Source organism: Lepidochelys kempii, chromosome 7, assembly GCF_965140265.1.
Source record: "Lepidochelys kempii isolate rLepKem1 chromosome 7, rLepKem1.hap2, whole genome shotgun sequence".
In the NCBI taxonomy this organism is placed as follows: domain Eukaryota; kingdom Metazoa; phylum Chordata; order Testudines; family Cheloniidae; genus Lepidochelys; species Lepidochelys kempii.
In genome coordinates this window covers 11,120,958-11,182,452 of record NC_133262.1, presented here as the reverse complement: position 1 = coordinate 11,182,452, position 61,495 = coordinate 11,120,958, and the positions used below count along the sequence as shown (strand labels likewise).

Below are 61,495 nucleotides of genomic sequence, written 5' to 3'. Positions count from 1 at the left end.
GGTTCTGCTGGTTCTTTGAAGGCTTGGATCAGGCCCCAAATGAATAGCGTACAGGCTTTGTAATCAGGTATCCGTGTTTGCTCCAGTATGTGCCCCTGTTGAACTGCACCGTTACTATGGCTAACCCTTTTCTGACAAGGGTGTCGCATTTTTCTCTGTCAGGACTGTTCTTGGCATGAGCACTCTTATTAAAAATACTCAGTGCTTTTTATCCAAAGTCACCCTTCAAAGGCGGGTGTCATGTCCCCCAGTTCATCAATGGTCAGACAAAGATGTTCCTTGCTGAAAGCCTGGTCAGCACACGGTTTTAGTACCAGTATAACTCTGTTGGTTGGGGGTGTGATTTTATACGGAGATACTTACAACCCTGCAACTAGGAACCTGGGCATCATCTTCGATTCAGACCTCTCTCTTGATGCTCACATCCAGGCTGTGTCTAAATCTTGCAGATCTCTCTGCATAACATCGATAGGATACGGCTTTTCCTAGCCAGCCACTCAGCTAAAATGCTCAGCCAGGCTCTCATCATCTCACATCTTGATTACTGCACCATCCTTCTCTCTGGTCTTGACAAATTTTGCCCCCGCTCATGGCCATTCGGAATGCCATGGCAAAGCTCATTCTCGTCGTTTATCGATTTGACCAAGTCATCCCTCCTCTGGCTCTCCTTTCTCAATCACATCAAACACAAGCTGCTTGTCTTCACTTTCAAAACACTTCACAGCACTCACAGCCTATCTCCACCCCACCTCTCATCTTTCATTTGCTATCACCATGTTGACACCCACCCCCTAGAGCCAACATAAAGCTTCCTGCAGCGAGTAAAGAGTACAAGCACTCACCTCCAGCAGACTGTGAGGAAGCAGAGCACAAACCCCAAATCAGCTGTATGTTCTATCCTTAGATTTTCCCAGTCAATTATCAAGTGTAAACTCCACAGGCACTGGGACAGCCTGACATGGAGTCACTGACAGCTCCCTTGGGTACTCCGATCTCTCTGTGCCTCAGGTGAACATGCCTCAGTGATAGATGATACCTGACACCAAGAGTCACAGCAATATTTCCAGGCCTCAAGGACCAGTCACTTACCTCAGATCAATTGCCCCTTAGATCTCTCACCAAAGACAACATGTGAGCCAGTTTTACAATAAACTATATGAATTAAGAAGGAAAAGGAAGCAAAGGGGATATTTACAAGGTTAAAGCAAGTAAACATATAAACACAAATGAGTTACAATCTTAAATTTCAAAAAGTAATAGAATCTTCTAATAAGCAAGTTCTGTATGTCCTTTATGGCTAACTCAGGCTAAGACATTGGGGTTTCTCACTTATATCTTGCCCCTAAGTGTCTAAGCAGCATAGAGATCCAGTTTCTTCTTGCTAGGGGTTATTTATTCTCTTCCTACTTTGGGCGCTGAGCTGCAAGCTTAGCTGATTGGAGGAATCCACTTCCATGACTCATCTTCATGGGCTGAAGGGTGGGCAGTAAAACAACAAACATCTTTTGTCCTCTTTATCCTCCCACAATAGTCCATCTGGAGTCGATGGACCTTTCCTGTTGGACAGGACATAACACCACCTGCTGGAGATCAGTGTGTCACACTGATTTTAGTTAATATCTCTCTCCTATCTGGTGATTTATATAGTCACAGAGGATCACAATGCCCCCCACCCCCGCTCAAATATGACCTTACAGTATGAGATACAGAGGTTATAAATGAGGTTACTGTGGGAAGCAATGCACAAGCATTCTATAAACACATTCTTATCATTCTAATAACTAACAATACCAACACACAAGTGAGCCAGATTGATTTCAGCTATGTATTTGTCAGCACAGGTGCCGACTGTCCAATGTGCCGGGATGCTTGACCCCCTGGCTCTGCCCCAGGCTCCGCCCCCACCCTACCCCTTCCCCCAAATCCTCACCCACGCCCTGCCTCTTTCTGCCCCATTCCATCCCCCGAGCGCGCTGCATCCTCTCTCCTCCCCCCTCTCCCCCAGAGCTTCCTGCATGCCGCGAAACAGCGGATCACAGCAGGTGGAAGGCACGAGGAGGGAGGAGGAGACTCTGATTGGTGGGGCCCACCAATGGACAAGAGGCACTGGGGTTTGGATGGGTGGGGCTGATAGGGAGGCAGCCGGTGGGTGCTGAGCACCCACCATTTTTCCCATATGGGTGCTCCAGCCCCAGAGCACCCACGGAGTCGGCACCGTTTGTCAGTTTTCAGTTGAGACATGGGAACCTGAGCGTGAGCTGGCACCTGGCCTGTCAGCATCACAGCCAGTCTGCACTGCCCGCTTGTTGCAGCACCTTGGAATACCAGCAGCCTAAGTCTGCACTGAGGAGATGAAAGATTATAGTGATCAACTTTTGTGAGAAGAGATTTTTCTCCATCTGTCTACCCTCAAGGCCTTATTTCCTCATAAACTATTCCTTGAGACATGGAGAAAATTGAAACTGTTCAGAAATGAATAAGATATTTAGCCCAGAATGAATGGCTATCTGATATACTGGGTGACTTTTATGAAACATAACGGAAGCAGCCAGATGAACCAATGGGGTTTTCTACAGTGTGTGGGAGGGGTGGGGGTGGTGCTTAATGAAAAAAAATCCAACAACCAAAACCCATCTTTGTAACCTATTGTTTTCATTCAGCTTCACTTGGCTCCAAGTTGTACAGCTTAGTTCTTTAAAGCTAAATACAACCCCCTACACTCCTGTGCGCCACACAACCCATCCCTGCCCTCAACCCAGCATCAATGCAACATTAAGGTGGGAGAGCTGGCACCCAAAACTCAGTTGCTTTGCCCATCCTGGCATATGTTCATATGTTAGTAGCAGAGTAACAGGTTAAGAGTCATCGGGAAAGGAAGGTAGGAAAAAAATCTTCTGTGAGCAAGTCAACATTCAATTGCCTGACCTATTGGAAACTCCTGATTTTGGTTGTGGGATCTCACAACCTTTATACTGTAGTAATGCTAGATAGCTTTTTGTTTGGAGTGTAGGGTTATTTATTTATTTATTCATTTATTTTGCATTTCATATTCTGGTAGTTTTTTCTTCCTCCTTTTATTTCCTTAAAAATAAAAACAATCTGGAGGCTAGAAGCTTGAATATTCCATGCTCCACGCCCATTTGGCTTCGCCAACTAACCTGGTAAGTTCTTTGAACCAACAAGAGCACGCTCAAGGTTCTATTCTGGCTTCGCCACAGCCCTGAGGAGGGAGCAGGGTGGGTCTAGACAGTCCCTTGACAGTGCCTCATGGTGCCCCTACAAGCACAGGAGGAGCACAATCTCTTCTATTGCCCTTCCTCTTCCTGTCTGGCCAGACTGCTTCCCAGGCTGGGACAGAGAAGAGGAGCATAGCCACGGCTCTTATGTCTCCCTGACCCTTTTTGGGGGTACTAAGAGGGGAACGGCTCCTTGCTCCTTCCTCCCACCTTGGCCTTTTGCTAACGGAACACACACATGCAGCGTGGTCATGAGTTTAAGGCCATTTCTTACTGTCCATACTCACTACACTGCTTTCAAATGGTCTGATCAATTTTTTCCCTGCTGAATCACATTTGTGAAGCTGGGCAGCAATCTTGCTGGCCTTACTCATGGCCCAGTGTACATGGCTCAGTGTACATGGCTCAGCCCTTTGGTCGCGTGCTGGGATTCCCCTCCTGTGGCTCCATTTCCAGATGGTCTCTCCACCTGCAGAGACAGTAGACGCTTGCTTTCTTCTCCAGCCTGCATGGAATAGGCAAATGCCAACCAGAACTTGGCGTATTCCCCTACTAATTTTTTCCCCAGAGACAATGTGGCGTCTCTGAGCATCCTCAGAAATGGAAACAGTAGTGGACTAGCACATCGCTCATTTTCATAGGGGCATGTAAAATACGGAAGAAAGCGGTGGGCCTCATTCTCTGCTATGTTACCACAGTTTTAAAGCTAGCGTAACAGCGGGGAATCAGGCTCAAAATCTTACATCTCTGAAAGTGGTTGTGAATGTAAAAGGAATTCTTTTGAAATGCTTCACAGTCTTTCTAGCCACCCATAATTCCAGTGATAAAAAATCCACTGCCAGAAACCTGCCTTAAAAGCAGAGCCCCTAATTGTGTAAGGTGGAATGCTCTCTCCCTTCTAAATAAAAGTGTTACTTGACCCAGCGATACCTGTGGCAGCCCTTGGTCTTCAAGATTAATCGATTCTGCAAGGTGCTGAGCACACCCAACTCCTGTTAAGCTCAGTGAGAGCTGAGGCTGCTCAGCACCTCACAGGATCGAGCTGTGAATCAGAAACCTAGTGGTGAACAACTGGCAAGTGTTACCGGGCACTTAGCAAAATGGTCATCAAGGAGTAAAGAATTGTTGTGTGCCCCCCCGAACAGTGCTACTAGGGATGCCATAGCAGAGACCCTGTTCTCCCAGGGAAATTGGCTCTACCCTGGAATGCTTTTAAAGAGTCATTTGATTCATTATTAGAAAGGCAAAAAGAGTATCAGACTGGAGTCAGGAGATCTGGGTTCTGTTCCTGCCTCTACCAGTGACTATCAGCAAGTAACTTCAGACCTCTGTTTTTCTTCCCATTCTTTCTCTTGTCTGTTTAGCTTGTATGCTCTTCAGGGTAGGGTCTGTCTCTCACTGCATGTCATACAGTTAGGGTGGCCAGGTCAAAAAGGGCACTTGATAGTGTCCGGTCAGATCTACTTATCAGATACCCAAAGTCTGGTTACTGTGAGTAGGGGAGGCACTGGGTCATTACCCGCTCCAGCCCCTACTCAGCCAGGGCTGCCTCCTACCTTCATCAGGAGGATGCAGCTCCTGGCCCCAGCTCCACAGGCAAGTCCCTCCTGACCCAGGCGGTGGGGGGTGGGAGGGGAAAAGCTATGAGGGGAAGAGGAGTCGGCGGGAGCGGGACCTCAGGGGAAGAGGCAGGGAAGGGGAGATTCCGGCACTCCTTCTGGGGTGTCTGTTTTTTAAATATTACCAAATTGGCAACCCTAAGTACAGTACCTACCAGAATGGGCCCCTGATTTCATTTTGGACCTTGGACTTGTACTGCAAATGCCATTCTAAGCACACACAGGACCAAACCTTTGTATAATAGCCCTCCACAAACGGTGGGCCTTGAGTGGTTTTCAACACCTTTTTTTTTTGGTTTTCTCCAGTTTGTTTTAAAAATGCTGTCGAGTGTGAGAAAACAGGAAGCGGCGTCAACAACACTGTGGTTTTTTCATTTCACAGACACCCTTTGAACTCTTTTTACGCTGTCTTCCCTCACGTTACATTTAACGGTGACCTATAAATAACCTGCTCGTTCTTTGAAGTGTTTAATCAAAGCCAAAAAAGTAAAGATTTTCAAAATAATTCAAAGTATTGTTTTCTACATTCTCTACACAGAATTTTTTAAAGGAATCTTTAGAATATATTTTTAAGCAGGGTGAAGGTTTAATTTTTTCACTTTAGAAATTAAATGTGAAGGAAAGCAGCATACAAACACTGTGAGCTTGCAGGGACAGTGACTTGGGCAGTGCAGTTTACTCAGTGACTCAGGCGCAATGGGGGTAACTCAGGGCAGAATTTTGCCTGTGATCTGAGATCTATCTGGCTGTCTGCCCCGTGAAAAATCGTAACAGCTAGTTGCAAAACTGTGACTGTTCCTCTGAACGTACCGCATTCTAGGTATATGATGTTGAATGCATTTGAAAATCTATTGCCATCATTACAAATGCAACTCTTAAATGGAGCAGTGGGAGTTTTGCCTGAGTAAAGACTGCAGGATTTAACCTGTACTTTGTGAAGCGCACTGTATAATGTCCTATATAAGGTATAATGTGCTAAGAGATAAATCACCCTGTCTCGTTAATGTGGGGCAAAGAGACGACTTCTTCTCCCACCTCCTTTTTTAAATGATGTCCACCTTTGCTGGCCTGATGGCCTCCATTTTTCTCTCTTTGAAGTTCCGCAGTGCAGCCCTTTCTTTTCCCCAGGAATGCATAGGAAAGACAAGCTGCCTCCTTATCCCAGCTATGGCATTGCCAATATGTTTTAAAAAATATATGTGCTGAGAACAGTTTTTGCAAACTGGAGGCCTGCTAAAGTTCAGCTGCATGATGGATCTTGCCTCGATGAGTCTTAATCAAATTCTTCAGATTGAGTCTAGTGTTTAGCAGTAAAGGAGCTACTGATCCGCCATCACAAAGTAGAGTGACCAGAGAGCAAGTGTGAAAAATCGGGACGGTGGAGGGATAATAAGTGCCTATATAAGACAAAGTCCCGAATATCAGGATTCTCTCTACAAAATTAGGATGTCTGGTCACCCTATCACAAAGGATAGTCCTGCATTCCTGTTGGTGCAAAGCAGAATGCTGTTTACACTGTGTATTACATTACATCGACTTGGGGGAAATTTAAGCTATGAAATGATCCATTGCTTGTTGCAGAAAAGCACTTAAGTGCATGTTTAAAGGGTCTTCAAAAGGACTGCAAATGAGCTTGAGTGGCCTTCCTGAATACAGCCTGTCACAAATATAAAGGGAAGGGTAACCACCTTTCTGTATACAGTACTATAAAATCCCTCCTGGTCAGAGGCAGCATCCTGTTACCTGTAAAGGGTTAAGAAGCTCAGCTAACCTGGCTGGCACCTGACCCAAAGGACCAATAAGGGGACAAGATACTTTCAAGTCTGGGGGGGGGAGGGAAGAGGCTTTTGTTGTGCTCTTTGTTTATGTGGTTGTTCTCTCTTGGGACTGAGAGAGGCCAGACAGAAATCCATCTTCTTCAACCCATCCTAATCCAAGTTTCCAATATTGCAACCAGTAGAGGTAAGCCAGGCAAGACAGATTAGTTTATCTTTTGTTTTATGTGAATTTTCCCTGTGTTAAGAGGGAGGGTTATTCCTGTTTTCTGTAACTTTAAGGTTTTGCCCAGAGGGGGATCCTCTGTGTTTTGAATCTGAATATCCTGTATAGTATTTTCCATCCTGATTTTTCATAGATGATTTTTACCTTTCTTTTTTTTTTTTTTTTTTTTAATAAAATCCTTCTTTTAAGAACCTGACTGATTTTTCCATTGTTCCAAGATCCAGGGGTTTGGGTCTTTGATGATTTTGTAAACAATTGGTTGGGATATTATTCTCAAGCCTCCCCAGGAAAGGGGGTGTGTAGGGCTTGGGGGGATATTTTTGGGGGAAGACATCTCCAAGTGGTCACTTTCCCTGTTCTTTGTTTAAAACGCTTAGTGGTGGCAGCTTACTGTTCAAGGACAAGGCAAAGTTTGTACCTTGGGGAAGTTTTTAACCTAAGCTGGTAAGAATAAGCTTAGGGGGTCTTTCATGCGGGTCCCCACATCTGTACGCTAGAGTTCAGAGTGGGGAAGGAGCCCTGACAGAGCCTAAGGCAGTAGCAGTTTTAGGATCCAATTCTGTTCCCACTGAATTCAGTGGGAGATTTACCATTGGTTTCAGCTGGCAACAGGATTAGACCTTTTGGCCTGTCATTTAGACTGATATCAGAGCAGTGTAACTCCAATGTAGTTACCTCTGACTTATACGGGTGTAAATGAGAGAAGAATCAGGCCCTCCATAATTATTCCCTACTATGTGCAGTAGTGGATATAGACGCCCAGTTGCTTTTCTGATACACCTTAATAGAAGTGACTCCAAGGTCTAATGTGGTTTAGTTGCAAAGGGATTATGGGATGGGAACCTTTGCCCCAGAATGGGTTACTCTATTTACTACTACTATTAATCCCTTCACTGATTAGCTTAATGACAGATCCACCTATAGGGCATATCATGATTATAGGTTTCAGAGTAGCAGCCGTGTTAGTCTGCATCCGCAAAAAGAAGAGGAGGACTTGTGGCACCCTAGAGACGAACAAATTTATTTGAGCATAAGCTTTTGTGAGCTACAGCTCACTTCATTGGATGCATCCAATGAAGTGAGCTGTAGCTCACGAAAGCTTATGCTCAGATAAATTTGTTAGTCTCTAAGGTGCCACAAGTCCTCCTGTTCTTTTTATCATGATTATAGTGACCCCTGCTTGCATTTTATCTGATGTCATCCAATCGCTAAAAACAATTAGCAAAGTGATTAAAGAGAAGTTTTACTGTGTCCCGTAAAATTAGATGTCACTGAGAAAACTAACAAATTGCACTGAACTGTCAATTAACATGAGCAGAAGAAGCTCTCTGGGAAGTTAATGAAACCAACAGGTAAAACTACTCCTACCAACCTGGCAGCATAGAGAACCAGTATTTATCTCTGACTTAAATTATCTCACTGAGCAATTAAAATCTTGTCCATCATCATCTATCTTCCACTTACTATGTCAATACGTCTAGTCCAGTATGTAACCCTTGAGCTTATCTTGGTGAATGATGGGGGCTGGAGCAGGTTTGCTTTCTGCCCTGCTGCTCGATGAATGCTCCCTGTGGTCACTTGCCACGGTGTCTGACAAGGTAAGCTGTCAGTCTGAGGTAAATTGTGTCTGCTTCTCATAACAGGGTGCAAGATTTGCTGTGAGGCTGTTTAATGTGACTGATCTCTGATGGAAGATTGACATTTGATAAATGGGCATTCTCTGTCCTGTTTCCAAGGGTGTTAAAATCTTTGTTCCCACTGCCTAATCTTATCTCCACCTGAAAGTCCAGCCAGACAATATGGGTCTGGGAGGGAGTTTGGGTGCAGGAGGGGGTTCCGGGCTGGGTCAGGGCATTGGGGTGCAGGGGGGGTGCAGGCTTTGGGAGGGAGTTTGGGTGCAGGAGGGGGCTCAGAGTTGGGGCAGGGGAATGGGGTGGGAGGCTATGCGAGCTCCAGGAGGGGGTTCAGGGCTGGGGCTGGCGGTTGGGGTGCGGGAGGGGGTGAGGGGTGTGGGCTCCGGTGCTTACGTTGGGTGGCTCCCAGTCGGAGGTGCAGCAGGGCTAAGGCAGGCTTACTGCCTACCCCGACTCTGCACCACTCCTGGAAGTCGCTGGCACACCCCTGTGGCCTCATGTGCACACACATAGCTCCCATTGGTCGCAGCTCCCTGCCAATGGGAGCTGTGGAGTTAGCTCTCAGGGCAGGGGCAGCACGCAGAGACCCCAGGGGCTGCAGGGACGCGCCGGCCACTTCCAGGAGTGGCATGGAATCAGGGCAGGTGGGAGCCTGCCTTACCCCTGCTGCACTGCCAGACTTTTAGTGGCCTAAAATCTCCCAGGTTGGCTTCAGTAGCTTCCAGGAGATAGAGCCCGATTCTGGGAGACTCCCAGCAAAACCGGGATGGTTGGCAACCCTAGCTCTTCCCCCTCCCCGCAGCGCCTCCTGCACACCGCTGAACAGCTGATCCCAGAGGGCGGGAGGCATTGGGATGGAGGACGAGGAACTGATTGGCTGGGCAGCCAGCTGGCGGGAGGCACTGGGGAGGGAGGGGATGGAGCTGATCAGCACGCTGCCAGCTGTCAGGAGGCACTGGGGTAGGGGGAGGCGCTGATCAGCAGGGCTGCCGGTAGGTGCTGAGCACCCACTTTTTTTTTTCCCGTGGGTGCTCCAGGGTTGGAGCACCCATGGAGTCGGCACCTCTGGTTTTTTTGGTCAGTGAAGACATGACCTAACTTGATGTGATAACTTGTGTTAAAACTACAAACTGCTTTGTCTTCACTAGCAGTTTACCTGGAGCTTGCTTACGTGAGTTAAGCAACCACCTTTTTTCATAGTGAAGACGAGGCTTTTAAGAGCCTGATTCTCTATTGCACTAAGGTCATTTTACACCATTCTGTCAGTGTCAGAAGGCCTTAACATGATGTAACTTGTATTTTATGCCCTCCTTAAGACCCCTTTACACTGCCAGAGGAGTAAAATGGTTTAATGTAAATGAGAATCAAATTCTAGGTGTGTGTTGCTAAAAAAATTGGTTATATAAAAATGACACCTTCTCATTTCATAGATTTACTTCTTGTGACATAACATAGATTGCTAGTTACTTTACTGGCAGAAATATATTTCTTCAAGAGATACAAGATGGGTGAAGTTGACTGGGTTTATTGGACCACCTTTTGTTTATGGGAGATACAAGCTTTCAAGCTTACACAGAGCTCATCTTCAGGTCTGGGAAATGTACTCAGAGTATCACAGATATTTTCTCTGTTTATTTATTTCATATTTTCTATGATTTTCCAGTCAGCAGGACTGGCTCTGCCATGCTCTGAGTCAATAAACTGGATTCCAGTCTGGCTCATGCATCATCAACAACATTGTTACCTAAGTTCCAGTTTCAAAATATTCCTGATGAAAATGTGAAAGTCAGAAAGAACCCAGATTGATTTTCAAGCCCCATGGTGCATTTGCAAAGCTGGTAGGAAAAAAAATCCTTCTAAACTGTGCAAATTTAATGTAGACCCACTGAGAGACAATAAACACGTATACCTCAGAGTGCCATTTTTAGTCTCTGTTCAAAGTAAAACTTTGCTTTAATATTAGGAAACAGGATATTTGTTCAGGATGATCAGAGCTGAAAATACATAAAGGTCGGAGAGTGGGCTGGCTAATGTTTAAAAACCTATGTATGGAATTAATTTTCTAGTGAGTATAAAGGGTGAGTGAGGTGTGGGGAAAACACAGGCTAGAGGCATTTCCTCTAGGATTTATGTTTATTGATTCATAAAGTGGCATAAAGTTTGTCCAGAAAAATATTTTCTTGTGTCTCTTCTATTACTGTTTGGACAATGGAAAGAAACATCATAAAAAAGTTCTTGGGTGAGGGATGGGGCAAGCTTTTGTTTTTAATTCATATTTTCTGACCAGTTCTAATCCCTTCCCTATCAAAGACAATAATTTACTATGTTGAAAGAAAAGGAGTACTTGTGGCACCTTAGAGACTAACAAATTTATTTGAGCATGAGCTTTCCGATGCATCCGATGAAGTGAGCTGTAGCTCATGAAAGCTTATGCTCAAATAAATTGGTTAGTCTCTGAGGTGCCACAAGTACTCCTTTTCTTTTTGCGAATACAGACTAACACAGCTGCTACTCTGAAACCTGTTACTATGTTGAGTTTCCAGTGCGAGAAAAATTAATTTAGAACAAAAAACGACTGCAAAAAATATTAGATGAACCATAAAATAATGTGTCCACTGCTCCAGCCACATCAATTTTCTCACATAGCTGAAAACAACATAGTGGCTTGGTGAGATCCACTCATACATGGTCACAAAGCTAGACCAACAACTCCTTAATAATAGACACATGCTACAAAACTTTCTTTAATGGGAAAGGTTTTATTATAACTTTTAAATGAGTTGAAATGTAGCGGTTCTAGCTCTGTCAGGTAGCTGTTCTGTAATTCAGGTGCGTGTATTCCTTCACGTTCAGTGGTTCAGCCACTTAACAGCGGACACTGACTGGTATTGTGTAACTAGGGAGTCCACAAGAAAATATGTAGCTAATGCATAGGAACAAACCCAATGTTCTGACTATTTGTAAATATACTGTACGTATAATTGGGGACTGTGCACGTTGCAGCAACTGAGCTGCACTGGAGGGAAGAAATATTTTGATCAGCCTATTGCAAGTCAGTTTCTATTCTGTATGTAGCTTGTGCAGCAGAGAGAGATGAAGGACGTTAGCTAAATAAGAGGTGATTGAGTGGTCATGGCACTGTTGGTCCACAGATTCTACAGCTGGCAAATTTCATTCTAAATGCCATATCTCTGGTTGTGGAGAGAACTGAATAGGGACAAGGGACTATTTCCAAAAGCCGGAATGTTTTTTTTTCTTCTTTCTTTCAATTCAAGACACAAATAATGGAATATTTTTTCAAAGTTCAAAATACTTTACATTGCAAATAGTTACATTAGATTTACATTTCATGCGTGAGTGGCTGCAGCCTCCGCTCGCTCCATCCTAGCTGCTGGTGACAGGGAAACAGTTCTACACGATCTACCGCTCTCTTGCACCAAGCGCGCCTGGATTTTGCAGGATTAGAGACTGATGCTGAAGTACTGTGTAGCTCCTTGAATATCCTTCATAACCTTGCTTCCAGAGCCAGGGAGCGACACTGTGAAAGCTCCAGGAGATCTGGCACTGGGGGGAAGCTTTGCTAAATCATGTACTAAATTGCTGCAGAACAGACGTGCTAAAAGCCCCAAGGTGCCATGATCCCTGTCCATAACACACATGCTCAAGAGAGAGGCCTGGAGAAGGAGGGGTCATGCTGCACCTTCCTTCTGCTGTTATGGTGAGAGAGTCCTGCAGAATACAGCCTGCAGGTATTTCATGCCTTCTCCGTAAAGGTCAATACACTTTCCTTCCCTGTTTTCTCCAGCGGTAATCAATGCGATGTAAACACAATGCTGACAGTTATGCCTGCCATTTAAAACTCATTTTCTGCCTCTCCTTGTTGGGACTTGTAGAATGTGGCTTTCCCCTGATCATTGCCACATGTGGGCACTTCATGCTGTAACCAACCTTTTGTTTGGTGTTGGTACAAGTGATTTTAATAAATTCCTTTGGGAACTCACAGGTTAGAGGGATTCCTGCAATTGTGATCTGGATGATTTCCCCTTCAGGCCATTACATCATTATTATTTGTGTAAATGTAGAACTGAATAGCCCCAAACAAGATTTGAGGCCCCATTTTGCTAGGTGCTGTTAAAACAAACACATGGTAAGAGAGAGCCCCTGCCCTATAGAGCTTACAGTCTTTAAATAGAGATAACAGACATGGGGGAAGAAATAGCAATGAAGGGACTTGCCCAAGGTCACTCATCAGGTCAGTGACAGAATTTGGAATTAGAATCCAGGTCTTCTGGCTCCTATTCTAGTATCTTAGCCACTAGACCACAGTGCGATTCACAATCCTGTTTCCTCCTCAGTTGTTCCTGTCCCTTCTGTTTGCCTTTTTATCTGTGACTGAGATAGAATGGGCCCATGAGAAAGAACCATTGGAAATGCTTCAATCTTGTATCTTTTTGAAGCCGTGTTTGAACAGAAGCTGAACTTGTTAGGAAATGACAATTAGTTTAATGCTAATACCTGGCTTTTATAACTCTGTTCATCTGCAGACTTCAAGGGGCTTTACAAAGCAGGGCAGTATAATGATTCCCATTTTACAGATGAGGAAACTGAGGGGAGCAAAGTGACTTGCCCAGTGTCACCTAACAGACCAGTGGCAGAGCTGGGGATCTTGTCAGTCCCACTCCAATGCTCTATCCACTAGGCAGCAGTGCCTCCCAGGCACAGAGAGAAGTCTGACAGGGAGAGGCACTCCTCGAGGAGTTACCATTGTGGCCCTGGCCTGTGTAATAGCAACAGGACTTTGCATCTGTGCCTCTTCAAAGTACTATGCAAACGTTAACTCATTAGTGTGGGGACAATTTTAACTGACAAAAGATGGTTGCAGTTTTGTTTATTACACGATCTCTGAGTGAAATTCACCCTTGTGCCTGAAGTCAGCATTACGGCTTATGCACCACTGCGGTCCCACCTAAGCCATGAGGGAGGTGGCCTGAACTGTTGGCAGGATTTATCCTGAAGCTGTGGGACTCATTCACTGTAACACCTGTTGGCAGGATTTATCCTGAAGCTGTGGGACTCATTCACTGTAACACCAGCTTACGCGCTGCATGTCAGAGCTAAGGAAGGCACACACGGCCTGTGCCCTCTAGGCCTTGCAGGGAAAGTTGTCTCAGGGGCTATGTCTCCACTACCACTTTTGTCGGTCAGGAGTGTGAAAAAACGACACCCCTGACCAACATAAGTTTCACCAACAAAAGTGCCGGTGTGGATACCGCTATGTCAGTGGGAGATGCTCTCCTGCCGACATAGCTACCGATGCTCATTTGGAGTGTGAAAAAAACACTGCCGATGCTCGTCAGGGTGGTTTAATTACGCCAGCAGAAGAGCTCTCTCCTGCCTGCATAGAGCGGCTACACGGGAGACCTTACAACGGCGCAGCTGCAGTGGGGCAGGTCTGTAGTGTAGACACAGCCTGTTCTCACAACAAATATTTTGGTGGCCTCAAAGTGCAGCCACCATCTCTTGCTGGTGGCCCCTCTGACCATTTTTCCTAAAATACTTAATTAACTTTAGGAAAAACCAATAAATATGCCCACACCCATGTCCAAATCATTGTCATTTATTGATATAGGGTTTTTTTGCAGACTCAATAATAAAAATAATGTACAGTTGTCTGGACCTAAACAGAATAGAAACACAAATAAGGTGTTTTGCACGTTCTTGTCTTTTTTCTTGTTGTTTCTTTTGCTTTTTTCAGTTGCTTGTTTCTCCAGACTTGCTAGCTAGTAAGTCTGCTGTGAAAAGCAATATTAACACACACACAAATATCACTTTTCTCAGCAGACTTACTCAGCCTTGGCAAGCCTGGGGACAAATTAAGCCTTGGATGGGGAGGTGGGTATGGAGGCAGCGGGGGCAGGGGTGATGGAGGGGTGAGCTCAGGGCCAGAGTCTGCCACCGCATGGCCGGGGAATGGAGCCTGAAGCCACACACCCAGGGGGCGTTGCCTGGGGACGGAGCCCAAAGCCCCGTGGCTGGAACCTACCACCCACCGTCCCCAGGAGGGTGGGAACTCACTGGCTGTCTGCTCCTCCAGCTTTTGTGTCTCCAGAGGGAGTGAAGGGCCAAACCACTGCTGGCGTCACCAGGGGGGAGCTGCTGCTTTGCCCCCCCACACCTCCAATCACCACCCAGGAGGCTGTGGCCGCAAGAAAAGCTCCTAATGGCCGCATTTGAGAAACACTGGGTATAGGGATGTGTTTATTCCCTCCACTTTGTGTCACTGCCGGTGTCTCCTCAATCCAATCTCCAGGGACATGGGGAAGCGGGGTGGGAATCAGGGAATAGCTGCTTTTTGGTGGCATGTTCCCCCTCCTAAGGGATCTAAAGCCTGCCTGAAAGTGCTTGAATCAGCACTTGTGTGTCTTTAAGAATGACCAAAGTATGTTAAATACCTACAGGTTTTGGCTCATTTGTTCAAACCTGAAATAGTTACAAGGGAGAAGTTGTGTGGGCTGGGACCAAGTGTGGGTTTCTCAGCATTCAGCTGATAGGGCCCCTTTCCGTAGCTCAGTGAGGAGGAAACAGAACTAAGGTCGCTTTGCCTGGGGTGCCACAGAAGGGGGACACAAGACAAGACCCCAATTAAGAAATCCCATTTTCCCTCACTGGCGTCCTAACTGCAATCAGAATAAAATTCTCAGTTTTTCCCCTTTATTATCTTACCTGCAATAACCTTGATGGCTTTTCTGGTCAGTCGCTACCACTGCTTTTCCACCCAGTGGATGCTTTGTCATTTTATTTCTAGTCTCAAGGTTCACTGTCATTTGTCTGCATTGGTTTATTGGCATCTGTTGGCCTAAAGTATGTGCCTAATCTGAATCAGGCTTTACCTGGCTGTGCTAGTTTTCCTCATTTACTGTGCTTCCCCATTTCCAATTGGCTGCACTTGGAAATCTTGCTTTCCAGCCCTCCTGAACAGTACAGTTGTTTTTACATAGATGGAAAATTAGCGACTGGCTCTGAAGCAGCCCCATGCTACAGTGGTGAATTTCTTTGCTGCTGGACAGAGTTGCATTTCATATACACCCTTTGTTATTTGCTCTTTTAAATTTATTTTCAATCTCATGAGACAAATCTGTTGTTATGTGACTCGCTTCCCCGCTCCTCCTCACACACAAGAAGTCCATGGTACAATGGTTCTTCGATCCTACAATATCCATTCCACCTCTTTTATCTGCTTGGCGTGGCCACATTCCTCCATTACTAGAGAAGGCTCTGAAGCGACATAGAAATCAACTGTTTCTGAAGGTCTCCTGCCTCCCATTCACAATATTATACTTTCCAGAATGCTCCCTCTTTGATAATCTCAAATAGCTCCTAACAAACTAGTTAGATCTATAAAATATTTAACTGCTCTGTAATTTCCTGGTAAGCCAGCAGGTCCATAATAAATATACTAGGGTTGTGTTGGCAACAAGCCAGGTTTCAGGGATCTCTCATTAATTCCAGAAAGTGAGCTTGGAAAAACATTTGCTAAAACGTCTCCTGTTTCTATGCTTACTCCCTTCGCCATTCGTGAACAACGAAGGCTGATCCTGCTCCCTTATCAGAGCTTCTTCCCTTCTTAACAGTCCTGTCGGCATTTAGATGGACACGTTTGTAAATCATCTGTAGTGCCTCCAAATCTGATTTGAAACAAAAAGCTGCTTTGTTCGGACACAAGGAAAGTCTGTGCTTGATGATTTTAGCATCCCCCTCTGTTTCTCTTCTACCATTCTTAATGGGGCCAATCTTTCCCCCTCTACATTTATACTTACAGGAAACTTTCCTATCAGTAGAGCGATGTTGCGACTCTTACGATTTTTAGTGTCTTTCTTAAAGGCCCATCATGCAGCTATATAATTAGGAGGAAATCTCAGCAGCTTGGTGGAGGGGGGTGTATGTGTGTGTGTGTTGGGTTTTGTTGGTGTTTTGTTTTTGTGAATTTCTAGCCCTCATGGTTGTGGAGAAAAGCTTGAAAATGTGACCTTAAACACTCCAAAAACCAGATGGCATATAAACAGAACCAAATCTTCATTATTTTTTAAAATCTCATGATCTTTTAAGACAATGTCATGATTTCGGGGTGGGCGGAGTCTGGGTCATGGCAGCTCACATGGTCATTTGTCACTTCTAATGGTTTTTAGCTCTTTAAAATCATCTGCTTTCTCCCACTCTGATGCCTTCTGCCTTTTGAGTGCTTTTAGGTTATCTTTTCAGGAATTTGAGCAAAAGTTTGTTTTTATTGCGCTGAAAGTAAAGTGCATCTTTCTGAATCCTTTTACTGAATACCTCACACACTCATTTCCTGGGCTCTAGGTAATTCCCCGGTACTTTTTCTTTTCTTTTTTTCTTTTCTTTTCTTTTCTTTTCTTTTTTCTTTTTGTGGGGGTTACTCACTCAAACTTTGGGCCTTATACTGAGTGTGCCGAATGTCTGCCACTCCCATCAGTAGAAATAAGATTGGAAATAAATAAGTAGTGGTTATGGCTGGATGAAAATTTTCTGTAGAAATTTTTTTCCATGGAAAACTGGGTTTTCAATTAGGGTTGCCAACTTTCTAATCTCACTAAACTGTACACCCTTGCCCTGTCCCCTTCCCTACTCCTTCCCTGTGGCCCCACCCCTGCCCTGCCCCTTCGCTAAGGCTCTGCCCCCTGCTCGCTCCATCCCCTCTCCCTCCGTCGCTCGCTTTCCCCCACCCTCACTCATTCACTTATTTTCACCGGGCTGGGGCAGTGGGTTGGGGTGCGGGAGGGAATGAAGGCTCTGGCTGGGGTGCATGCTCTGGCGTGGGGCCAGAAATGGGGGGTTGAGGGTGCAGGAGGGGGCTCCAGGCTGGGGCAGGTGGTTGGGATATGAGAGGTGGTATGGGCTCTGGATGGGGGTGTGGAGTCGGGGATGAGGGGTTTGGGGTGAAGGAGGGGGCTCTGGGCTGGGGCTGAGGGGTTTGGAGTGCAGGAGGGGGCTCAGGGCTGGAGCTGGGAGTTGAGGTGTGGAAGGAGATGCAGAGAGTTCACTCCAGGGGGGCGTTTGGGTGCAGGAGGGGGCTCAGGGTTGGGGCTGGGGGTTGGGGCATGGGAGGGGGTGAGGGGTGCAGGTTCTGGGCAGCACTTACCTCAGGTGGCTCCCCAGGGAGCAGTGACGTGTCCCTTGGCTCCTAGGTGGCATTTAATTCTTCCCCCCTCACAACACACTGCCCCCCAAAAAGTGAATACCGATTTAATTCTGACCCCCACGATTGATACAGACCCCCTACGCAAGCCCCAGACAGATTGCCACACAGTGCAGATCCTTCCCACAGCTGATAGACCACACACAGCTGATACAGACCTTCCCACACTTGATAGACTCCATATTTATTACAGTGCCATGCACACACAGCCCGCACAATTGATTGAGACTCTACATACACTAACACAAACCCACATGCACAATTGATGTGCCCCTCCACACCAACACACCCAAAACTGACATACCAAAGGTACAAACCCTCATACAGCCCCACAACTGACACCTCTCACAACTGAAACATCCATCTGCTTGTACATACTAACCCCACATCCTGATATGACCCCCCCGCCAGACCTGAGGGGCACCAGCATCAGGAGATGTTCACCCCTCCAGACTGGGTAGGAAATGAAGGGAGCACATGGGCTGTGGGTGAAGCTGCCCTTTGGAGCGGCTAGCCCGCCAGCCCCACCCCTTCTGCCTGAGGCCCCACCCCATCTTCTCCCATAGCCAGACCCCCTGAGACACCCCTGAGCTCCAGGCTGGCCCAAGCCGCCCTGACTGGCCTGAGCCCCACTGGCCAGCCCAAATCATCCTGGTCTGCGCCTGCTGTCCTGACTCCTGATGGCTGGCCCGAGCCTTCCTGGTCACTGGCCTGACCTCTGGGCTGGCCCAAGCACTAGCCGGAGTCACCCCTGACTGTCCCAGCCCCTGGCCACGGGCTAAGCCCCGAGCTCCAGGCCAGGGCTGGAGCTGAGCCCTCGGTCCAAAGGCTTCCGGGGGGAGGGAAGCATGGAGGGGCCATAGCTTAGATGAGGGGAGGCTAGCCCCAGGGCAGAGAGAATCAGTGTATAGGCATGCCAAGTGTTTTCAAGCCTTGGACTTCAAAGAGAGAGGATATAGTTGTGTGCATGGGAAACCATCCTGTCCAGCTTTAGGTGGGTAAATTCTCCACCCACCTCCCAATTCAGGGGCCAGCAGGGAGGTATGTGGACCAGGTAAGCCCTCTTCTGAGGGTTTATGTGTGACTTACGTGGGGCATAGGCTGTGTGCTAGCCCCCTGCACAACTGGTCTGGACTTGAGAGGCCCGGGTTCAGTTCCTACTCCACCACAGATTTCCTGTGTGACCTTGGGCTACCCATTCAAGGGAGGAGGGGTCAGGTTAATCCACCTGTCCCATGAGAGAAATACAGGATTGCAAGCCAGGAGTACATCACCGCCTCGCTGTGCCTCAGGTCCCCACCTGTCAGATGGGGTAACAGCACTGCCCAAGAGGGGTGTTGTGACGATTAATACATTCAAGATTGTGGTGCGCACAGATAACACAGTGCTGAGGGCCATCAACTTACCTACTATAGAGAGATAATCGGGAGCAAGCTGTACAATTCCAGTCCAGTGTAATGTTAAGTCTTTGGCATGCTAATCATTTCTGTCTTTCTCTTCATTAATCCACTGTCCTCTAATAACGTGTCCCTACCAGTAGCTTCCCCTTGAATGAATCTCGGGTTAATATCTTCCCAGGCCATTTAACAGCTCCCAAACCAAAGCATGTTACAGTGATTTCTCTGTAGCAGGTGAGGCCAAACGAACTGGTTTTTCTTGTTTCATCCTCCTCCCCAGCTCTGCAGACAACCTGCAACAGACATCTTCATGCAATGGCTATGGTAGGGGCCCGTATGTTGACTCACCTACCACTCATCCGTGCTGCTGGAGCGAATGTGTTGAACAGCTGATTGAATCGGAGCCTGGATCACGGCATCTCTCAGCGTTTGAACTGGGAGGGAGGTAGAATTGTGTTCAAGCTTCAAAGGACTCGGACCAGTTGCCAAAAAGTTCAAAGTAACAACAAAAGGCTGAAATGATCCACATTTGGGTTTTATTTTCGGTCTGAAGAAACTCTTGATTGATTATTTTCTTAGCCATTAGGACTTTATATTGGGGCTGGATGGGTCTCACTGCTTGGGTCTCTTCCTTGCCTTGATGAAGTAGGTATCAGGTTTATTAGTAGCCCTGTTTTTGTTTAAATCCCCATAAAACAGTTCAGTTGTATCTTGTATCTGCATGGGGTGTGTGCTAGGGAGATCCCCTCCGCTACACATTTATGCTTCTGCTGTCTTGCCCTCCTGTACTTCTCTCATGGGATGGATGGATTAACCTGACCCCACCTCCCTTGAGTCTGTTGTAAATTCTACATCAGAAACAAAGGAAACAGGAGGCATGGGACTGGATGCCATTATGTGTGAAGTAAAACCATATGGCTACAGTGAGACTGTGGACCTCTGGTTGCACGTGTCTAGGCCACGTAGCATGAACTCCCTGAAAAGCTGGCATTCTGGCCTGCTCTCCAAGGAAGTGGCTGTCAGCTTCAAGAGCAGGAATGAAGCTGAGGTACAGCAGTTTCATCTTCTGTCAGTCTGTACAACCCTTGAGAGAGTTGCTTTTAGCTTTAAACCACCCTGGGCAGGCATTTGGCTCTGGCAACAGCGGCCTGAACGGGAACTTTTGTGTGTCATGCTGTGGTTGTGGGTTTTTTCCCTCCAATCTTGCCTGCTTGTGTGGGGAATAATCATCAAAGATGGGTCTGAGCCATGGAGCTCAGGTGTTGGTCTGGCTGTGAACTTTCTCGCCATTTGGGGATTCTCAGAATCTAGACATTTGGTTCAACCCACTGTAGAATCATAGAATATCAGGGTTGGAAGGGACCCCAGAAGGTCATCTAGTCCAACCCACATATCTGTAGAGATATGGGCCAGCAGTGGAGTTCACATCTGGATCTGGAGCTGCACTTACCCAGTATTCCAGGGGGTGTCTGGAAATAGATTTGTGGGTCAAGTCTATCTTATCATCAACGAGGACAGTTACAACATGGCAAACGGCTTTGGTGTCTGACTAATAACTGTAGCTCAATGTGCACCACAAAAGGAGAGTAGAAATGATGATAGACACAAGGGTATCGTTCCCTGCCTGGTCCAGGAAACCCAGCCCGACACATTCTGAAAAACGGGCTAAAACAAAGGATCTGCAATAGTGTGAGACCAGCCATTGCATCCCTTCAGACTGTGTGTTAAGCAAATTGGCCTATTTAGCCACATGAGCACAATTACTAATCACCATCGGCTGCTTAAAAATGCCCTCTATGTGCCACTCATTGTATCTGGGAAGAAGCGGAAGTGCAATGATGCAGATGCGCATCCATATAACCTGCATCTCTGGCTATCCAGCCTCTTCTCTCCAGTTTCACATTCTCAGATTTACTAGTCTGATGCGTGGAGGCGGCACTGGAAGAATATAGTGCAATCTTCTAGTGAATGTGAACCCCTTGTATACATTCGTGAGTCATCCCTCATGCACAGAGTCACAGTGGTATGTTTCTCCTGCCTATCATTACTCATTGTGTCACAGGACAGTTTTTTGTATCGATGGTGAAATTTGTGAGAGCAAAATGACAAAGGGCTAAAATAACAGGCTAGAGATTATCATCTGACAGTGCGGTGGGATTTTAATTGTTCTTGGAATGCCTAGTTAAAAAGAAAATGGAAACACATTGGCTTCAGAAGTATTTTTGGGTCTGACCCACGGTCCTCTGAAGTCAATGGGAGTCTGTCCTTTGACTTCAGTGGGCTTTGGATCATGCCCTTTATGAAGGACAATTCCCACAGGCAAAAATGTCCAAGTCGTATTTGTGCTGATGGCTGCCTAATTGTGCGTGCATTGTATTTTGTTTGCACGGAGCAAGAACCCATTCCCTTAGCAAACTGAGCACAGTGATCTGGCTTTCTTGGAGAGTTTTGTTCTGTTGGGGTTTTTTGTTAATGAAAAGGTTCAGAGCAGAGTGGTGCTTTTGAACTTCTCACCTCTCGGCTGAATGCACAAGTGTGCAGCCCACACATAGGCCACAATTCGGCCAAGGTCTCAGCCCCTTGCTTAAGTTCATTTTTGTTCAGCAAAGAATTTAAGCCTGTGCTGAATTCTCATGGATGTTAATGGGATGTAAGCATGGGCTTCAAGGAAAGCATGTGCTAAAGTGCTTGTTAAATGGGGATGAATTTGAGCACATTTGAGTGCTTTGCTGTATCGCAGCTACAGAGAATATGAGTTATAGCCAATGTACAACCCACGAATTGTGCACAGTAGTTGATGCAAGTTTTGTATACATTCTGTTACTTTCAATGTGTATTTTTCTATTTTCATTGCCTCCAAATCTATTTATTTGGCTTGCTTGTTCGTAGTCATTTGCTTCTTGTTTAAAGTTGAGTTTGGAAGCATTGTTTCATAAGGAATCATAGAATCATAGAATATCAGGGTTGGAAGGGACCCCAGAAGGTCATCTAGTCCAACCCCCTGCTCGAAGCAGGACCAATTCCCAGTTAAATCATCCCAGCCAGGGCTTTGTCAAGCCTGACCTTAAAAACCTCTGAGGAAGGAGATTCTACCACCTCCCTAGGTAACGCATTCCAGTGTTTCACCACCCTCTTAGTGAAAAAGTTTTTCCTAATATCCAATCTAAACCTCCCCCACTGCAACTTGAGACCATTACTCCTCGTTCTGTCATCTGCTACCATTGAGAACAGTCTAGAGCCATCCTCTTTGGAACCCCCTTTCAGGTAGTTGAAAGCAGCTATCAAATCCCCCCTCATTCTTCTCTTCTGCAGGCTAAACAATCCCAGCTCCCTCAGCCTCTCCTCATAACTCATGTGTTCCAGTCCCCTAATCATTTTTGTTGCCCTTCGCTGGACTCTCTCCAATTTATCCACATCCTTCTTGAAGTGTGGGGCCCAAAACTGGACACAGTACTCCAGATGAGGCCTCGCCAATGTCGAATAGAGGGGAACGATCACGTCCCTCGATCTGCTCGCTATGCCCCTATTTATACATCCCAAAATGCCATTGGCCTTCTTGGCAACAAGGGCACACTGCTGAGTCATATCCAGCTTCTCGTCCACTGTCACCCCTAGGTCCTTTTCCGCAGAACTGCTGCCTAGCCATTCGGTCCCTAGTCTGTAGCTGTGCATTGGGTTCTTCCGTCCTAAGTGCAGGACCCTGCACTTATCCTTATTGAACCTCATCAGATTTCTTTTGGCCCAATCCTCCAATTTGTCTAGGTCCTTCTGTATCCTATCCCTCCCCTCCAGCGTATCTACCACTCCTCCCAGTTTAGTATCATCCGCAAATTTGCTGAGAGTGCAATCCACACCATCCTCCAGATCATTTATGAAGATACTGAACAAAACCGGCCCCAGGACCGACCCTTGGGGTACTCCACTTGATACCGGCTGCCAACTAGACATGGAGCCATTGATCACTACCCGTTGAGCCCGACAATCTAGCCAGCTTTCTACCCACCTTATAGTGCATTCATCCAGCCCATACTTCCTTAACTTGCTGACAAGAATACTGTGGGAGATCAATTGCCTTTGTGTTTGGAATTTTACAGAAGGCAACTAGTTAGTCAGACTTCCTTATTTTTATTTAACTGGTTAGCGCATCCTAATTATAGTCTCTCTTTTTAACTCCTGTACTCAATTTACAGCCTAATTATTCTTACCTTGTTTGTTTAATGAAGCTTATATAACGATTCCTGTGATCTTCATGAAACATTACACTGGGATTTTATTTTTCACTTTATAAACTGTGAGTTTTATATTAATGTTTTATAACCTCAGGTTTCTAATCATAAAGTCATAAGGAGTTTAATTGATTTGAAAGTAGCCGGGACCTGAAGTGTGTACATGTCAAATTGATTCAAATTGATCCAATGTGTTTAAATAAAGCTTATGCCAGAAAACACATAGCACCTGATGCTACCAGGTATTTGCCTAAAGCACTCTGGCAACTTAATTATGTTGCCATCTTGGTATAATCAATGACCAGCTAGAAAACATTTGTGTATGTGCTTGTGATAGTTTGAGAAACCAGGGAAATTCCCCCAAACCCACAGGATGATGTAGACATGTTATGCCAGGTTCACAGCTGGTATAAATCCTCTGAGCTCTATTGCAGTCAATGGCACTCCAGTGATTCACACCAGCTGAGGCCTGAGCTCATTATTCACTGCATGGTCACACTTTGAAATCTGTTGCCATGGTTCAAAATTTGTGTGTTTGAATAAGCTGTTTCAATTCTAAAATAATTGTTTTGGGACATAAAAGACACTGTGATATTTGGGGGCTGAGGTGTAAAATGGGGAAAGCAAGTGTTCACTTCACAATACATGCATTGGATTTCAGATGGAATAGCCAGCTTGGATATCCTCCACTTTGACCTTGCATCAAGTAATCATTACACTGTGGATCTATGAAACCATGAACTTGCAAATCTAACATAAACATAGAGGCAAGATCTGCATTTTAGAAGGGCAAAGTAGGTTCTCTTAGGCATCTTAGTAGCAAAGGAAGTCACTCAAGTTCAAATTGGTTCTATCTGGTTTCCCCAAGCTGTTAACTTCCTTGGCTAAGGGGCACTCTGAAATGCTACATCCATTCCTGCTGTTGAAAACATCAAAGACATCACAGAAATCATTTGCAAACTGATCTTCACAACCGAAAGCCTCAGTGAATAGTAAAAAGCCAAAGGGCAAGAACATCAGCAGCTATGGGACCCGGCTTTTGGAAGGTGACGTGTCATCCATATAACCAAATAACTGATCACTAAAATTAAGGACCTCCTGCCATTGTGGGGGCCTTGGGCAGGGGTGGCACCTTGGTCTCTCCTAATTCTCTGCCTGTGGTGCACAGTTTAGTTTCCAAAGGACTGAAATGTTTTGCTCTTACTAAAGTATTTGGGCTTAACACAGGGTGTGATGCGGTGTCCAGATTGTTAGGACAATTAACCTTATATGCTGCCCCGGGAGGAATCATAGAATCATAGAATATCAGGGTTGGAAGGGACCCCAGAAGGTCATCTAGTCCAACCCCCTGCTCAAAGCAGGACCAATTCCCAGTTAAATCATCCCAGCCAGGGCTTTGTCAAGCCTGACCTTAAAAACCTCTAAGGAAGGAGATTCTACCACCTCCCTAGGTAACGCATTCCAGTGTTTCACCACCCTCTTAGTGAAAAAGTTTTTCCTAATATCCAATCTAAACCTCCCCCACTGCAACTTGAGACCATTACTCCTCGTTCTGTCATCTGCTACCATTGAGAACAGTCTAGAGCCATCCTCTTTGGAACCCCCTTTCAGGTAGTTGAAAGCAGCTATCAAATCCCCCCTCATTCTTCTCTTCTGCAGGCTAAACAATCCCAGCTCCCTCAGCCTCTCCTCATAACTCATGTGTTCCAGTCCCCTAATCATTTTTGTTGCCCTTCGCTGGACTCTCTCCAATTTATCCACATCCTTCTTGAAGTGTGGGGCCCAAAACTGGACACAGTACTCCAGATGAGGCCTCACCAATGTCAAATAGAGGGGAACGATCACGTCCCTCGATCTGCTCGCTATGCCCCTACTTATACATCCCAAAATGCCATTGGCCTTCTTGGCAACAAGGGCACACTGCTGACTCATATCCAGCTTCTCGTCCACTGTCACCCCTAGGTCCTTTTCCGCAGAACTGCTGCCTAGCCATTCGGTCCCTAGTCTGTAGCTGTGCATTGGGTTCTTCCGTCCTAAGTGCAGGACCCTGCACTTATCCTTATTGAACCTCATCAGATTCCTTTTGGCCCAATCTTCCAATTGGTCTAGGTCCTTCTGTATCCTATCCCTCCCCTCCAGCGTATCTACCACTCCTCCCAGTTTAGTATCATCCGCAAATTTGCTGAGAGTGCAATCCACACCATCCTCCAGATCATTTATGAAGATATTGAATAAAACCGGCCCCAGGACCGACCCTTGGGGCACTCCACTTGATACCGGCTGCCAACTAGACATGGAGCCATTGATCACTACCCGTTGAGCCCGACAATTTAGCCAGCTTTCTACCCACCTTATAGTGCATTCATCCAGCCCATACTTCCTTAACTTGCTGACAAGAATACTATGGGAGACCGTGTCAAAAGCTTTGCTAAAGTCAAGAAACAATACATCCACTGCTTTCCCTTCATCCACAGAACCAGTAATCTCATCATAAAAGGCGATTAGATTAGTCAGGCATGACCTTCCCTTGGTGAATCCATGCTGGCTGTTCCTGATCACTTTCCTCTCATGCAAGTGCTTCAGGATTGATTCTTTGAGGACCTGCTCCATGATTTTTCCAGGGACTGAGGTGAGGCTGACTGGCCTGTAGTTCCCAGGATCTTCCTTCTTCCCTTTTTTAAAGATTGGCACTACATTAGCCTTTTTCCAGTCATCCGGGACTTCCCCGGTTCGCCACGAGTTTTCAAAGATAATGGCCAGTGGCTCTGCAATCACAGCCGCCAATTCCTTCAGCACTCTCGGATGCAACTCGTCCGGCCCCATGGACTTGTGCACGTCCAGCTTTTCTAAATAGTCCCTAACCGCCTCTATCTCCACAGAGGGCTGGCCATCTCTTCCGCATTTTGTGATGCCCAGCGCAGCAGTCTGGGAGCTGACCTTGTTAGTGAAAACAGAGGCAAAAAAAGCATTGAGTACATTAGCTTTTTCCACATCCTCTGTCACTAGGTTGCCTCCCTCATTCAGTAAGGGGCCCACACATTCCTTGGCTTTCTTCTTGTTGCCAACATACCTGAAGAAACCCTTCTTGTTACTCTTGACATCTCTGGCTAGCTGCAGCTCCAGGTGCGATTTGGCCCTCCTGATAACATTCCTACATGCCCGAGCAATATTTTTATACTCTTCCCTGGTCATATGTCCAACCTTCCACTTCTTGTAAGCTTCTTTTTTATGTTTAAGATCCGCTAGGATTTCACCATTAAGCCAAGCTGGTCGCCTGCCATATTTACTATTTTTTCGACTCATCGGGATGGTTTGTCCCTGTAAGGAGAACCAGGGCCAGTAAATCCTGACGGAGGATGAAGTTCAGCTGGGAAAAGCAGGTTGGGCCTGTATAAAGGGATGAAGCTGAGCACAGAAGGGGGCTGTAGGGAAAGTAGTCTGCAACCATTGTCTAGCTGGAGGGAGGTGCGTCTGGAGGCTACAGAGTTTGTCAGGAAGCCGAAAACAGGTATATTCTACAGTTAGTCCCCGGAAAGAGAGAGTTTGGGCCGGTAAACCCAGAGAAGGGGGCCAGAAGTTAGAGAAAGGAAGGAGTCCAGGGATATAGCAACAGGGTCTGGGAGCCAGCAGACCACAGTTGCTAGACATAGGGTCCCTGGACTGGAACCTGGAGTAGTGCGTGGGCCTTGGTTCCACTACCAGGTGCTGGAAAGTGGCACAGGACTTGGCCTTGTATCTGAAGACTGTCAGGAATGGCTTGCGGATGGCTGATCCAGTGGGACTTTGATACCCCGGGGAGGGGAGGACAGTACAGTGACCTGGCTGGAGGATGGAGTGATGAAGAGGGAGCACCATGAGTCCTGGAGAGTGAGGGAGGACACAGTGTGAGCAACCAGCAAGAGGGGGATTCTGCCCTGAAAGGAGCTAATACCTGGATGCAGCCATAAAGAGGCATCCCAATGGTGAGTGAATCCCATGACGTAAGGGTATCTGGCTGAAATTTAATGGCCTGTGACATGGAGGAGGTCAGACCCTTCTGGCCTTAAAGTCTATGAAAATATGAAATTCCTGCCTATCCAATCTAGCTACCTCCACTGCCTAAGCAACCATCTAGAGAGACAAGGCGGGTGAGGTAACGTCTGTTATTGGACCATCTTCTATTGGTGAAAGAGACGAGCTTTCAAGCTACACAGAAGTTGGTTCAATAAAAGCTATTCCCTCACCCCCTCTAGATGGTTGCTGAGGCAGTGGAAGTAGCTCGATTGGATAGGCAGGAATTTGTCTCTCTAATATCCTGGGACCAACAAAGGCATAACAACACGGCAAATGAGCAATACTCTGACCGTATCATCACTTCAGTCACTTACCATGACACCTGCCAACCCTTTGATTTGCTGATAAGACAATTTTTAGATTTTTTTTTTTTAATTCAAGAAAAGTCTGAACTTGCTGACTTAGAGGAATATGTGTCTACTCCTTTGTGACTATTGGAGTAAAATGTGGGCAGTTCATTAATCTAAAGGGAGAGGAACTTTTTTTTTGTCTGTAATTAGACCTAGGTGTCTATGTTGGGCTTTTATTTTTTTGTAGCTAGATTTGATTTTAATAACATATGCCTGCATAGGAAGATGAATAGGAACAAAACTGTTGAATAAGCTAAAACTGAAGGAAAGCAATCACACTGGTTATTACCGTAATTACTAAAAATCTTAGTGAAGTCATTATATTTATCAGGCAAATTCTGACCTTTTTACTCATTTGGAGTAGTACGCTACTCATCAATTCTTGTTCCAATAGGAATTAATTGAAGGGAGTTCTATGGCCTATTTTATACAGGAGGTCAGACTAGATTATCACAATGATCCCTTCAGTATCTATAACAGGAGAGGGCAAACTACGACCTGCAGGCTGGATTCGGCCCGTCAGGACTTTCAATCCGGCCCACACAATTGCCAGCCCCATGTCGCAGCGGGGCTAAGGCAGGCCCCCTGCCTACCCCAGCCCTGCACCGCTCCCGGAAGTTGCCGACACTGCGGCCCTGGATGGGTAGGCAGCAGATGGCTCCATGTGCTGCCCTTGCCTGCAGGCACTGCCCCCTGCGGCTCCCATTGGCCAGGAATGGGAAACAGCAGCCAATGGGAGCTTTGGGGGTGGTACCCACAGGCAAGGGCAGGATGCAGCAGAGCCGCCTGCCCCATGCCCAGGAGCCACTGCTGGACATGCTGTCCACTTCCGGGAGCAGCTGTCACCCAGGAGCCACTTGAGGTAAGCAGCACTGGGCCGGAGCCCACACCCCGAACTCCTTCTGCACCCCAACCCCATGTCCTGAGCCCCCTAGACCCCTACTGCACCCCAATCCCCTGCCCTGAGCCTCCTTCTGCACTCTCCACCCCCTCCTGCACCCCCAACCCCCTGACCTGAACCCCCAACCCCCTGCCCCGAGCCCCCTCCTACACCCCAACCCCCTGCCCTGAGCCCCCTCCCACACTCCACACCCCAACCCTCTCCCGCACCCCAGTCCCCTGCCCCAGCTCTACATTCATGGCCCTGCATACAATTTCCCCACCCAGATGCGGCCCTTGGGCCAAAAAGTTTTCCCACCCCTGCTCTATAATCTAGGGATTCATCCCATTGAATTCACTGGGGCTACTGGTGCAGGAAGGTTCCACTCAACATGATTAAGGTGAATCAGGCCCTTGGTGATGCAGGTGAAGCCTTTAAGATATTGGCGATGAGTGTTCCCAGTAGCCATCAGATGGATTTACAATGCATAACTGAAAAACCACAGCCTTGACGTAGATGGAAGAGTTAAAATTCACTCTTTCCACAAGTCCTCCCTGGTGGTGAAATAACATCGTGGCTGAAGAAAGTTAAACTCCCACTCTGGGGATAAAACGTCAGATTTCAGTTTTGCTCATGACCATCTTGAGATATTTAAATGTAACTTTGAGTTTGCTCTAACAGAGGTTAGTACTAACACATACAAATGAAAAAGCCCAGATACAACTGCTCAGCGTTAAACGTTTGCTCCCAAAACCCTCCCCTCCCAGTCCCTGCCACTCAGGGAGTTAAGCAAGTCACTGCCTCCTTATAATAAGGGGGGAGAGGTTTTAACTTGCAAGCTCCTTGTGCCTTACGTAACAAGCTAGATCTCTGCGGCAGTATATGACATGATGAATCTTGCTTTATGTAGAAAAGCATCTTTGGAGTCTTGGGCCTGTGTAACTTGCTTGCGTCAGCAGAATGCAGACAGAAAGCATGAAAGAATGTTACCACCTAAGCCTCTGATTGCTAGAGAGATATTTGCCCACATTTCAAGAGAAGTAAATTTCATGCACTTTGCTCTGTTGGTTTTTGAATGCACTTGTCTATACAAACTATGGTAATTTATTGTTGTTTGACCCTCTTCCACACAGAGGCTAGTGAATTCAGCTCTGCAGAGATACACTTGGTTGCAAAACTCACCAGCCTGATGAACACCTGATTTTGTTTACTGGGTTCCCGCAGTATACTTACTACTTTATCTAAGCATGTGAGGGATAAAGTATAGGACTCGCAGGGCAGCAGAAACCATATCATCCAAGTATATAAGCTTCTCTTCTGAATTCATGTGTTCCACCCCTGCATCATCTAGGACCAAATTCTTGGCAATGGCAACTTTTGTCACTGACCACAATGAGACTAGAATTTGGCTCACAGTGGATGTAGTGAAGGTTTAAATCATGTAACCTCTTCTTGCCTCAGTTTCCCCATCAGCAAACCATGGGTAATAACTCTACCGTGCCCTACAGAAGGCTTCACCCATGGAGCTCAGTAAGAGTCTTCCAATGACTTCAATGGGCACTGGACCAAGAGAAGAAGCTGAATTAATTAATGTCTGAGATCCTCAGTTGGAAGACACGGTAGAAATCCCATTCGCCACTATGCAGAACAGACCCAACACAAGGCCTGTGTGCTACTCAAGTTCCATGTAAGCCCTAAAAATCAGTCTTCATGGATGCTGTGCTGGCCCTCTGCACAGGGGTGAATTTCACGAATAATGAGGATGTTAGTTCTTAACTGGGCAACTCATTTTAGTTGAGAAATTCAAACCAACTCCACACATCTGGAGAGATGAGGAAAATGGAGATAGTTCTTCCATGTTCATTTTTATGTACCCGTGAAACGTTGAAGAAAATTGTTGTGCTTTCTGCTATGGATCTTCACCTTTCTTTCTTCGTTAAGAAAAGGAAAAGATTGATGAATGGACTGGATCTCTCTTTCCTTTCAGTATTTTGTCCTGCTTTGGAATGAATGCAGGAAAAAATATCTCCTACTATTAAAAAAAAAGTAGAAGATGCATGGAAATCCCACCTCAGATCATCAGCTCTCTGCAGGCAAACCAGTGATGAGTCATTGACTTCAGTGTAAAATTCCCAGTGAAGCCATGCTTCTATGACCCATGCCTAGGTAGCCTTCTGTTTTCACACTGTAAATCATGCATTGCCACACTGCCTTGCCAGTTAAATACTATAGCCCTAGAAGTAATGCACGTTACCATAATGAGAATATTTTTTTTTTATCAATTGGCCCATGAAAGTTCACCAAGGAACTACCCATCTCTCTCTCTCATCTTTCTATGGATGATAGCATTGATTTGGTAGAGATGAAACTGAATTTTAATTTGCTCTCTCTCACACAGTTTTATTTTCCAGGTGTGTGTGTATAGCAGGCTTATGTAATAAATAAAAAGCTTTCTGGGATTTTGGTGACATGGGTCACTGCATTTCACGGATTGGTCATATTGGTGATGCTACTGGCCTTACACTGTATAGTCTACCACCATTTACGTTTGAAGTCTCCCCAATTTTACTGTGTCTTGTAACAGTAGATGAAACAAGTTTCCAAGGTCATTGGCAAAACAGGGTTCATACATCTGGGGACAACGAAGCTAGGGAATGAGATCCAGGGCCACCCAGAGGTTTTTGGGGGCCTGGGCCAAAATCTCAAATGAAGACTCCCCACCTTTCCAAAAAATTATCACTGAGGGGAGATGTGAGTGGAGGGTGAGTCTGTCCTACACTGTAGCAGTGGCTCCTGTCCCACTGGGCTGGGCCTGGCTCCCTATTCTAGGGTTTGCAACCTGGCACATGGGATTAACTCCTGCTGGGGGCACCATACAAACTTCATTTAAGGGACCTCCTGCAGGAGAATACTGGATCCGTGCACTCCCCAGCCACCTGGACACTTACCTTTTCTAGCCAGCGCTGTCCACTTTTGGGGCCACACTCAGCCTCTGTAAACCCCCCCCCTTTCCAATGGAAGGAAGGACATGGTCACTTTCAAACTTCTTTCCCTGACAGACTTTCTACTATGTGGACCGTCCAACAAGTTTAACACTGGTGTGTTCAGCAGTTAGTATATATATATACACACACACACAATTCCTAGGGTTTCCTATGGGACCTCCCTGTCTCTCCCCTACTTCTCCATGACCTGAAGGTCATGCTCATCTCTGAGCTCATTGAGTTTAACAAACCATAGCTGCCACAGTAGTGCAGCAGAACTCATGCAGTCGCTGTGTGCAGGATTCTTACTTTTGCTAAGGGTAGGTCAAGAGAAGCGCTCTGCCCCCCTGTGCAGAGTGGTTAGACCCTTGCCAGCTTTCCAGTTCTGGTTAGGATATAGTGTTGGTGCTAGATTCCAGCAGAATATGATGAAGATCTTGCCAGATCCACTGCACTGTTCTCTTGAGGTTTCTGCCAAATTGTGTGTGTGTGAGGGCTAAAGGGGGCATCTTTCTTATTTAACACACAGTTTATATGTCAGGGACAAAGAGGGCTCAGACATCATGTTGAATGGGGTGAAATAAGATGCTGAATAGGAGAGAATAGAATAGAATTCTTAGCCAAAATCTGGTGAGAATATCTTGCAAGAAATGGGTGTGATCAGATCCATATCTGGACCCTAACTCTGGTTCAGCCTTGAACCCCAAACTCTAGTCTAAATGCCAATCCAGATCTCAACCTGATCTAGATCCAAACATTGTTTCCTCCGCCTGTTTGATGTCTGTGTCTGTCTGTCTGAGTAACCACGCTCTCAGCAGGCTGTCTGAACTAAGACATTTATAACTGAACGGAATTAACTCCTTTTGTAAATTAAGCATCTGCTTTTTTTCCTCCACTGGTGAGAACTCGTCAAGAAACTTGAGAAAAGACACAGATGTTGTGCTCGCTTGTACTGGCTCCCAGAGCTAAATTGTGTGACAATTGGAAGGGGCCAAAGAGAGGTTAGGCATAATGGCGAAGAGAGGACAGAATGATTTATCCCAGTCAGTGCTGGGCAGGAGGATATCTTTATCTCTGCAGGGCCCCACAGCTGGCTGATAGAACCCGGCTCTTGTTCTCTTGATAAGCATGCACTCTGCATATATAATTCTTCTGGAGGTTTCCTTCTAGGCTAACTAGTGATTTCTACACACTTTATGCATTTGTCAGATAAAAGATAATGAGACTCTATACATTTCCTGGCAGAGGTTCCTTACTAACTTTTCAATTGCTTCCAAAATCCCCTTATGTAACCTCCCCAGTAGAAATAGATTAGAGGTCTTAATTCTCTTCTTATCACAGACAACACCCATGGGAAGAGAGTCCAGTCTTGCTCTTCCCACCCTCCTTTAGGGATTTGTTTCCAGATCATAACCAAGAGCAGCTTTGGTGCTTGGCGTTCTCATGCTGGATGGGGAACTGGCAGGAATTTATACAAGTAAATATATCTATATCAATAGGTAGCTATCGAGAGAAACCAAAGAAGCAGGCATGCATTTAAAGTACAGGCTCTTATCCTGATGTCAGAATAATGTATATTATTTATCATTGACTAATATTGAATTCAATGGAGCTAGGTCTGTTCACAGCAGCTGAGAATCTGGCCCTTATAAAGTAGGGCTTTACTGAATTCATATAAAAGAACAGATCTCTGTGCTCAGTAACCATCGATTCTACTAGCCTTTGTTTGTGGCTTAAACATATTTTAAACTGGTTATTTTAAGTTTGAGCCAACCCCTGTTGGTGTATCCATCCTTTGTTTATCTCCACAGCTTCATGTTGGATCTGTGGATAAGAAAGCACTGCCTCAGCATAGCCCGTAAGTAGGTCTGGGTTCAATTCCTGGCTCTTCTACAGACTTCTTATGTGCCCATAGGCAAATCCCACTTAAGTCCTATCATGTAAATAATTAATTTTAGTCTCCTTTTAGTGTCCTTGATGGCGTTGTGTGCTGTATCTGGCAATCTGGGCGGTGGGGGGCAGGGGAGGGTAGAGACCTGGTTTCCTTTGAATGGAGGCCTGATCCTGACCGTCTTGTTCTGATTGGGTAGCACCATACTCCCTAATCAGTCCACTAAAGTCAGTGAATGTGGAGGAGAAAGGGACTGTGGAGGGTGGCTGGCACAGGTGGTGTAATCTGGAGGAAGTGATGGAAGTTAAAAGCAGTTCAGATGGAACATGTAGGACAAGTCCCCTGCTGGTTGGCTAGTTTCTGGTACTTGTCCAAGCAAAACTCCGAATTGATTTCCGCTTGAATTTCGTTCAAATAAGCATGGCTGAATTTCTCGCCGTGCGTGTCAGTCTATCTAAAGGCTGCCAATAGTGTAATAGCTGAGCTTCCCGCAGTCTAATGCATTTTATCCTCTGTGGGGTAGGGAAGTGCAGTTATTCCTACTTTACAGCTGGAGAGCTGAGGCCCAGTGAGACACAGGGTACATCTACACTGGAGTAACAGACCCACAGCAGGCTGCAGCTGGCCTGGGTCAGCTTACTCGGGCTCGCAAGGCTCAGGCTGCAGGCTAAAAATGGCTGTGGAGCTGTTCAGGCTTGGGCTGGAGCCCAGGCTCTGGGACCCCCTCTTGCAGTGTCCTAGAATTCAGGATCCAGCCTGAGCCCAGATGTCTACACAGCAATTTTACAGCCCAGAGCCCCACGAGCCTGAGTCAGCTGACCCAAAGCCAGCTGTGGTGTTTAATTGCTGTGTAGACATAACCTAAGTGTCGACCCAGACAGGATAAGCTGGGTACGGGCTAGCTTGAATGCAGCTAGCACAGATAACAGCAATAGTGAAGACAGCGCAGGTGGTACAAGCCTAGCATTGACCCAGGATACCTACTTGGCTCATTAGCCTCTGGACTGTTTTCACTGCTATTACCACACACCCTAGCTGCGTTCTTGGTAGCTTGGGTAAGCTAGCTCATGCACAGCTTACATGGTATGGCCAGACCACAAGGGACTTGCCCAAGCATGTGAGAGCTGGGAATTGAACCCAAGTGTCCTGAGTCCCAGGTGAGGGCCCAACCACTGGCCCATGTTTCTTTGAATTACATTGTGGACCAGTCACTTATGAGCAGGGGTGGAAGGCCCATCCCTGGGGATGTGTAGGACTAGCATGGACCCAGGGATAGACAATATGCTGTAAACATAAGGGCTGTACTGGCTAGGCAATAGACTAAGGCCTGGTCTACACTTACAGTTTAGGAGGACTTGTGGCACCTTAGAGACTAACCAATTTATTTGAGCATGAGCTTTCGTGAGCTACAGCTCACAGCATCACGAAAGCTTATGCTCAAATAAATTGGTTAGTCTCTAAGGTGCCACAAGTCCTCCTTTTCTTTTTGCGAATACAGACTAACACGGCTGTTACTCTGAAACTTACAGTTTAGGTCATCATAGTTGTGGTGCAAAAATTCCACATTCCTGAGCACTGTAGCTACACTGACCTAATCCCCATGTAGATGCAACTAGATCAATGGAAGGATGCTTCCAATTGATCTAGCTTCTGTTGTGTGGGCAAACCTCTTCTGTTGCTGTAGTCTGCCTCTACTCTACAGGGTTACAGCAGCATAGCTATGTAGCTGTGCTGCCATACTACCCATAATTCAGCCATGCCCCACATCACCTAACAGGCCCTCTTTCATCTCTCCTCTCCTATGTTTGATTCACTGTATAACTCCACTGGTGGTGGGATCTACTTTATGAGTATGCACAAAAATCAGACTTTTCATGTTTTAAATGAATTCACTGGGATACTGTATCATGCAGGCAAAAGAATTTCTGCTTAAAGCCAATATGCAGGTTACTAGTGTTTCTGCTTAATCTAGGGGCTGGCAGATAGAATTGGCTTCTCCAGAGACATTGCAAGGCAGCTGTTCCAGTGCCAGAATATCACCAAATTACTATTGATTTTTCCAGCAGGATCCCTGAGTTGTAGGCAAGAGAATTGCTCTTTAGCCCAGCTGCATGTTGTGAGTAAGAGACAATCAGCAAAGTGTAATTAAAGAGACCAGGGCACCTTGCAGAATCAGTGTGTGGTGTGCATTGACAGGGGCTGTCTTACTCCTGTGTGCATCGGTATATCTCTGTATTGTTTCTATAGAACAGAGATTTGAGGCTTTGGGGTATAAATGAGATGAGGAGATACATGGGTTTGCTTGTGCATAGAAATGGGCTTGAGGGATTTGGTGCTACGCAGGAAGGTAGCACTAAGATCAAACAAACAGAGGAAGGTATCAAGTATCAGAGGGGTAGCCGTGTTACTCTGGATCTGTAAAAGCGGCAAAGAGTCCTGGGGCACCTTATAGACTAACAGACGTATTGGAACATAAGCTTTCGTGAGTGAATAGCGACTTCGTCAGACAGCTTATGCTTATGCTCCAATACATCTGTTAGTCTATAAGGTGCCACAGGACTCTTTGCTGCTTTTAGAGGAAGGTTTGTTACCTCAGATCAGTTACCCCAGACAGGTATGTTAAAACAAAAGGCTTCCTCCATTCCTCAAAGCAATTTTCCCCTCACCCATTCCCACTTGCTTTTGTCGTCTCTTCTGATCACACCCTTTGTTCAGTGCATTCCACTTCTTAACGTGAAGCTGATGGTTATGTAACTGTCTCCCATAAACGAAAGAACCTGTTGCTATAACTACATTGCTCATAAATTCATCCTTAACTTCCTGTGTGTCTTTTAGGGAGCTCTCACGGAGTAGAGAGGATGAAGAAGGGTTTATTGTAATAGAAATGATATCCACTATGGTGAGATAGTGTCTTCGTACCAGAGCCTGTTCGGGTTATTTCTTGTACCCCAAGCGAGAACTCAGCGAGACACTGAACCCTAATTTTCTGTTATTACATTCATTTGAAAACCCCTGGAGATTCATAAAAGCTGGACTTGGGTCTCTGCATCTGTATTGATCTTCCAAACTTCTCAGCACTCAGAGTGCTGCAACTGATTGTACCCCAGCCTGTGACCCGTTGGGTTCATCCCACATTATAGTTATGTTATTTCTAACATCTTGTCTTCCTTATGCTAAGACACTCAGTCAAACCAACCGGATCAGAGGAGCTGGAGGCATTGGGAGGAGTGTCATGAGTCTACTGAAGACACAGGCCTCCCTTCACAACCTCATACACACTTGGAACAGAAGGGCTGTCAGCGTGGAACCTGGGGCCCCTTCCAAGGTGGGGCAGAAAAGCAATTACTCCACGTTGTTCTGTGGGATCTGTTGGTGAGAAAAAGGAGCAATGTCAATCAAAGACAACTCCATCAGGCCCAGCTAGGCACTACAAATGTGTATCCAAAATATCATGATCCCTGTCAGGGACCATCAAAGCCTACAGCTCTGAAAGAACCTGGGCGCCAATCTTTATCCATCTCCAGGAGGACATCCTCAGTCATGCAACTAGCACCCCTTTCATATTGTACCCAGGCTTGAAGGCAATATCTGAACTCTAGACAATGCTACAAACTCTGCTGATCACACCCCATCAAGGGAGATTCGAAGCAGACAGAAGATCAGCCAGATTATTAATGACAAAAAATGGTGTCATGAACAGATGTATCCCAAATGCTTCCTTGAAGGTAGCTGCCCCTTTGTCCTCCTCAGTGGAGCTGTAGGTAGCCTTCATCAGAAACAGTTCTAATAATTCCCCCTGGCCTACACCTGCCAGGAAGGGTACAGATCCAAGCCACAGATTGTGAAGCAAACTTCCCCCAGCATGACTGCAGCTCTGTCTAAGGGCTTGTCTACACGGGTAATTAACAGCGCTGCAACTTTCTCGCTCAGGGGTGTGAAAAAACACGCCCTTGAGTGCAGCAAGTTGCAGCACTGTAAAGCATCAGTGTAAACAGTGCCTCAGTGCTGGGAGCCGCATCCCTCGTTGACCTCGTTGAGGTGGGTTTTTTTAGAGCACTGGGAGAGCTCCCTCCCAGCGCTGCGCGTGACCACACAAGGCACATTAAAGCAGCACTTCAGCATTGCCAGTGTAGACTAGCCCTGACTCAGGCAGAGCCTTGGTCACTAGATTCAGGCACAGGTCAAAGTTTCAGCATCCCCTTGTGATTCTGTTCTGCTACAATGGAGCTCGGTCTGGATCTGAACTAGGAAAGGGTAGGAGAGAAGTCCAGGAGGCCAAATTTAGGCTGACAGGTAAGAGATTAAAGTCGAGGACCTCCATGGTAGCATTCTCAGATATGCTTCCAGTTGCACATGCCGGGCTAGAAAGACAGGCAGAACTGCAGGGTCTCAATGAATAGATGAGATGATGATGTAAGGAGGAGGGGTTTAGGTTTATTAGGCATTGTGAAACCTTTTGGGAAAGGAGGACCCTATACAGGAAGGATGGGCTCCACCTAAACCAAAGTGAAACCAGGTTGCTGGCTTGTAAAATTAAAAAGGTTGTAGAGGATTTTTTTTTAACTAAGGGCTGGGGGAGGGCCGAAAGGTGTGTAGGAACACCCATTTCAGGTGGAGGCATCGCTTAGGGATGAATTCATTAAAGGGAGAACTTGATAGCCTAGTAAAAGGGATAGGAAAGAAGCTGGTAAAGTACAGGTAGGAACTAGAGAGGAACAGTCAAACATAAGAGTCCCATTTAAATATTACACACAAAGGTAGACCACTAGGTATTAACAAAATGTACAGTTTATATGTGAATGTTAGAAGCCTAAGTACTAAGATGGGTGCGTGACATTACATGAGGATATTGATGTAATAGGCATCACAGAAACTTGGTAGAATGATGATAAGCAATGGGACACAGTAATATCAGGGTACAAAATATATAGGAATGACAGAGTAGATTGTGATGGTGGAGGAGTGGTACTGTATGTGAAAGAAAGCATAGAGTCACATAAAATAAAAATCTTAAATAAATCAAACTGTCCCATAGAATTTCTATGGATAAAAATTCCAGGCTTAAACAATAAGAGTATAGCAGTAGGAATATACTACCATGATGGTGACTGTGATTGTGAAATGCTCAGGGAAACTAGAGAGGTTACAAAGGCAGAAAAGGCAATAATAATAGGCGATTTCAACTATCCTCATATTGACAGGGTACATGTCACTTCAGGAAGGGATGCAGAGATAAAATTTATAGACACCGTAAATGACTGCTTCTGGGAGCGGCTTATCCTGCAACCCATAAGAGGAGAAACAATTCTTGATTTAGTCCTAACAGTGCACAGGATCTGGTTCAAAAGGTGAATGCAACTGAACTTCTCTGCAGTAGTGACCAAATTGTAATTAAATTTAACATCCATGCAGTGGAAAGACTGCCAAAGAAATCCACCACAGTAGCATTTAACTTCAAAAAGGGAAACTACACAAAAATGAGGAAGCTAGTTAAATGGAGACTAAAAGGAACAGTCACAAGGGTGAAATGCCTGCAAATTGCATGGAGTCTATTTAAAAATACCATAATAAGGGCTCAAATTAAATGTAACTACAAATAAAAAAAAACACTAAGAGGACCTATATATATATATATATATATATATATATATATATATATATATATATATATATATGCATGCATGCATGCATGCATGCCACCATGGCTAAACAACAGAGTAAAGGAGGTGGTTAGAAGGCCCCCCCCCCCCCCCCCCCCCCAAAAAAAAAAATTGGCAGTCAAATCCTAGTGAGGAAAACAGAAAGGAGCATAAACTCTGGCAAGTCTAGTGTAAAAAATATAAGGTAGGTCAAGAAAGGATTTGAAGAGCAACTACTAAGGACACAAAAACTAACAGCAAAAATGTGTTTCAGTACATCAGAAGCCTGCCAAACAGTCAGTGGGGCCACTGAATGATTGAGGTGCTAAGGGAGCACTCAGGGCAGGCAAGGCTGTTGTGGAGAAGGTAAATGAATTCTTTGCATTGGTCTTCACTGCAGATCTCCACACCTGAGCCATTCTTTTGAGGTGACCAATCTGAGGAACAAATTAATGAACTAAAGAGTAATAAGTCACCGGGACCCAATGGTATTCACCCAAGAGTTCTGAAGGAACTAAAATGTGAAATTGCAGAACTACTAACTGTGGTATGTAACCTCTCTCTTAAATCAGCCTCTGCACCAGCTGCCTGGAGTGTAGCTAACGTAACACCTATTTTTAAAAAAGGCTCCAGAGGTGATCCTGGCAATTATAGGCCAGTTAATCTAACTTCAGTGTTAAGCAAATTGGTTGAAACTATAGTAAAGAACAGAATTATCAGACACAGAGATGAACACTACTTTGGGGAAGAATCAACACTGCTTTTGCCTCACCAATCTATTAGAATTCCTTGAGGGGCTCAACAAGCATGTGGACAAAGGTGATCCAGTGGATCTAGTGTACTTGGACTTTTAGAAAGCCTTTGACAAGATCCCTTACCAAAGGCACTTAAGAGAAGTAAGTAGTAATGGGATAGGAAGGAAGGTCCTCTCATGAATCTGGTGACTGGTTAAAAGATAAACAAAGAATAGGAATAAATGGTCAGCTCTCACAATGGAAAAAGGTTAATAGCTCCAAGGATCAGTACCGAGATCTGTGCTGTTCAACATATGCATAAATGGAAAAAGGGGTAAGCAGTGAGGTGGCAAAATTTGCAGATGACAATTACTTAAGGTAAGTTCAAAGCTGATTGTGAAGAGTTATAAAGGTATCTCACTAAACCTGGTGACTGAATTGCATCTGACATTTTATGTTAAGTGTAAAGCAATGCATATTGGAAAAATAATCCCAACGATACATAAAATTGTGTTCTAAATTAGCTGTTACTACTCAAGAAAGATCTTCTTGAGTCATCCTGGATAGTTCTCTGAAAACATCTGCTCAGTGCACATTGACTGTCAAAAAAGTGAACAACGTTAGGCACCATTAGGAAAGGGATAGATAATAAGACAGAAAATATCATTATGCCACTACATAAATCCATGATACGCCCACACCTGGAATACTGCATGGAGATCTGGTCGCCCCAGCTCAAATGATATCATTGGAAAAGGTGCAGAGAGGGCAACAAAAATGATTCGGGGAATGGAACAGCTTCCATATGTTCAGCTTGGAAAAGAGAAAATTAAGCGGGAATATGATTGAGGTCTATAAAACCAAGAATGGAGTGGAGAAAGAGAATTAGGGAAGTGTTATTTACCCTGTCACATAATACAAGAACTAGATCACCTATTCAATTAATAGGCAGCAGGTTTAAAACAAACATAAGGAAGTATTTCTTCACACAACACACAGTCAATCTGAGGAAATCATTGCCACTGGATGTTGCGAAGGCCAAAAGGATAACTGGATTCAAAAAAGAATTAGATAGGCTCTTGGAGGATAGGTCCATCAGTGTTAGCCAAGAATGGTAAGAGATGCAATCCCATGCTCTTGGTGTCCCTAAATCTCCAGCTGCCAGAAGCTGTGACAGGACAACAGGGGATGGATCACAGCAAATTGCCCATTTCTGTTCATTCCCTCTGAAGCATCCAGCACTGGCCATTGTCAGAGACAGGACACTGGGCTAGATGGGCCATTGATCTGACACAGTATAGCCGTTCTTATATTCTTATTTTATCCACAGAGCAGCAAGGAAATTCCTCAACCTGGGGGAAAGAACTTGACTTTGCTTCCAAGTGAAGGCAGGCCAGTCAGGCAAACCATCCACGATCTGCTGTCTGGCTTAGGTGGAGGTAAGAACAATTGATCAGAACTGGAATAAGGTATCTCCTGCCACTGGCTTCCCTCTTGCTTCTTTTGTCACAGGCAGTCAGTCTCTGAGCCACAGTGACCTGGGAGGGGGAGACAAGTGGCTTATAGGAGTTGCTAGTTGGACAGTGATGGTCAAAAGTTTATTAGAACATCCCATCAGACTATTGACAGAGAGGTCTGTTGGCTGGATAGAGGTTAAAAGAGTCCTTCAGAGCATTAAGCCCTCTGCAAAAATAGGAGCTCTTCTTAGCAGGTTGGCCACTGAGGTAGTCCATTGTGCATGGTCGTGCAAGTTTGGAGCAGTTCCTGACCAAACAACAGTTCGATGCTTGGCCCTGAATGTTTTATTAGATGCTGTTTAGAATCATCTCATTGTTCCCTTGTACTCGCCCATCTGTTGGTTGTAGCCACCCGTTGTATTCTATCACATACTTATGCTATAAGATCTTTGGGGCAGGTGGGTACAGAACCTAGCACAGTGCTTGACTAGGCCTTCTAGGTGCTACCCCAATACGAATAATAGATAATTATTATTAGTTATTGAGGGGTAAAGATGCAGAGCTCTAGGAGGAATTACTTACACAATCTCACTTTGCTACAGGACTGGCATACCCTGAGAAAACTGGCTTCTATGGGAAGATCCATGGTTATGATCAAAACAACAAATGTGATGGATATTTTCTAGGGTATTGAATTCTAAGACTAATCACTTAAGGACCTAAGCATGGATTAAAAGGCCTCCCAAGATAGGTAAAGGCTCATAATGGGCCAGTTTCATAGCTGGAGTAAGTCGGCATAACCCCATTGAATTCAATGGGGCTATGCTGATTTATACCAGCTGAGGATCTAGTCCTTTGTTTTTAAATGGCTAAAGATTGCATCCCTAACTTAGCTATAAATAAATACAAAGTCATTTTAGCTCTGTTCCTGCATAAGCCTTGAAGTGATTCCTTTGGAGAAGGCTTAGCTCAGTCTAAATGCTGAATCTGTGAACTTCTAAGAGTCTTTCAAAGATAGTGTCAAATGTGGGCTGCCAACAAATAAGGCAGCAGCAGATGTAAAAGGCTTATGGGTCTGCCTCTGCATAGCTCGAGGGCAAATGCACTGGGTATTGATGCTCGCTGCTTATGGGATCCTGCGTCATTATTTTCTTCATGCTCCCTTGCAAAGGTTTCTTAGTTTAGGGAGGGAGGGGGGAAAAGTACAACTATACTTTTCCGATACACTTTGAACTCCGCATTAGAACTATTGAAAAATTAATTTGTGGTGCATTGGGACACTGTTTATTGTGCAGCTGTTTACCGTACATTAGTATGACTGATCATTTTTGCAGTGCTATAGGTCTGCATGGTGCAACAAAAAGGTAGAAGCAGGTCCCTGCCTCAAGGAGTTTACAGTCCAAGGACTAGGGAGGCAGTGCTGCCTAGTGGATAGAGCACTGGTTGGCGACTTGGTTCTATTCCCAGCTTTGTGGCATGGAGACCTTGGTCAAGTCAGTTCCCTGCTATGTGCCTCAGTTTCCCCAGCTGTAAAATGGGACTAATGACACTTACCTCATTTGAGATCTACTGCAGAAAAGTGCTAGCTGAGAGCTGGGTGGTCGTGTTATCCTGTGACCCTGACTCAGGCGAGGCGTCAGTGGGGCTAATCATGGAAGCAGAGTTGTGCAGGACTGGGCTCTGAATGCAATAGATGCTGCACATCATGGGATTACCAGGGGTTGGGGGAAGTAGGTGAGGTGAGGGGCCCAGCACGGATTGATTAGGAGAGATGTTTTGTTCTGCACAGTGACTGTCTTGATGGTTCCTCTCTCTTTTGAGAAGGGGGAGTTGACTTGCTTCTCTGCCCCAGCTCCCAATGCCATGGCTGTCTGTACAAGAGGGACAGTGCGTGTGGATGGGAGTGTGGAGGGATGGATACAGCATCGTAATGCATTGTGCAGGATGAAAGCTGCCTTTTGTGTACGGCCCCGCCCACCAGAGATGGGGGGAACCAGGAGCCGGACCATGACTGAATCACCTGTGGACCTTGGAAGAAAGCCAGGATGGAGCCCAAAGACTGCAAGTTCTCTGGGGCAAGGAGCATGTCTTTACTTGCGTTGTCAGGTGCTTAGCACATTAGTGGATGCGTTAAACATAACAAAATCGGGATAATGCTTATGACGTTGGAGAAAACAACTGTCAGTAATAAACAGCATCTGCAGTTATCAAATGTCTCTGCTATGGGGGCTTGGCTGGTGTTTAACCCTTTACAGGCTGCAAGCCAGACAAATGCTTGGGAGATTTTGTACATATGTCCACAACACCCAGAGGCTGATTAACCATAACATTATTTCATTGCTTCATGTACCCAACACCATGAAGAGCACATAAAGAAATATCCTGTATGTCTTTTAAAGCACAGACATTGCCTTATTTCTCCACTTTTATAGATATGCTCAGTAGAGCCATATCGCTGGTGGTTTAAAACAAAATAGTTCAAAGTGCTAGCACAGAAAGAGGAACTCTGTGTTTTAAGACTTACTGCAAAACTTTTTCTAATCCCAGATTTAATACCTGACATCTCTGTCAGCGTCAAGTCTTCTGCATAAGTAGGGAGGTGTGTACAAGGGGAGCTAAGCCGCAGATGTGTTGATGAATACAAAATGGTTATTTAGCAAACCACCAGAACTGGAGGCAAACTGATGTTAAATGGAGCAGCTGTTAGCTTTTATTTCACTCTAGCAGCTTATCAGAGATCATCTCCTCAATCAAAGGCACTTAAAAAAATCTTTGACAATCAATTCATATTCTACTGTGAGCTGGGGATAAAAGAATTACTAATAAGAGACTTCACATGATTGTCTTTGTAATTTTCTGTCTATAAGATAAGTTTAGCTCCCAATTCATAGAGCACAACATACAGGACATAAAGTTGTTGTTTTATGCAGAAAAACACAGAATAGGCTGCTAGCCCATAAAGAATTCAATTTTGTGATTCATTAAACCTTTATTCCATGTCTCTCTATCCCACCCCTCGAATACATAATTCTAGACAGACATGATTGGTAAAAGTGTGTTCCTATTTTTAGCATTGAACTATGCCTATCCAACAACAGGGGAAACTTTCAAAGCCGAAGGGAGCAGCAAGTCCAAAATACTGTGGCACCAGGGTAACAGAAACGTATGCTCACAAAAACAAGTCATACAAATTGATGGCCCACTGAAGTCAACGGAAAGACCATTAATAAATAGAGGTACTTGGCTTTGTTATAGCAATCCTGACATTTTTGTCCTGCAAAGCATCTTCGGAAGAAAACACCCTTTGGGCTCCCTGTGAAATCAATGGGGGTTTTGCCATTTTTTGTCAATGAGAATAGGATCTGATCCAAAGGGCCATTAGAATGTTGAAACATGATGTGTTAGGAAAACCCTACTCAGAGGAAGCTATAGCATTTGTGCGGTGGTTGGAAGGATCTAGGACAGCAATTCCACTGAAGAAGTTTAACTTCACTTTCCTCAGAAGGACCCTGACCACAAGACTCTGCGGATTATTCAGAGTTCTTAAGAATAAGACTGTGAGCCTGATTCTCCATCGCCTTGCACCTTGTGTCATTATTTATACCAAGGCACAGTGGGTATGAAACCCTGCTGTTCCAATCTGATACCCTCTTGGCACTACCAGGCCTTATATTTGCTATTTTTACTGTTTTCAGTCTTTGGATGCAAGTCTATTGAACAGACAACAGATTCACCTGAGGAGGGCATCCCATGTAGGAAACGCTCTTCATGTATGTCTCATTGTTTTGTGGCTGGGATGCAGTGATCTTGATGTGCTGGTTCGTCTTTCCCCCCCACCCCCCAAGTTATAAAGAATTTAGTAGAAAACAGACATTTATCCCCTTGAGTCACTAGGAGCAGAGACCACCACTGACTATGGAAATATATGAATGTTATGCAGCTGAAGATGTTCGCTTTCCGAATTTCCTAGCCACCAAGGCTAAGATCCCCAAAGGTATTTAGGCACCTAACTCCCATTGATTTCAATAGGAGGTAGGTGCTTTTTACCTTTTGAAGATCTGGGCCCAAGATGCTGTCTTCAGAACAAAGAAAGAAAATTAATGGTGGTGGTGGGGAGAGGGGAAAATAACTAATTCCATGCATTTCTCTGGGGTAAATTGGGATTATATTGGCTGAGCTCCTGTTCAGTGAACCCACGGATGGCCTTACCTAACACTGCACACCAGAGGGTAATGTTATCATGAGGGTAATTAAAGTCGGGTTGACTGAACTGGGTAAGCAACAGGAACTTCATACAAGGGTGCCTGGTAGAATACAGGCTGTTCCTTTGAATCTCCTACATTCTGGTTTGTATGTGTATTACACCAGGTTAGTTTCAATATGGGCTAGGAAGTGTGGTGACATCTCTGTGAGTAGGGTGTTTGGGGTGGGAATATATTGGTCTGAATTGTGAACTTGCAGTAAACATCAGCCTGTATTTAATCAGCACTGATTGTATTTAATCCATGTGGGTAGCAGCAAATGATTGACGAGTCATGTTTAAAAACCAACAACTCACTCATGAGCGTGTCAACCCAGGCAGCATGTTAGTTGAAAAGGCCCCAGTACGCTGCCGCCCTCGGAGTGCAAGAGGCGGAATGATGCTCCTGCTGGCTCTGAAGCTGTTTGCCAGGACTGTGGCATGTGCGGGCAGTCTTTGTGCTGCTTTCTTGGTGGCTGACAAAACCCCGCCTGCCGCTGCTTTGTTCGGGAGGAGCCCCTGCCAGCTGCGCTGCTTTTGGCCCAATCCTGCACCCCGTTGAACTCAATGACCAAACCCTCACTGACTTCAATGGGGGCAGATTGGGCTCTTTTATCTGTATTCTGAATTTATGAGAGCACAGGTCAAGTGAAAGGGCAAAGGTCTCAGGGCAAAGTGAGAGACTGAGGGGCACATTGTACGGTCATTCCACAAATAGCACGGCCTGCTTGCAGACAGGGCACTGAAATTTCCCCCAAGTACGATGCTCTCACAAGCTCGAGACAGGCTAAAACGTGCTCTATTTTGAGAACATCCTGTTGCATTTAAAAGGGTGAGTCACACTATGCACCAGCCCCCCTAGCAGCCAGGATACAGGGGGCTGGATTCTCTATATGAGCTGAGCAGCATTTGGTGCAAGTTCAAAGATGGTGTGATGCATGAGGAAGAGGGGAAATAGCGTTAAGCCATCACTGAGTAGGGGGAATGGAACAGTTTCCGTACGAGGAGAGATTAAAAAGACTGGGACTGTTCATCTTGGAAAAGAGATGACGGGGGCGAGGGGAATATGATAGAGGGCTATACAATAATGAATGATAAGGAGAAAGAGAATAAAGAAGTGTTATTTACCCCTACACATAACACAAGAACCAGGGGTCACCCAATGAAATGAATAGGCAGCAGGTTTAAAACAAACAAAAGGATGCAGTGCTGCGCAAAACACACACAGTTAACCTGTGGAACTCATTGCCAGGGGATGTTGTGAAGGCCAAAAGTATAAGTGGGTTAAAAAAAAAATTAGATAAGTTCATGCAGGATAGGTCGATCAGTGGCTATTAGCCGAGATGACCAGGGACACAATCCCATGATCCTGGTGTCCCTAAGCCTTTGACTGCCAGGTGCTGGGTGACAGAGAATGGATCATGTGATAATTGCCCCGTTCTGTTCATTTCCTCTGGAACTGCCCATTTTCAGAAGACAGGATACTGGGCTAGGTGGACCATTGGTCTGACCCAGTCTGGCCATTCTTATGTTCAAGAATTCCTCTAAACGGGGAGAGACCTCCAGTGGATGGATTCACTGGCTTTAGGGTCATTTCTTAGTGCCAGATCAGTGCAAAGCAGGCAAGTGCGCTGGAAGAGCTGATCCAGCAGCGCCAAGTCTGCCTGGCTCTCCCCTCTGATCCAGACCTCTGCACTGACCCTGATAAAGCCACAGAACTTCACAGCACCAACTTTTGGCTTCATTCTGATGGCTATACATGAAGTGGAGCTATTTATTTCTCCTGATTTATGGTTTGAATAAAACCAGCATTTTGAGATTAGTGTGGTTTAATGCTATCTAATGCATCCATCCATCTAGGAAGGTTCATATACCCCAGCCAGGAGGACCACGGTATTTGAACACTGTGAAGTATTATTTAAAGCCCTGGTAACTGGGCAGCGTCCTGTAGTGACAGAGGACCATATGGAGGGCCAGAAGGGAAAAATAAACAAATGCAGCTGTGCAACTGCTTTTGGTTTTGAGCTTTGGACAGCTTTGTGACTTTCTTTCCCAATCCATAGCGGTTAATAGAGCACAGTGTGGCCAAGTGCTTAGAGCAGGAGATTGGGAAACTGACTGTTGGGTTATATTTCCAACTCTGCTCTTCACTCTCTTAGCGCCACTGTGCCTCAGTTTACCCACTTGTAATGATGGGTAATGGAGCTAATTATATGTGCCTACGTCACTGAGGTTTTGGGGGTCTTAATTCTTTATTGTTTATGAAGTGCTTTGAGCTGCTCAGATGAAAGGTGTTACATAAGCACAAAGTACCATTGTTGCTCTTACTTCTGTCGATCTTCTACACTGCTGTGCCTCCAGGAAGACATGAGGTCAATGTGCCAAATGACTCCAGCTGACTACAGCCCTGTACTCTTTGGTCAAATGCGCTGAGATGTTAGATGGGGTGGGATCTGAGTTACTACAGAGAATTCTTTCCTGGGCGTCTGGCTGGTGAGTCTTGCCCACATGCTCAGGGTTTAGCTGATTGCCATATTTGGGGTCGGGAAGGAATTTTCTCCCAGAGCAGATTGGCAGAGGCCCTGGGGTTTTTTTGCCTTCCTCTGCAGTGTGGGGCACGGGTCACTTGCTGGAGGATTCTCTGCACCTTGAAGTCTTTAAACGACGATTTGAGGACTTCAGTAGCTCAGACATAAGTTCGGGGTTTGTTACAGGAGTGGGTGGGTGAGATTCCATGGCCTGCGTTGTGCAGGAGGTCAGACTAGATGATCATAATGGTTCCCTCTGACCTTAAAGCCTTTGATTCTACAAGCTTTGGGGAGGGGAACTATACTTCATCCTCGGAACTAGTACGCTGCGCAGCACAGGGGCTGGTGGGATCTCTTCTGTCGATGGGAGCTGGCAGCATTACAGCTTGTAAATCTTCTCCTGGACACTAAGGACCTTTCTGCTGAAACAAATTGGAAAAGTTTTCAACTTTGAATAACCAGCCACAGAGGGTGAAATCCTGGTCCCAATGGTGTCAATGGGAGTTTTGCCCTTGACTTCAACTAGGCCAGGATTTCACCTGCAATATCTATGAATTGAGCTACCTTAAATATGGGCCCAAACCAAAATTCCATATTCTAAGACTCCCAGAACTTGGGGACAGGGCCGGCTCCAGGCACCAGCGAAGGAAGCAGGTGCCTGGGGTGGGTAATAGAAAGGGGCGGCATGTCCGGGTCTTCGGCTGCAATTCGGCGGCAGGCCCTGCAGTCCCTCTCTTCCTCTTCTGCGGCACTTTGGCCGCAGCTCAACCAGGCTTGTTTTTTTTTTCCTTCGCCGCTTGGAGCGGCAAAAAAGCTGGAGCCGGCCCTCCTTGGGGAAGTCTGTCCAGAGATCCAAACATCACAGCTCAGGGCCTTTTCTAAATCTACATGCAGAAACCTTATGTTAGTGCTTCTGAGGCAGCTTTATTGTTTAATTTGTAGTTTTAATATATCTATTGAAATCTCCCCTCCACACACACACACATCACCTTCATTTTAATGGCATTTGTCGCTTTGCCTTAACCTCAGCTGATTTCAGTGGAAGCTCAAACAGACCCAAGATTAGCTCGTTGCAGAGGAGGTGCGAACAGAAGACTCAGTAGTTTGCTAACCCATCTCTCAGATCATATTGGGGTCTGATAATTATTCTGCGAGCTGGAAATTAACATGTGAGTCATCAAAGAAGCAGCATGTGGGTGTGCACTAATCTTGAGGCAACAGGTGTGAGAACAATTCTATGTATACAGAGAATACATGGGCTCGTGTCTGACCTTTATCTTCCTGAGTCAGGAGAATGATAACTCACGGGCAACAGAGCCACAAGTGACTTCTCTGGGCTCTCTCCACGAGTGAAGATAAAGGTTGATTTGTATCTGAGTTCAGCCAATATGTTCCCCCTATGGACAAGAGCCACTGCTCCTGTGTTAACCAGCTGCAAAAGCAGTTCTTTTAATATTTTAAACCAAAATTGAGTTAAACAGCAGTCATTAAAAACTAGCTCCAGGTGTAAGAAGAAGTGGCGTTAACATTCAGTTCAACTGATTTCCCCCAGGTCAGCAGGTCACTTAAGCAGATGCTTAATTTTAAGCCTGTGAGTAATCCAATCCCTATTCAGGCGTTTAAGCCTGTGCTTAACATCCTTGAACTTAATGGAACTTATGCATAGTCTAAAGTGCTTTGCTGAATAGGGAATAGTATTATTCAAGTCAAGTATGTGCTTAAGAGCTTTGCTGAATCGAGGCCTACAGATATTGACCTTAAATTAAATTAAAAATATTAGCTGGAAGAAAGTGAATTATTTATAGCAGAGGTATGTTACTGTCTGACAACAGGGCGGTGATGCTAACTTTAAAACAGCATGGGAGCAGTGAGGCCAAAGAATGACATAGGTCGGCATTATACACGATAGAAACCTCTCTTTAGAGCTGAATGCTTATCTAGTCTCTGCTGCAGGCAAGTTAATATTGACATGGCCTCTACCACACCAAGCTTAAGGGCACTGCTTGTTTAAACAGTGCTATTTAGCATAGCAAATAATGGTATACGGTGTATCAGTGCTTGTGGGTCATAGATCTCGCCTATCTGAGGGAGGCTTGTTCCCCGTGAGTTTGGTCAGGGGCTTCTGCATCATTTGACAGGTTAAATGACTTGCCTGAGGTCACGCAGGAAGCGTGTGACAGCATTGGGAACAGAATCCTTTCCTGACTCTCAGTGCTCGGCTCAAACCTGAAGATAATTCATTACTTGGAATTCAACTCAGGCTTGGGGGAAGGTCTGCAAATACGCCAAGTCGTGTTAAGTGAACTTCTACTAGTGCATGACATCAGGGCAGAAAAATGGGCCTGATCCAGAGAGGGACTGAGCACTTGCAAAGCCAATATGAGTATTGAAACTATTATTACAGTGGGACCTAAATGAGCTTGCCAGGGTCAGGGCCCTGTTGTGCTAAGCCCGTCACAAAAACACAGTGAGAGACAGTCGCCGCCCCAAAGAGCTTACTGCACAAAATAAACAAAGAGTGAGACGGAAAACAGAGGCACAGAGACTTGCCCAAGGCCCCCGATCAGATCCGTGGCGGAGTTAAGAACAGAGCTAAAGTGTCATGACTCCCAGTCCCGTGCCCTACCCAATTAAACTCATTCAGCACCTCGGGCTATCTGGAAACAAAGGCCCTGATTCAGGACTGCCTTTAACCGTGTGCTTAACTTTCCTCTTCAGCTCAAGTCTCACTGATGTAAAGGTAAGCCCATGTGTGAGTGCTTTCCTGAATCAGGGCCAGAGAGCATGCACTGCTGTGTGTCAGACAGCAGCTATTTCCCTTCGTGGGGCCACATACCCAGCTGAAAGCAGAGGTGGAAGGCAGTCGTAATCCTTAAGGTCCAAAACCTGCCTCCATTGCTCAATCCAAGGGCCCCTTGGATGCGGGGGGAAGGGGAGGGTGCGGGATCTAGTGCCAAGGAGCTGCGCTCTGACTTCAGAAGGCAAACAAGAAGAAGGTGCGTGTGTTCAGAGCAGAGCACTGCTGGGAACGGCTCTCAAGCTGCAGTTGTTACCATGGCAAATTTTGCTTGTTGACTGCACACCAAATGATAAAATAATCTGAAGTAAGTCTATGTGGAGCAGTCACAGAGCAGCCTTGTGCAGTGCTGGTCTACGGCCGAGGAAAAGGCTCCGAATCTTTCTGTTGTGACTCAGACTCGCAGCCACTTGTCTGAGAAATTGGCGTTTCTTTTCCCGGCTGATTCTCTTTCACCCTGTTGGGGTTTGGAAGCCCGGGAATGGTAAAGAAAGCAAATGGTTCACACTCCTTGGGAAGAGTTGATAGTTCTGAGCTGGGGAACTGGTGGAATCCATGTGTCCTGTGGAAAAGCAATAGGATTGTCAAATGAGTTCTTAGCCCCTTATCAAAGGTAAAGGCTGGATTAACAAGCATGGGGTGGGAGCTGGGGGCTTAGGGTATGTTTACACTGCAAAGAAAACCCCCTGGTTAGTTTTGAATTGCAGAGCCCAGGTCAGCTGACTTGGGCTCTCAGGAGGTGGGCTGTGGGGCTACAAATTGTGGCATAGATGTTCCTGCCCAGGCTGGAGCCCAGGCTCTGAAACCTGGCGAGGGGGCAGAGTCTCAGACCTTGGTCTCCAGCCTGATCAGGAATGTCTACGCTGCTGCCCTGCGAGCCTGCTGTGGGTTTTTCTTTGCTGTGGGCAAAGAATCCTCAGCAGGCATAAAGCTGATGTCGCCAGCCACCCCTCACTTCTGACAATGGGCATATCAGGAGCACGGACAAGGCATCTCAAGGTGGAAGGAGACATTCTTGGGTCAGTGGAACAGTCCCTAAGGGACCATTCCAGCTGGCAGATGTTAGAGAAATTCTGTGGGTCGCTCCACTAAGGCAAGGCCAGTGCTTGGAGCAGCGTGGCAGAGGATGAGTTCCAATCCTGCCCTCTGACGCTGACTCACAGAGAGACCTTGGGCAAGTAACTTTGCCTCACTGGGCCAACGTTTCCCCAAGTGTAAAATAGGGCTAACAATACTCATCTGCCTCCCACAGGTCAAGCAAGGATTAATTGCTGTTTGTAAAGTGTTCTATAAATGCTATGCACTAGCAAGTACTTTCCTACTTAATGGTAACACTCCAGTACCTATGCAGTGGGGTGTGCGGTAGAAGATGGGCCTATTTCTACAAGGGCGTGGATGATACTGCAATTCCCCATCGACAGAATCAGGAACTATGTTTTGTAAAGATGCATTTTTTTATTAAATGCTACAAAATAGAATGCTGCTCTCTGTCCATCGGTGTCCATCTATGGCACCAAACGTAGAAGAGAATTTAATAGTTCTTTTGAAAGATGTTCACAGGGAGGTCCAATTTGAAATGAAAATGTCAATGGTGTGAGCAGTCCTCACTGATAGTTCTCATTCCCCTCTTGGGACCCATGTGATGAAGTGTCATCTTCTGCCTTCTCACGCACCTAAACACAACCTGGTTGAGAACATACATGCTTTCACCTCAGCCACAAAACTCCAGTGCTTTAGACTGGGGACTATATGGAGTTAGAAAAATGGAATTCATTTCTCTCTCTCTTATTAAGCTTGAGAGGTGACGGGACTTTCACAATCACTTGCATTAATGTAACTCGGCTTCCTAAATACAATGGCTTAGCCAATACTGTCCTGAAAGGTGGGCAGAATTAATGATGCAAGTTAAGGTGGAATTTGATTGCTTCCTTAGCAGAGGCACATGGCAGTAAATCCAGGACCCAAAGAGCTTAGAAATATTTCCAGCTGCCAGGAATGCTTTTGTTCAGATATTATAAAAATGTAATATTTGGATTCAGGATGTTTTGTAAACCTGGATTTAATATACCATCCTGTCTGTTTCTTTGTGATCTCATAGGAGTTTGCATCTTACAGTGTGTAGAGTCCAAGGGACTCTGGGGAAGGACACCTCTAACAGCTCTAACAACTCAGAACAAAATAATTAAAACCGGCCAGTTTTGAATTCTTCCTGATGGAATCAGAACTTCCTGATGTTTTGTTACTGAGCCATTGCCACATCTTTCATAGTCAAGGTTCATTTTATTTTCAGGGTACAAAAGTTCTTGGCACAAACATTGGTGAAACAAAGTGAGAGAACTTCCTTTGTGTTTTAGAGCAACACTACCAGGGGAATTACTTCTGCAAGAGCGGAGGAAGCCCACTCATGTTGTGTTGGTAGCCATCCTGTATTCGCCTCATTATGATGATTTCAATGGGTATTGTGCAAATTGTATTAATCTTATTAGGGTTCTGTACCTTTAAATTTCAGCGGTGTTCATCCTGGTGATCAGGCTACTGGGTAGCCTTTTAGTTGTAAGGTGAAATGGAGGGAGATTGCTGAACACTGAAAAGAGGTGGGGCTTTGCCATGGATATCAATGGTGTATGGTGCTGGCTGTAGACTGAGAAAGAGGCAACTTTCTCCTGGAACATGGAAGCTAAGTATTGCTTCTCCCCCTTCTTAAAGTATTTTAGCAGAATGAACATCCCTTCAAGGAGGAACAGCATGCTCAGCTTTTGAGGACTATCATGGATCCGAAACATAGGCTGGGGCCTGGAGGCAGCTTCATTCATAAGGGAGTCCAAAGAAAACCTGAATCCTCTGGTATGGACCAACTTGGCTGGACCTCTATATGTGACCAAGGTAGAAAACCCTCGCCAAGGGCTGTGGGATACACAAGCTGATGGAACAAATGCTTATTGATCAGGAGCATCAGAACCAGCAATCACTAAACTGATGGTCCCCCACTAGAAGGAATGTCTCCTGCAAGGGATACTCAGATCAAAGTGGATTCAATGAACTTGCAAAAACATTATGGGTGGAATCCTCACCCCACTGAAGTCAGCTGTGAAACTCCCATTGACTTGAATATGACCAGGATTTCACCCTGCAGGGAAAATTTGTCTTGGTATAGAGGAAGCTTGTCTGGGTCACTCTTCCCATAAGCCTGAGGCATATGTTTATGCAATACTAGCTTTAGCTTTACCTGTGTTGAACTCTGAAATAAATAATGCAGATGGGAGGTATGCTAACGCTTTGTGGCACTGAAGTGCTGGAGATGGCTGAATAAATAAATAAAAGCTCCCCTCCTTTTGTAAGTGGCTTATATCCTTGCTTATTGAGTCTCAGGCCAGGTAACCAGAAGAAATCTGTGGGGGGTAGGGCAGAAAGGGGAGGAGAGGACCCTGGCGCTACTGGGCACGGCAGTGAACCCAGCACCCTCTCCAAGAAAGTTGCCACACTCTGGGAGCAGGATTGCCAGCAAACTTTGGAAAGCCTGAGGTTCACTGAACGTTGTACATTTTCTCCAGTGCGGAAGTCAAGAGGCTCATTGCCAGTCTCAAAGCCCAGTGTACATGGAAATGGAAACCAAAAGATGGGAAGGAGAGAGAATGGCTGGGCTGGCAGATGAGTGGCAAGATGGAGGGTTTCCGGTTGGCTCCCACCACTGGCAGCACCTGGGAGAACAGCAAAGACAAGGTTCTCCATTCCCAGGTGGTGAGGTGTCTAATGTTGCTCTCTAGTGGCCCCTTCTTGTCAGCTGAAGGAGCAGTCGCGACAGGTTCTGGTGAGATCTTGCACCACTTGCGGGGGGAATAGACACGGCACTGTCTAGGGTCTTTGAGGGATAGAGTGAATAGCCATTCATTCCATGGGTATTCCCCAGGAAGGAGGGAAATGGGAGAAAGCAGAAACAACAGGCTCTGGAGTGAAAAGGAGGGGAAGGGAAGAAGAGAGGCACATAGTGACATCTAGGCTAGAGCAGTGATACTCAGACTGAGGCTCACCATCCTGTGGATCTTTGAAGCACATGATATTAAAACAATGTGTGATTTAATTATTAACCACTCAGGGTGCTTTTACTATGTTATTAACCAATTACGTTATCAGCTTGCACTAAGTTATTAACTTATTTGCTGTGAGAAGAACATATATAAGAGGTAAAAAATGTATAGTACTGTAGTAAATGCAAGAATGAATTCACACTACTGTGGATCTTTCGGGTAATGCTGGTCACTAATTTGTCTCCTGAACCACTGAGGTCTGAGTCTCACTGGGCTAGAGAAAAGAAGATGTGAAGAGTGGATGGGAGGAGATCTCCTGGGAAGGAATAAAGACCTGGGGCTGGGCCGGAAGCCCAGTGTGGACTTAAATGCAGCTCCAGACTTCTCCAAGGTCTGGGGTTGTTCAGACCCAGAGTTTTGGTTCCAGCCCACCTCTAGAAATGTCAAGGGCTGGGGCGAGATGGGAGGTTCAGGGAAGAGGAAAGAAAAAGAGAAAATATGCCTGTGGTTCCTGCCCTGGCTTCCTGTGAGGTGAGCTGGGCTGGAGATACCCAGTCCTCCAACGCCGGCAGGCCAGCCAAGCCAGGGATGGCCTTCCCAGATGGAACGTGTTGAGGAGGAAATGCTTCTGCTCCCCACGGACCCTCCCAACACTGCACCCTCGCTCCTGGAAGCACTGTCAGGAAACAGTACACAGCGCTTAGGTGTGTTAGAGGAAGGGCGGTAGGAAGCAAAATAACAGGCCGTCAAAAATCACCAGCTCTGCTGGGACCATATGCACTTCGCTACACTTGTTTAGCTGCTCTCTGTGAGTCGTGCCAAAATCGAGCTCATTTAAATGAGTTCTGTGTTGTGCCCAAGGTTAAGCGATCACCCCTTTGTCACTATATCTTCTTGTGTTATGCCAGGTGTCTGAAATGTGGCCAAGTTGTTTGGGTGCTGGGTTGAGTGGCAGCTGTATTGTCAGCTGGGTCACACTGCCACTGCTGGAAACGGGAAGGAACAATCTACTCCCAGCTTAATAAAAAAACCAACCCAAACCAAAAAGAAAAAAAACAACAACCATGCAGCTGCTTAGCAACTCTTGCATGCATGTTCCCTCTGAGCAAACGAGCCGGCATGAGCTGGGGAATAAAAAGCCTGGCAGGAGAGCAAGGAACAATGGAATCTGACAAACGCTCACAAGCAAGTGTGTGTGTGTGAGTGTTAAAGTTAGTGAAATTCTGAACAAAGACTGTCCCCAATTGTCCACTGAGCTGGTTCACAAACATCCACTCTCATTAGCTGTTACTCTACAGTGTTTCCAGAAAGGCTCTAATATACCGAGGATAGATAGATTAGACAGCGGCCCAGATTCCCTTTCACAATCCGGCCCATTTGTGCTGCTCGGTAAATGCAAAGGGGGCTTTATTTGGGCTGTAAGTCACCAGCTGAGGATATCCCTGGTGGAGAGAAACTCCCAACTGGTGTAACAGGGAGTTGCATTTTGCACCTGCTACCTACCCTGCCTTTGATATAGGGTGTGTTCTGGGGAACAAGTGGGTATGGAGGTCTGCTAAACCGATCCCTCACAGGCAGGACCTTAGGACAGTAGCTTTGCCTTGTGCTGGGGCCAAGCTGGTACAGAACTGGGGAGCTGCTATCCCTAACACAGGGGAGAAGTGGGTAAAGTTCTAGGCCAATTGCTCAGATTGCAATCAGTCTTACTGATATGAGTAAGGGCTGCCTGACTAGGCTCAAAGTGCACTAGAAATGAAGTGGGGCAGGGACTGTGTGTGTACAAGGCCTGGCACAATGGAGTTGTGCTACTTCAGTACAGATAATAAGTACTCAGGGTCCACTTATATCGCCCCCCCTTCTTCCCCCCGCAATCTCAGGGAATTAATTAGATAGCAGGCACCCAGCACATCCTGACAGTGGCTCCCCATTCATTGCACTGGAGGAAAGGCCACACACCCCTCCCCCCCGTGCCCAGGGAGGGAGTTTCCAAGCAGCCTTTACAATTGGCATTTGATGTGTGAGTGGGGCGATTTGCCCTGTACCTGTGCACAAGAACAGCCTCAGTTCAGCCCTTCATCCCATCCACCCCGAGGTACGTGAGCAGTCCACGCAATTCTGTGTAATTATCTGAATTCCTAATGAGGATACTGCTGCTGTCTCTCCAACGATAGGGATTCGCCCATTCGCCCAATTTCCGACGAGCGGATCGTCGTTCATTGTCTGTACGGCACCAGACATGGCACTGTTCACGTTACCCATTGAATACAGCAGGCCAGATTTTCTGTTGCCTTCCGATCACTCTGGCAGCACAACCGGGCTGGAAAGCAGCTGGATCTGCCCAGCTGAGTGCCCCCCCCCCAGCTCTGAGCAGCTCTCTGCTGGCACCGAGCTCGTGTTCCCCATTCATCTGCCTCCTCTCCCTGCCGTGCTGTCACAGAGAGAGTGGCTGGGGCATGCTGCACTCTGGCTCTCCCCAGCTGACATCCAGTCCCTCAGGGGCTGTTGCCAGCTGGCACAGGTTAGCACTGCCTAAGCTGCTGTAATCAGGGCCAGGGCTGGTGCACAGCCACCCTGAGACTCAGGGATTCATGTAGTCTTCCCCCTCCTCCCTCTGCTGCGCCAATCAGAAACTTGGCTGAGCAGAGAACCTGGCCCGCTGCTCGTTTTCTCCTGCTTTACTTATTCTGCTGCTGGCAGGCAGTTTGCTCAGCTCCATCCTCTTTTCTCTGATAGAGGGGCCGGGGTTGCTGTACCGGCTATGGATTTCTTCGGCTTGATGTCAGCCTGCCGCTACTGCACGCTTCCTTTGCCTGCCCCGTCTCTGCCTTCCAGACAGCAGTGCAGGATTCTCTCTGGAGCAGCTTTGCTTTAGGCTCCTTGGAGGCCTGACCCTTCACCTCCGCACCCGCAATAGACAGCTCCACTCCCGTACTTACTAGTCTGCAAGGGACATGGGGCAGGAATGCTCTTTTTTTTTTTTTTTTTTCCAGCAGCACTTGATAACAAGCCCAAGGAGAGGCGCAAGGAAGGCTAGAGCACTCATGCTGAGGGGCTTCTAGCTTCCCCAAACCAGCCAGAGCACTGCCCCACTGCCAGAAAAATAAGCTGAGCACCCCAGGAGTGCAGGAGAAAAGCTCGGGGCTGGCGTGTTGCTGCCTGCAGCCACAGACATGGCAGCTGCTTCAGTGGCTGGCTACTTTAAGGGCCACTGACTGGGGAGGGCGAGAAGGTGGACACTTTTCCAGGAGAATCCTGCCTGAGGCTTTACCCACAGCAGCAGAATCACTTTTGCAGTGCAGGATCTAAGGTGATGAAGCTTCTCTTCTCCTTCCCCTCCGCACCCTACCTGAGACCCATCTTTTCACACCTTACAAATCGGCCCATTGCCTCGGAGCATTCCTCCCCCCCCCCCCGCAAATAGAAATAGAGAAAAGTGTGCTTTTAACACATACACACACACACAAAAGCCTTTTGCAGCAGGTTTCTGGGTGCAGAGTGATTAGCAGCAATTACATTCCAGCTCCCTCACATCCTTCAATTAAGCCTCTTGGTTCCACATGAAAAATCTGCTTTATTAAAAATTGCCCACACACAATTTACAACATACATCGGAATTGGGCGTGCGGTGCCCTTTTCAATTCATTCAACTCCTTTCCCACCTGAACGAGAGCAAGCGCCACTGTTTAATAAGGGTAGGCTGTCTCCCAGGAGCGAAATACACCTGTGGGCCGTGTGCAACATTTATGCCTAGGCAGGGGGCAAACGAGGGGCTAAAAATATCAAGAGACTTGTGATGATGTAACCATGATTGGGCATGTAAGAGGTGCCTGTCTGACACATGACTCACGTGGGTGGGTTATAAAAGGAAAGGAGACGCTACCAGCGGGAAAGGGTCACGGCCTCTCTTCTCCCAGCTGGCTGAAGCTTGGAAGGCCTTGGGTGGTTCGAGTTGATTTGGTGTGGTTCTGAGCTTTGTTCTTGGAAATGAAGCAAGCCCTGAGGAAAGGGAAGTCAAGTGACTTGTATCCTTCGCCACCCAATGAGTCTGCACACTGAACTTAGCGTGCAGCATTCTTCCACGAACAAGCTCCAGCCACCTGAGACGCTAAAATGTCACTCACAGTGGATTATACAGCTTTTCCTTGTCTCTCTCCTTTCTTCCACACTTTGATCAGCAGTGAAAACGCTTACAAGGGTGACACTTCAATCAGCTTCAGGCATCTGAGTTAACACCTTCCTCCCCGCTCTTCTCTCCCTCTCCCGCATCCTCCCACACAGATGGACAGAAGCAGTTAACACCTCTCAGAGCTATTGTTATAGGCTCTCTACAAACTCAAGTGCTCGTCTGTATTAGAAAAATTGCCCCAGTTGAACTAAAGTGATCCTAAAGTGGTCTAGTTACACTGATGGACGCCCCTAATGGAGACAAAAATTAGTTTAATCACTGCTTAAATAATTTCAGCTTGTGTCAGGAAAGGGCCTCTCATGTGGGTGTGATGATCAGTTTCACTGCTGCAGTTTGTGTTTCTTGTTGAACTAGGTGAGAGTTTTCCCTTTGGCCAGAACCAGTAGCCGATGTGTAGTGGGTACAGAACATCATGGGCTGAAATCTCGAATGGATGTTTTAGGGGAGGGGTTCTCAAACTGAGAGCCGTGACCCCTCAGGGGGTTGTGAAGTTATTCCTGGGCGGGTCGTGAGCTGTCAGCTTCCGCCCCCAAACCCTGCTTCGCCTCCGGCATTTATAACAGTGTTAAACAGTAAAAAAAAAAAAAGTTTTTAATTTATTAGCGGGTCGCCCTCACAGGTTTACTGTGTGAAAGGGGTCACCGGTGAGAACCACTGTATTAGGGTAACCCTCATCTTTTCTATGCATGTGTTCTCCACTACTTGTCTGAAGGGGCTGGTAATGGGCAGGAGATGAAGGTCACTGTGCCCAATTCACCTATGACTGAAAGTTCCCACTGGAGGCTGTTTCCAGGCCTGACCGAATGATCAGCGGTTAGACCCCCAAACCCACCGCAGATAGCACTAGAGATGAGCGAATAAGCAGACCAAACCGATATAGCAGCCTCTGTGGTACTGTGCCCACGTGGAGGCTATCTTGAGCCCCAATGGGCCAGATTCATCCCTCCAGTAAATCCTTTGACTTCAGTGCACTTACCCGAGGGATGAATCTGGCCCTCTAGCATTTGTAGCCTGGGATATTAATTCAGGTCTCTGAACTAAACAGTTTTGCCCTTACTAGCTTCCTGCTGAGTTCTGCTTGTAAGGATTCTGCAGCCAAGCAAACTGGAGCCAGGAGTAGCAGGAATCTGAAACATCTCCCACCCTACTTGCCACCTCCCCCGATGCTGACTGTGCATAGCTAGGCGCTTTGTCAGGCAGGCAGTGAAAAGACTGAAAGCAAGAGCTGTGCTCTGGAAGAATGTGCATTAAGCTCTGCACATGGGGGCCTGATATGATGCAGTGAGGAACAATGGGAATGTATAATGTGCTGAAGACGGAGCTGCTGGAGCTGGGGCAGGCTGAACAAAGTAGCAGAATGATGCTTAGTAAGGGGCCTCTATATGGGTGGGGGTGTTCCTTAACTTACACCTATGCTTTATCCACCCAGATGCTTTCCAGGAGCCCTCTGCTTGTGGCAATAAGCCATGCTGGCTACCAGAACTAAAAAGGAACTGCCCAGCTGTTCTGCATCAAGATGAGGCTTCATTTTAAAGAATGAGATGGCATGGTAAGATCTATCTGTCGCTCGACCACCTGTAGCCACCTGCAATTCCATAGCTGAATTTGAGCACTCGGCAGTGAGTCTAGCCACAGAGAGAGTGACTCGTCACCTGCTTGTATTAATGCTTGTGTGTTTAGTTAATTATTGCTGCTATATTTGTTAAGCACTGTTGATGGGCTTGGTGCTGGACGAGACTCAAAAGGAAGACAATCGCTGCTCACGGCAACCAAGCGAGGCAGTGCCAGGCGACTATGCATGTGTGCTGTGGGGAATGCCAACCCCAAGCATTTAGCATCAGGAGTCAGCCTCCAAAATCATGAGATTTAAAAAACAAACAAAAAACAAACAAACTTCGAGGCTCATTCTATTTGCCTGCTGGGTTCTGATTCTTTAAGATCCACTTGGGTCAGGAAATTAAGCTTTCCTCTTCCTCCATGGGGTCTAGAAACTTACTTCTTGTTTAAATGAAAGTTCAGAGTCTCACCTAATCACATGAATCCAAGAGCTGGGGCTTTTAACAAAGTCAAATGTTGTTAGATTTGCAATAAAATCCTAACAGCTGGTAACACAAGCATCCTGCGAGCTGATGACAATGCTAGCGAGAACCACAGTTTGTTTGGAAATTGAGAACATCCCCTCCCCAATCCAGTTTCTTTAGAACGGCTTTGTAAAATCTTGTGGTTACTCTGATGGCATCCAAGTCGCTATTGCCAGAAATTGTCAGGAGCGGAGGGCTCTGTGCTTACACTTGGGGGCAGTTTCTCCAAAGAGCGCTGCTCCCTTTTGCGCGCCAAAATAAGCAGTCACATTTTCAAGAGAGCCCTTGTGAAAATCTGGCCCCGGTTGTGAGTGCTGGGCATT

The 61,495-nt window shown here is 46.1% G+C and overlaps 1 long non-coding RNA gene across 1 annotated transcript; it reads left to right on the top strand.

The window, feature by feature from the left end:
* Positions 1–6,740: 6,740 nt before the first annotated feature.
* On the top strand, positions 6,741–60,630 carry LOC140914083 (uncharacterized). The gene is made up of 3 exons (XR_012159763.1): positions 6,741–6,817; positions 41,189–41,297; positions 60,521–60,630. It is a non-coding gene; the product is annotated as an uncharacterized lncRNA (long non-coding RNA).
* The last annotated feature ends 865 nt before the right edge of the window (positions 60,631–61,495 follow it).